This window comes from Miscanthus floridulus, chromosome 16 (assembly GCF_019320115.1).
Source record: "Miscanthus floridulus cultivar M001 chromosome 16, ASM1932011v1, whole genome shotgun sequence".
NCBI lineage: Eukaryota > Viridiplantae > Streptophyta > Magnoliopsida > Poales > Poaceae > Miscanthus > Miscanthus floridulus.
The window spans coordinates 78,879,031-78,951,119 of NC_089595.1; the positions used below are offsets into that span (position 1 = coordinate 78,879,031).

At 45.4% G+C, this 72,089-nt stretch overlaps 4 protein-coding genes and 1 pseudogene across 4 annotated transcripts; all 5 read left to right on the forward strand.

The window, feature by feature from the left end:
* Positions 1–1,494: 1,494 nt before the first annotated feature.
* LOC136509901 (uncharacterized protein At5g08430-like) lies at positions 1,495–16,465 on the forward strand. Its single transcript, XM_066504491.1, has 16 exons — positions 1,495–1,971; positions 2,784–2,863; positions 3,356–3,549; positions 4,253–5,138; positions 5,396–5,514; positions 5,761–5,820; positions 9,757–9,807; positions 11,425–11,495; positions 11,647–11,816; positions 12,359–12,415; positions 12,583–12,639; positions 15,051–15,113; positions 15,186–15,293; positions 15,417–15,479; positions 15,605–15,667; positions 15,804–16,465. Exons 1-16 carry the CDS (start codon positions 1,745–1,747, stop codon positions 16,160–16,162), a joined length of 2,628 nt encoding a protein of 875 aa, XP_066360588.1. The 5' UTR covers positions 1,495–1,744; the 3' UTR covers positions 16,163–16,465.
* A 4,417-nt stretch (positions 16,466–20,882) lies between these two features.
* On the forward strand, positions 20,883–21,188 carry LOC136510888 (uncharacterized). Its single transcript, XM_066505192.1, has one exon. It carries the CDS (start codon positions 20,883–20,885, stop codon positions 21,186–21,188), a length of 306 nt encoding a protein of 101 aa, XP_066361289.1.
* Positions 21,189–41,009: 19,821 nt separating this feature from the next.
* LOC136511491 (uncharacterized) lies at positions 41,010–41,558 on the forward strand. The gene has a single exon (XM_066505549.1). The coding sequence runs from the start codon at positions 41,010–41,012 to the stop codon at positions 41,547–41,549; it is 540 nt and encodes a 179-aa protein (XP_066361646.1). The 3' UTR covers positions 41,550–41,558.
* Positions 41,559–63,715: 22,157 nt separating this feature from the next.
* On the forward strand, positions 63,716–65,227 carry LOC136510889 (uncharacterized). The gene is made up of 2 exons (XM_066505193.1): positions 63,716–63,994; positions 64,385–65,227. Exons 1-2 carry the CDS (start codon positions 63,716–63,718, stop codon positions 65,225–65,227), a joined length of 1,122 nt encoding a protein of 373 aa, XP_066361290.1.
* A 4,219-nt stretch (positions 65,228–69,446) lies between these two features.
* LOC136510890 (uncharacterized) overlaps positions 69,447–72,089 on the forward strand; it is a 6,791-nt pseudogene continuing 4,148 nt past the window's right edge.

Consider the following 72,089-nt stretch of genomic DNA (forward strand, 5'->3'; position numbering starts at 1 on the left):
AGGGCTAAATTATTGGACTCAAAGATGCAATACATGATAACACACCGAAAAGTCTAGTACATGACAACATTGTTCATTACTAAACCATACAACATTGTTCATTACTAAACCATACAAGTACCAAATCTAACAGACTGCTGATTGCAACGAGACCACTTTCCCTTCCTCAAGGCATCGGGATTCTCCTCCATTGCTGCTCTCGCGCGGCGAGCACGCTTAAGCTTCCTCTACCTCTCCTCCCTACGCTAAGCAGCTTTCCTCCTTTCCTCCTCTTCTTTGTGCTCCTTTTCTGTTGCCTCCTCTTTACGTCTCTTCTCCAACAGCTCCTTCCGCTCCACCTCACACTCCTTCATTCTTTGCAATTGCTCCTTGTGAGTCTCCTTGATCTCAGTGTCGATCCACTGCTCAAAATCACATAGCGGTGGAGGGGTCTGCAAAACATGCAAATGTTACACATCTAATAAACATACATGATTTCATATAACACAAAAAATTAGTACAGAATATTAATTTCTCACCATCAACCCAATATGGATTTGACGAGTGGTAGGCTGAAACGCATAATTGTCACACATCCAATATCTCTGCTTATATGTTTCCTCTTCATCAGACATCGCTACCTTGCAAGGATCACCGTAGTAGCACATCGGCACTGGAACACCACTAGACAGTGCAAACGGGTGAAGGCATTCCCACCACCGTCCTATTCCAAAAATAGAACCATTATCGTTTTAAGAACCAAAATCAATGAAATATACAAATAAATCCTAGGGTTTCTATTTCATTCTACGAACCATGGACATTGATTTCGGTTGCGCAAAAAAATAATACAATAGGTTTAATTCACCTTGGTTTACTAGCTTTTCCATGTCTTGGCATCTTCGGAGGCCGATCCTGTCTGGTAAGGCCGGTGAGGAGATGGAGAGAGAGAGAGGGCAGGGAGGGAGGGAGTGAGAGAGGGGAGGTCGTATGGATCTACTTGAGAGAGGGAGAGAAGGGAGGGAGTGATAGAGGGAGACAGGGGAGGTTGGCTGGATCTGCTGGAGAGAGGGAGAGGGTCGGGATGGGAGGCCTGGCCGCGGGCCTGTATCCAGCTTTGCCGCGCCAGGCGGGCTGGAGCGGCAGCTGGCGCGGCAGCCCTTGCCACGTCAGCGAGTCATCGCGTGGCTGATCTACCACGTGGCAGACCATGGCGTGTGAGTACGTTTTCGTCGAGCCATAGCACATGGCGCAACTAAAGGGGTTAGTTTTAAAAAAATAAAAACAGTGTTAAATTTAAAATTAGTTTAAAAAAGTTAAAAATTAAAAAGATTCTCGCCCCCGAGCTATAAACCCCTCCGCAGTCTGCGCCCCGTGAGCTCTTGGCTCTAGTCCTCTTCTCGCATTGCATTAAGACCCTGTTGGGTAGAGCTCCAACCAGCTTCAGCCTCACGCATTCACTATTCATACATCGTTGACGTGATCTCTTTTTCTCGCTCCTTTCTACTCCTCTCACTGAGCCGGTGAGACTAGGAGAGCCAGTTTTTTTTCTTCTCTGGCTACCACTCCCTCTGTGCGAGTGGAGAGAGAAAGAGCTCCTACGGCAGTGCATGAACAGTGAACATGCGAGACAAGCTGGAATGGGGCCTCATAATAACCATTTAAGCGGCGGCATCTTGCGTCGGATTCGGTTCCCCTCGATTCCTCTCCGTTGGTTGCGCTCGCCCGGGTCGCCGGCCGGCGGGGGCCGCTTGGGTCGGCGGTGATGGGGAAGGGGGCGAGGAGCGGGAGGCGCAGCCGTGCGTCTGGCGCCGGCGGGGGTGGATGCGGGAGCAAGCGCCCGCGGCGGGTCGCGGAGGAGGAACAGGAGGAGGAGCAGGAGGAAGAGGAAGTGGAGCCAGTGGAGGAGGAGGAGGTGGAGGAGGCGGTGGAGGGGGAGGACTATTGCTTCGTCTGCAAGGACGGCGGTGACCTCCGCGTCTGCGACTTCAGGTTCGCCCCCCTACCCCTCCTCCCCCGGGCCCCGGTACTTCCCTCGTCTCATCTCATGATCCCGCAGGCCGCCGCTAGGCGTGGAGAGGAGAGGTGTTGGTTGGTGCCTGCTGTGTCAGTGGGAGTAGCGTGCGAACCAGAGTTCATATAGGGTAGGAGGACGGCCAAAACAGCATGGCTTGGGTTTCGGGAACCTACAAACTCGGGAGGATGCCTGTGTGACTGTGAGCGCGCTTTGGCATTGATAGAGCAGGTTTACGGACCACGTGGCATGCAGGATTTTACAGGAATCAGTTCAACTTCGCAGGGGAAAAAACCCCTCAAACAGGGAAAAATCCCGCATTCGAAACAGGGTATTTTTTTGTGTTCTGGAAACTTCGACCAGCGACACTCATGTAGGTACCACTATAGGCCCGATGCATGTATTGCCATTGATCCTTGATTCCTTGTGTTCATAGTTAGAGCTGCAGCATCGGGCCTATAGTGGTACCTACATGAGCGTCGCTGGTTGAAACTGAAAATTTTGTCAGTGCCAGCATTTGCTTTTTCATGGGCGTGTGTTGTCGTTTGCTCATCATCCGAATATCCAACCACAATTTCCGTTACCGTGCTTTGCCTTATAAATAGCAAGCTTGGTGAGGTTGTCATGTAGCAAAAGGTTGCTGGCTTAACATTGAACTGGACAATAGATATTGCCTTATCCCTTGGTGTCATGGCATTATCAATTATTCATCTCTAAGGAGTCAAATCACTTTGTTTCATTCCTGTAGTCCATTTTCGTGTTCCTGAGATTTTCAAAACTCTTTTTTTAGGGGCTGTCACAAAGCTTACCATCCTGCTTGCGTGGGGAAAGATAGCAACTTCCTCAATTCAGACGAAGAATTCATCTGTGGTAAGCATTTCATTGTTCTTTGTTTAATCTTTCTATGATCACCCATTATTGTCGTGAAAATGCATGTCACTGTGCCGGGGAACATACTGGCTTACTGAAAGTTGGCTTATCTCATAATATGTCATTACCTTCCTTTTTGATAAAGTCCCATAGGCTTAAACATTGTTTGGTCTTTCTTATTTTTTCTACTTGTTACTCTGGGTATCCTATATAAGGTACTGCAATATGCAGCTCAATATTAGGAAATCAGATTTTCGGGAAAGAGAAATCTTCAAATTTTTAGGCAGCCAACTAATTGGGTAAATGCATGAATGAGCTAATTTCTTAATTGGGCACATGATCAAACCTAATGCTCATAACTGGGAAAGCTACCTCAGTTGTAAGTTTGTAACTTGAATTGGTTCTGAGTTTTGTGGATTCAATTTTCGTATTTGTTATATTCCGCACTAGATTATGAATTATCGTAATTTTTGACTAAACTATACTTTGCAGAATGGCATACTTGCTTTATTTGCAAAGGGCGTTCACGTTATTATTGCTTTTGCTGTCCATGGCACACCTTTTGTCAAGGTTGCGTGAAACAAGCAGAATTCGTCCCAGTCTTGAGGAAGACAAAGGGATTCTGCACCAACTGTTTAAGGATGGCAATTATGGTTGAGAAGAATGTTGATGTTGACTCCGATGGGGTAACTACTTGCACACGATCTCTGTGCAAATTACTAGTTTTCCCTACTGTCTCTCATGCCTTCAATTGTTCCTGTTTTACTATGCTTGTCTTCTCCCTTTGGTCATCTGTAACTAGCTGATAATAGTCTATACTGGATTTCAGCTTTAGAAACGTCCTACAATTGCTGTTTAACAGCCATCTTTCTTCAGTATAGTCGTTTTGTGTTATTTGGTTCTGTATTGTTGCCTTGTATAATTTGGTTATATATTGTTGCCTTGTGTATTTTTTTTTTGGTGAAAATTAACCTAACGTAATTTAATGTTTCCCTAAACATTTACTGATTACTTTACCTCTGCTAATTAATCTACTGTTCTGCTTTAACATATCTTATAAACTTATGTACTACTGATAATTGTCGTGGTATTTTGTTTGTCCACATCGTCTCAAGAATCAAGATCACTTATTCCTTCTGAGCCACTAGTAATTATTTGCTTGAGGTTGCAGCTGGTTCCTACCAGTGTTGTGTAACATGCCTGTCTCTTACAGTGTAGTTGCTTGCATGATAGATAGTTATATCGTAGAACGAATTTCTTTGGATGATTAACCTAGGCTAGATTAAGCCTTAAAGTTAATCTATTTGTGTCAAGGCAGCCGGAGTCTCTTCCATTTGACTTCAGTTGAATCTATGTTTTCTCACTTCCCTTTTGTACTGTGTTTTCTAGGAGAGGGTTGATTTCAATGACAGGGCGACTTATGAATTTTTATTCAAGGAGTATTGGGAGGAGATAGTTAAAGACAAGGAGGGCATGACTCTGGATAAGCTTGAAAAAGCATATGCTTCTCTGAAAAAAGACATAAACTGCAAACAAGATCTAGATTTAGAAAAGGTTCATGATGAAGAGCGCAGTTCAGATGATGATTTTGTGGGCAATAGTGATGATGACGACGGCAACAAGCCATCTTCCATAACCAAATTCAATGGAACATCAAATACAATGAAATCCTTCCTGAGGAAAGATAAGTCAATGAAGAATGGCTATGTGGGCTGGGGTTCAAAAGAGCTCATTGAGTTCCTTTCGTCAATAGGCAAAGATATATTGAACTCCCTAGATCAACATGGTGCTACTGAAGTTGTGAGGGTGTACATTCAACAAAAAGGTCTCTTGGCAAAAGATAATAAGAAAAAAATTGTCACATGTGATGACAAGCTCAAGATTTTGTTTAGGAGGTCAAAAGTGAGGTACAACAGGATATTTAGCTTGTTAGGAAAGCATATTGCTGTGGATATGACATCAGAGGATGAAACTTTTGTGAACTCTGACGATAACAATGAAACATTTGTGAGGAAGAAAGCTCGTATTGGGAACTACAGTTCCAGTACTCCAGAAATAAACAAGAGATGTTCTGCTGCTCTTGTTCATCATAACATTAATTTAATCTACTTGAAAAAATCTTTGGTTGTGGATCTACTAAAGGAGCCAGATACATTTGACAGCAAAGTTATTGGCTGTTTTGTGAGAGTAAAGATTGATCCCTACGATTATAGTTTCTACATGCATAAAACGTTGCGCCAGCATAAAAAGTTGCACCAGCTTGGACTAGTAACGGGTAATGTTTAACTTTTACCACTCCAGTTGTGAACTTACACTATTCTATGCTTAATTCACCTGCATCTTTGCTATTCCTCCAGCTTATGACTATAAATCTGCTTCTCATGCATGCTCTTTCTATTCTGTTGTGAAATCTGTCTTTCTGTGAGTTAAATAAGAAATTATAATTTATTCCATATGTTAATCATCCATGCTCTCTAGCTTTTAGCAACCAGATATTTGCTTGCTATCTGCTCATGTAAGATATGCAAACAGGCACCAGGAAATCCTCTGAAGAATACAAGATAAACAACATATCGACAGATGTTCTTTTATGTATTTCCAGCATACCTGACGTCAAAATTTCGAGTTTGTCAGATGACGAATTCGATGAGGTATGATTTACTGTGCCTTTGTGTGTTCCAGCAGCTATTGATGGCAGGCTGTGTTAGGGAACAGAGATTCATACCTACATTTTCTTTTGGGAAAATATGTTTATTTTTAAAAGTTAATATGTATACTATGAAACTGCATTTGTTATTATTTCTCATTTAGAATAATAGTTTCCTCCCTGTATCACTTACATATTTTTCCTTGCATGAATGATGTTGAGCAAAACATTCTATTGTTTATTATAACAGGAAGAATGTCAAGATCTTCGGCTGCTGGCCAAGAATGAATCCTTTAAAAGGCCTACTGTTGTAAGTTACCCTTGCTTCATATTTCCTTTAACAAAATGCTGGTGGCCCAGTAGCAGATGATAATGCAAGTCACTGAGGTTCTAATTTCAGTAGGCATTCTTTGTGATAGCAGGGAAGGAGGTACCACCAACAACAATAAACAAAGCCATTGAATTTTAGTCCCAAACAATTTGGGGTAGGCTATACATGAAACCCAATAAGAATCACTAATAAAAATAAGAGTGAAATGCACCGTGGCCCATGGGTCGTTAATCTTTTGGGTAATTTTCCTATATGCCATTGGCTAATCCTTGTATCCCTGATCTGCCATCTAAAAAACTCAAATCCTGCCAATGCCACTATACATAAATTTTTCTTTCATGCCATTATTGATCATATTTCGATAGTATCGGCTAATAGACATAAAAAAGATCAATTTCCCCATCCACTCGTTGACACAAATTTTAAAAAGGTTGTTATGAATGATTGGGTCGATCCATGATACCTATTGGGTCAACTGGTTCTGGGCCTATTGGCCCATTTTGGACTTTGAGGCTGGCCCCTTGACCCTTTGGCCTTACTTTTATGGGCCGGGTCAACTACCCAATGGGCCATCCCGACCCAATGATCTATTCACTTGAGACCTAGGTATATGTGAGGAGTGTTCAGCAGGTTTATCCTCCACAACAGTTGCCACACTTGCAACCAATCGAGTAGTAGCACGAGCGCAGCCAACAAGTGCACCGAGCAGTAGCAGTCAGCAACCACGCGGCCCACTTGCCCACACACTAAGAAACCCCACATAACTGACTCAGCAGCCCACACCACTCATTCCTTGATCAGAGATACATCTCTACCACCTAGCTCCTTCCTCACCGAGCCGATCATTTGCTCATTGTTGACCACCTCTGCGTTTTGGGGACGACTAGTACGTAAGTACGAGCAATACTGAAATCTGGATGTTCATATGCTTACCCAGGCAATTGTCTTGGTATGGAAGGGATTACAGTTTAACACCAATGGCATATATGAGAATCATGTTTTTAGGTGGCAGATAAGAGATTTAGGTTTATGGCAATGGCATGTAAGGATTTTTTTTTTCTAATCTTTTCCCGCATTCTCATCTAGGTCCATGAACTCTCAAAATGATCATTCGGGTTCTTCAACTTTTGAAGTGGTTCATTCTAAGTTCATCTAGGTCCAATCATGGACCTGAATTGACACTTCGAAAGTTCGAATGAACCACTTAAAAATTTGAAAGACCTAGATGATTACTTTGAGAGTTCATGGACGATTGGACCAAGGTGAGAATATACAGGAAAAGTCTAGGGACCCACGGTGCATTTCACTCTACAAAAAATAAAAGCAAAATTAAGTATTAGTGCTAGTAATAATAGCATTGGGATCATAGTTTTCAAGGCGTCGCCTAGGCGTCCAGGCGTACCCAGCTCGCCTGGGAAACAGTGGCGCCTTGTGGCCTAGGCGCCGCCTAGGTGTCCAGGCATACCAAGCACTCGCTTGGACGCCTAACCGCCTTTTAAACTATGATTGGGATAATAATCTTGTATCTACTCCTCCATCCCAAAATAAGTTTCCAACTCGCAATACGAGGAGTCAATCAGTCTCAACTTTGACTAGGTTTATAAAAAAATGTATCAACATTCGTACCTTTAAATAGGTTTACTATGAAAGTATATGACGTGATTAATCTAATGATGCTTATTTTGTATCATAAATATTATATGTTTTATATATGTTTGGTCAAAGATGAGATTGCTTGGCTCCTTGAAATGCAACAACAACAATAAAACAAAGCCTTTAAGTCCCAAACAAGTTGGGGTAGGCTAGAGTTGAAACCCAGCAGAAGCAATCAAGGTTCAGGCACGTGAATAGCTGTTTTCCAAGCACTCCTATCTAAGGCTAAGTCTTTGGGTATATTCCATCCTTTCAAGTCTCCTTTTATTGCCTCTACCCAAGTCAACTCCGGTCTTCCTTTGCCTCTCTTCACGTTACTATCCTGGCTTAGGATTCCACTACGCACTGGTGCCTCTGGAGGTCTCCGTTGGACATGTCCAAACCATCTCAACCGGTGTTGGACAAGCTTTTCTTCAATTGGTGCTACCCCTAATCTATCACGTATATCATCGTTCCGAACTCGATCCCTTCTTGTATGACCGCAAATCCAACGCAACATACGCATTTCCGCGACACTTATCTGTTGAACATGTCGTCTTTTCGTAGGCCAACATTCTGCACCATACAACATAGCAGGTCTAATTGCCGTCCTATAAAACTTGCCTTTTAGCTTCAAAGTTCCTTGTCCTAAAATTCTTTAGTCCCGACACCCAAACACCCCAAAGTTGTTACCATCTAGATGCTTGTCATTAATCAAGAACTTTCAAACAACAACAACAACAACAACAAAGCCTTTAAGTCCCAAACAAGTTGGGGTAGGCTAGAGTTGAAACCCAGCAGAAGCAATCAAGGTTTAGGCACGTGAATAGCTATCTTCCAAGCACTCCTATCTAAGGCTAAGTCTTTGGGTATATTCCATCCTTTCAAGTCTCCTTTTATTGCCTCTACCCAAGTCAACTTCGGTCTCCTTTTATTCCATCCTTTCAAGTCTCCTTGAAATGCAAGATGGAGACATATTTTGGGACGGAGGGAGTAGTTATTGTCAGAGGCCATCTTATAGTTTGGTGCAGTAGATTGAATGACACAGTAAAGAGCCCCAGTAACTTCTACCCATCTCAGTTCTCACAATCGTATCTTTATTAGTGATGATCTGATGATACAATATTGCAGCAATTTTCTATTTGGTTAAAATTGCTGAAAGAATTTGTACTTAATGTACTTAGACATTTTTTTTTCAAGAGATGTCAAGTATATTTATTGTGGTGAACTGATGAGTGATGATGCAATATCACAGCAGTTTGATATTTGGCTAAACTTGCTTTTGGAATTGGCACTTCACATACTAAGATAAGTCAATAACAGAAAATGTTTAGTTAAATCATGACATGCATTATTGTTCACTGGGCCATTTGCAATGCTGCTCTTGAACTTTGACCTCTAACTGCACGTTTGCTCTCCTTTTCTCAACTTTGCACCATTGCTGCTACTTTGATCAAGTCAATGCATCATTGCCCCTGGTTTTGCCATCAAAGAAGGCGAAGACACGGGCAATGGTGCATTGACTTGGTCAAATCAGGGGGCAACGATGCAAAGTTGAAAAACATGTATTTAGATGTCAAATTGAGGGTACTTATGCAATTGCCCCCTGGTGGTGATGAAGCAGTTATTCAGTGCTTTATTCGTAATACTAGCAGCAAACAATACCGGATACAATTATTCTCCTGTTGCATTATTTCATAGGCCATGGCTTGTAGTTATTTCACTTCATATTCTATCTGTAGTTTTCTTGTTGTCCCAATTTTGCTGTTTGAAATGTTTACTTTGTAAAATCTTCATATACTAGTTTGACTTGGAACTGATTCTTTGCCAATTAGTTGTTGGAAAGATAAATAGTAACACAGAGGATTGATATATATTGTATAGTATTTTGCATGGTTGTTAGTTGTTACCTAAACAAGTAAACATACTGGATTGTTTGAGCTGTTCCGTGTTTGGAGCTTAACTAATCTGGGGATTAATTTGACTAAAGAATAATCAAGTGCAAAGACTAACTTATAACTATGAGCAGTTCAGGAGTCTAAGAATTTAAACATTGAGTATCTAGTAGGGCTGGACGACAAGCAATGCAAGTTCCCAAAATGCGAGAAAATTGCATTACATATAAGTAGACGACATTAAGTACCATAACATAATTTATTGACTTATTGAGTCATTGGTGAGGCATGGTAAATCAGACATGCTTGTTTGTTTTAATTGAGTGTTTTTTTTTCTAACTTATGAGCTAAGGTTCTTCTAGTTGTATTAACTTGCTGAATTTTACAGGGTGATCTTGAGGAGAAAGCAAGAAGTTTACAAAGGGACATAGTGAGTCATGTAAGTATGCTACAAGATTTTTTTGCATTTCGAATTGAGATAAACTTCTTTTTTGGTTAGTCAATAATCACTGTTTGTGTTTGTATCTCAGTTCTCATGACTTGGCTATCACACTAAAACCTGTACTTCGGTTCTCAGACATGTTTTCTATAGATGTTCTCTTCTACAACAACAATAACAACAAAGCCTTTAAGTCCAAAAAAAAGTTGGGGTAGGCTAGAGTTGAAACCCAACAGAAGCAATCAAGGTTCAGGAACGTGAATAGCTGTTTTCCAAGCACTCCTATCTAAGGCTAAGTCTTTGGGTATATTCCATCCTTTCAAGTCTCTTTTTATTGCATCTACCTAAGTCAACTTCGGTCTTCCTCTGCCTCTCTTCACGTTACTATCCTGGCTTAGGATTTCACTACGCACCGGTGCCTCTGGAGGTCTCCGTTGGACATGTCCAAACCATCTCAACCGGTGTTGGACAAGCTTTTCTTCAATTGGTGCTACCCCTAATCTATCACGTATATCATCGTTACGAACTCGATCTTTTCTTGTATGACCGCAAATCCAACACAACATACGCATTTCCGTGACACTTATCTGTTGAACATGTCTTTTCGTAGGCCAACATTCTCACGTTTAATCGCCGTCATATAAAACTTGCCTTTTAGCTTCTGTGGTACCCTTTTGTCACATAGGATACCAGATGCTTGGCGCCTCTTCATTCACCCTGCTTTGATTCTATGGCTAACATCTTCATCAATATCCCCATCTCTCTGTAGCATTGATCTTAAATATCGAAAGGTATCCTTCCTAGGCACTACTTGACCTTTCAAACTAACATCTTCCTCCTCCCGAGTAGTAGTGCCGAAGTCACATCTCATATACTCAGTTTTAGTTCTACTGAGTCTAAAACCTTTGGACTCCAAAGTCTCCCACCATAACTCTAGTTTCCGATTCACTCCTACCCGGCTTTCATCAACTAACACTACATCGTCCGCGAAAAGCATACACCAAGGGATGTCCCCTTGTATGCCCCTTGTGACCTCATCCATCACCAAGGCAAACAGATAAGGGCTCAAAGCTGACCCTTGATGTAGTCATATCCTAATCGGGAAGTCATCCGAGTCTCCATCACTTGTTCGAACACTAGTCACAACATTGTTGTACATGTCCTTAATGAGCCCGACGTACTTCGTTGGGACTTTATGTTTGTCCAAAGCCCACCACATAACATTCTTTGGTATTTTATCATAAGCCTTCTCCACGTCAATAAAAACCATGTGTAGGTCCTTCTTCTCCCTATACCGCTCCATAACTTGTCTTATTAAGAAAATGGCTTCCATGGTTGACCTTCCGGGCATGAAACCAAATTGGTTCATAGAGACCCGCGTTATTGCTTTCAAGCGATGCTCGATAAGTCTCTCCCATAGCTTTCATAGTATGGCTCATCAACTTAATTCCCCGGTAATTAGTACAACTTTGAATATCCCCTTTATTCTTGTAGATCGGTACCAATATACTTCTCCACTCGTCAGGCATCTTGTTTACAAAATGATGTTCTCTTCTAATTTTACAAAATGATTTGTTTGTAAGATATTATAACTGAGTGGTCATTTTTCCCTTTTAGTGGATCAGTAAAGAACTCCAGAGGCTAGAAAGATTAATTGACAGGGCAAGTGAGAAAGGTTGGCACAAGGAATATCCTTGCTATATGAGCTCTTTTAATCATGTACTGATGTGTCTTAATATGGAATCTATCTTGTTTTCATTTTTATGACTGTTGATTGTGACAAGTTACAAGTGAACTTTGTGCTGTGTACTGTTGTATCCTTAACTGGTTGCATTTTACGAAGTTTGAATACCTTGATAAGAAACAGCTCTTGCGAAAACCATCTGAACAACAACGTCTACTTGAAGAGGTCCCACGTGTTATTCCAGAGATGGAAGATAGTAAAGATACCAAATTTCAAGTTACAGGACAAGACAAACCTATTCAAAAGAGTACTGTCGCTTTACAAGGTGACATTCCTAAGATTTCTGTTATTGCTAATTGTTACTGAATTGGATCTGTGTAACGTCAAAAGCATCCAGAAATTATATGAACATAAATTCTAGTAGCACTTGAATTTTCTTTGCATCATCAATGTCTTTTGTGGTATGTTTTCTTCTTTTGCTTAGATTTGTGATTTAATGTTTTGCTTCCTGTTATTTATTTTGAATATGAACACAGTAAAAGTTGGCCATAAAATTGGATACGTTGAATTGTCAGAAAGGAGTCTCTTTTTTTGCATTCTCTTGTTTATTTCATTGGCTTCTTTTTAGAAATTTCATTTTCTTGAGTGGAAAGCAAACACCATTTATTATGTTGCAGGTACCAATGGAGAGAGCATTGTTTCTTTGAAAAGATGCTCAGAAGAAAATTACAAGGATTTGCTTTTATAGTTTCCCCAACTTGTTTGGGACTTAAAGGCTTTGTTGTTGTTGTTGTTGTGTTGCTTTTATAGTTTGTGTTAAAAAAATTTCATGCAAGGTGAACATTGTGATATTCTTTTTTTTTGTAGGTACCAATGGGACAGGGTCTCCTTTTTTGAAGAGCTGCACAGAAAACAATTTCAAAGGTTTTGCACTTATATTCAGCACTTTACTGTTTGAAATTTATATGAGGTTAATATTGTTGGAAGAGCGCTCTTTGCTTGAATATTTCTTCAAAAGATAAATTTAAAGATCATATAAAATGTGCTCAACTATTTTGGATGGAAGAAGTAAGCACTCTAATTTTCTGTAGGTACTGGTGGCGAGAGAAATCTTTCCTTGAAAAGTTTATTGGAAGAAAAATATGAAGGTTTGCTTCTACAAGATACATTTTCTTTGATTCTTTGAAGTTCTGCGGCCAATTTCGGGTGGTATAATCTGTCTATTTGTGATGTTAAGGACATTCGAATTAGACACTGTATTGAACTATAAGGGCCCATTTAGTTTGTAACTAATTTAGCTGCACAATATCTGCATAAGTTTAGTCTTTCCACTTTTGTGGCTTGACATTCTGAACACATGAATATTTTCCTTATATTTGCATGTAGATTAGACCACATAGTGAATTGCTGGAAAATTCTAGCCTGTCAATGTGGAAAATTTACTGGTTTTAACCAATAACATTTTCATGGTGTCTAATGGGCACCCTAATAATACAAGTGTTAAAGAAATTGACTTAGCAATTATAATTTTCTAGAATTCCTGCGTCACGGTTTATATATATTAGAAATATTCAAATGAAACGGTTGATACCTACCACCCCCCTAGGGTAAATACCCATCGTGGTCCACATGTACCCAGTTAGAAGCGCTGATACACTGCCTGCGTATTGCACATGCTCTTAAGCACGCTTGTACTGTACCCACGTCAAAAAATTGTGAACAAATAATAGTAAGTTAGTAACATGCTGTGTTTGGCTTTGCTTTGTTGTTTGGCGGCTTGTGGCTGTATATGTATGTGCTACTCCTTCCCTCCCTAAATAATTCAATCCCTAAGTCAAGTTTTTAAAAAATTTGACCAAAATTTTAGGGAATAGTACCAAGATTTATGGAACCAAATTAATATCATTAGATACACTATGAAATATATTTTCATATTTTGTTCATTTGGTGTTGTAAATATTTTTATATTTTTTCTATTAATTTGGTCAATTTTGAAAATGTTTGCCTTAAGACTACTTTAGAAATTGATTTATTGAGGAGTATTATGTAGCTAACTGTCTTTTAAAAGAATCCTACTCCTAGCTAGTTGACTTGTGCATCTGCAGTACAAGTAATAGTAGTCCTACGTGGTACTAGGCAACAGCATGCAAGATGTTTTTTTAGTAAAAGCTTTGCCGTGATTTTTATTAGACGGAGAAATAAAAGTTTTTTGAGTGCATGCAAGATGTTTGGACGCAAATTTTTTTTGGATCCTCAAAAAGTACACCGCTGCTTGCATCACATGCACAGCGAAGTCACGTTCTCGCGCCAGCTTTACTGCCATTCTATGCACACCCAGAAATGTTTTCCGCATGATTCAAACCTACCGCCGCTCGGCAGAGTACCATTCTGTACCTGGAGGAGCACTGTCATGCCGAGACACAGGAAAAACAATTGAAGAAAGGCTGCAATTCTGTGCACCATATATATTTCCTAAAGGCGACCAACAGACCACCCACACACCACACCACATTTTGCCCTCATCTCTTATCTCTTGCACTAAAGTGAAAAAACCGTTCCTATGCTTCCAAATCCACCAAGCCACCAACGCTTTGCTTTTAAGTAGGACTAGCAAACATGCCCGTGCGTTGCAACAGGAGAAAAACGCTATCAAATATTCATGAAAATCGAGAACCGAAATGATACATATCTACTTACGTTTCACTCTTTCTATAAAATTTTAAAGCTATAATTTATTAATTTTATGATAACTATGGCATTCATAATATAAGCTAATTTTATATCATCACTTTAATATTACCTTGGTACATGCATATTAGACACATTTTTTTAGACTGATATGGACAACAAACTACTCTAGATTGTAGTTCACAATCTGATTAGTTGGATCATCGGCTAAATCAGATTATAATAAGATAAGTTTTGTTTCTTATCAAAATTGCATCAATAACTTTAGTGGTGTAAATCTCTATTTTTTAAGGAAGAGATGAATTTCAACCGCTCATACTATTATTATTATATCTATTGTTTGTTTTTTTAATATTTATATAAGATAAAAAAAGAAAAAAGGACGGAAAAAATCAATCGGATGTGGAAAAAGAGGACCGTGAAAAAAACGGAGGCCAATCGGATACGGTAAAGCGGACAAAAAAAAAAGATAAATACAGAACTTCTCACGCTAATAAGAAAACAGGCAAACAAAATAAAAAGGACCAAAACCCAAAACTCTCTGTGGTTAGATGATAAGTTTTGTATGATTTCTATTTTTTATCCTTTTCTATTTGAATTAGGATTCCTATTCAGGTTGTTCAGGATCGAAGGGATGGATTTGATTAGTATTCGTATCTATCCAAGTTACCTTACCTATGTGCATATGTCATATATAATACGGGAGACTTCTAGACAGTTTCCATATTCATAGAATTAGTTAGGGAGGACCGGACCAAAAAATGGGTGGAGAGAAATTTTGGCTCTTTAATATTAGGTATAGATATAGATTTAAAAACTGGAGTAAGTGGATACCTGGCTAATTTTCATTGCTGTTACTATTTTGACGCAGTTACTACGTCCTACACCAATGGTGGTACCGCTGTAATACACACTCCAAATCAGAGCACTAAAGGTTCTCTTATTACCTGTCTTTTCACTTAGTTTTCTAACAACTGATCTAGTAACCTTTCCTCTACCTGTATAGCTGCCATTGCATTTTCTCCTGTGCTACCAAAGTATTTACATCGCCAAGCTGCCACTGAAGCCAATAATGCTGGTGATATTTCGCCTGTTCAAAAGCTGGATGCTGAAGGTTCTCTTATACTAGCCATGCATGTCTAATCGTGCAAATTTACACATCCACTTTGCTTTGCATTTTGGACAAACCCCTAATGCATGCTTTTCTTATTTGCACTGTTCATTTTGTGCGAAGCAGGTGCTAAAGCTAGCACTGATGGTGATAAAACTGGAACAGATGTTCAGCACGGGAGCATTGAAGGTTTGCTTGCAATGAGTTTCTGAGGATGGTCTTTTATTAGCTTTCCTCTGTCCGCTGTTGTATTTTTCTGACGTATACACCATGTTGAGCTATCTGATGCTTTTCATTGTTGCTATTTCACAAAGCTACCAAAGCCAACACTGCCGGTGATGCACCTGGAGCATTTTTTCAAAAGCAGTGTGCTAAAGGTTTGGGTTTGTTCCACTGCTTTGCTGCTATTATTCTCATGCTGGTTGATTGAAAACATGATGTTTCTGTCCTCTCCAGTTTTTAATCCCTTTTCTCCTTTCACTCTTATACCTGACTGAACATGACTTGTTTCAGCTGCTGATGTTATTACCATTGAAGACGACGACGACGATGATGACAATCATCCTTGTGATAAAGGAGAACCAACAGCAGTAGTTGTTGATCTAGAAGTTGATGATGCCGGGGATAACCATCCCGTGCAACATGAGACAAATAGCAGAGGCCATAGACACGTGAAGGCGAAGGGAGAAGTCCCGCAGTGCATTTGGTATTACATTGATCCTCAGGGTGATGAGCAAGGGCCATTTACAATGCAGTTTCTGCGCATTTGGTGGCAAAATGGCTTCTTCCCCAGCGACTTCAGGGTCTGGAGAACTGGCCAAACTAGTAATGATGCCATCTTCCTCACAGACGCACTACAGATGACTAGGTAGGCTAGTTAGGAGCCTCGTAGAAGACATGTATGTATTATATGTAGGTATATATGTATCGCGGAAAAGCGGGAGGGCTTTGAGGCAGATATACATGTTCTGCTTGGGTGTGAATCCTTTTGTGTTATGATGACACCCTAGCCCCACCCTTACCCCACCCACCAATCAGAAACCACTCACCAAACAAAACAATGGTTGTTTGAGGGGAAAGATGATTTTGTTGGGATGAAATATTTCTGGACCATGGACTATCATCCAGTATTCCCGTACTGTGACAATGTTACTGAAAATCTGGTTCTTTGGCCATGTCACGGAGAACATACATTGTGTCATCTAATTTGTCCAATGGTCTGTTTAGACGTGTGAACGAGACGAGTCAATCGTTACATGCACGCGTGCATATTGGTTGGCCGTGCACGTTATAGTGCGGACAAACAATCTTCTTGCTGTCCGTGTCCAACGTACAGCCGAAGTCAGGCCATACCCTCACGCCAAACCAAGAGAAACAGATCGCCATATCATCAACCCCGACAGCTCCTCCGGATCTCCATCAACCCAAACTTCAATCCAAAATATCCAACCGATTACGACTCCAATCCCAAATTCCCAACTCATCCCAACAACATCCCTTATAAAACTCCTCGTCGTCATCTACCTTCAAGAGTCCAACGACTTCCGATCAACCCAATGTGTCGGGTTCATAAACCCGGGGTTCTTCGGGGACCGGCTTCCACGCCAGGGCTCGGCCCAGGAGGACACCATTTTCTTCTTCTGGACCGGCCCAAGAGTCTAAACTCAACAGACCGGAGCACTCGCTTTAGACCCTGGCCGCCTTCGGCCCATCTTTCCGACCGGAGCACTAGCTCAGGCTCAGGCTAACTCCGAACGGCCTCTCCGATCGGAGCGCTAGCGTCAGGCTCCGGTTGTCTTCGCACGGCCTCCACTCGGAAGGCCTGACCTGAGGACCACCTCTGACTCCGACCCCGTGTCTCCGACCGGGGTTCATAGAGAACCCTGCCCATCGCTATTCTTCGACTGGCACGCCAGAACCGACTGGGGACCATCTGACCGGGGACGCCCGCTCGGATGGAACCAGGAGGCGTACGAAGGAAGGCAAGACGGGGCTCGGAGTCAAACCACGACACCAGGGACCATACCCTGCGGAGCATCACTTTACAACCACCCTGCCACGAACAGTATTGTAGGCGCCGACATTTACCTCTATAATATTGTAGGCGCCGTTCAAAACACCCGTACGGTAAGACCCCCCATGTGCCTCTAGGCATCAACAGTATTGTAGGCGCCGGAATTCACCGTACCAGATAAACGTGGTACAACCATGCCTCCAGTCGGCGAGACAGCATTTTTGTAGGTACCGACGTCCTCCAGTCTTGAAGAAAATAGCTCAACCTCCCACATGTACCTGACATTCTGCAGCGACATCAACAGTATTGCGGGCGCCCACCATTGTCCCATCCCCGTCGGCGTGGGCAACAAGGCTTAGAAACGTCCGTACTCTTTTTCTCTCTCACTTGTAAAGCCATCCCCTTCTTCTATAAAAGGGGGTGTGCTCCCTCCAAACAGGGACAATTCACCCAAGTCGACCTCTTCAAGTTCAAGTTTAGGGTTGGACACTTCGTTTATAGCATAGCTCCTGTCGATCTCGGCCCTTCCGACCGGACATCCTATCTCTCTCTCTCTCATTTGTAACCCCACTACAGACTTCGAGCACCTGGGCTCAGGAATAAAGTCACTGACCGACCCACACTGGACGTAGGGCACGTTGCCTGAACCAGTATAAATCCCGTGTCATTGAGTGCTAGGCCACCTCCGATCACAACGTACAGCAAAACTATAAATATTTACTAGTTGGTCACTTTCTGTACCGACAGTTGACGCCGTCCGTGGGGAAGACACTGTACGTTCAACACTTTTTTGGTAATCGGATGGCCCATTTCTCCACCACCTCCGCCGTGGTGGGCTCGGGCGATACGATTCTCTTTGGATCGATGGAATTTCCCGCACTCTTGCCCGCCGGGATGCGGGTTCCACCCATCTTCGAGCCTTCCCAGACCTTCCGCTTCGGAAGCCTAGACTTCACCGCCGACCGGCTCGGCGTACTCCACCTCCGTGAGGAGGCGCATGTTCCGGCACCCGTCAAAGGGGCGCCCTCCATCGACTCCGGGACGCGCGACATCGACGGTGTGGCATTTACGCTTCTATCTGAGCAAACTCTCTGCTTAAACCCCGCTGTAAGTAATACCCGTACTGTTACTTACTCTTCATTCACTATCCCCAATCGAGCACCCGGAGAGACTATGTCGTCCATGCCACAAACACCGCATGATCGGTTCCCCTACGGCCTCGCGTCTTCTGCGGACACGTATGCCCGGGGACTCCGAAGGGTGCTGGCGCCTTTCCCCCTCACATCTGAATTCATGGGAATGGCAGGCTGCACTCCTACCGCTTCCCATGAACCCTTGGATGGTGAGGGCATGAGCGACAATTGCAGCGTCGGCGACGTGGCACCACGCCATCATCTATCCTGGGAGTGCGCCATGGCGGATGCTCCGGGATAGCCGTCGGTGGTTATGGAATCTGCATAGACTCACACCCCTCCGAACCCACGTGCGGAGGCCCTCGCGTCTGCGTGAGCGCACGCCGAGGAATTGCGACAACTGTGGTAGAACCAGCCACCGCCTGCGTCGGCTCGGTCGGCCCAGCACGTCGCGCCCCACGCACACGGCCTGGCGGGTGGCGCCTGGGGTCGCGCCCGTCAGGTCCAACGTGACATCGTGAACGAGGGAAACGATGTCCCACAATTCGCCCAGGCTGGCCAGAATATCGCTGCTACAGCAATGCTTCTACGGGGTGTTCCCGAGCCCGTCGACCCTCAGGAGCGGGCAGTCCACCGGAACCTCCGGGTTTTAGTAGAAACCGCCGCCGTCCAACAGGCAGAAAGCTCCGCGTCATGACTCCGACGCACGCCCTCTCTCCCCACCAGGGGAATGGGGACGTGTCAGACGGATCCCTCTGTTCACTCGCCGCTACAGCCACTAGCACTAGCTCGGAGTGCGGTAGTCGCACCACGGTCCAACCGGGTGCCTGCTCCATACCTACCACCGGTACATGAGCGGCCCAATCCGCACCAGGACGCCCGTAGCGCCATTGGCGACCGGCATCGGTCCCAATGTAATAACGCTATCCACAATACGGCGACAGGTGCCACGAATCCCGACCTAACCATCGAGGGAACCGGTGAAACACGCCCCAGACGAAGTCGCCGGTAGGACGACCGGAGCCCCAGCCCCGAGGGCCTAGGGCCTCGGGCCTTCAGCCGGCGCATCCGAAAGGCACCGTTCCCGCAGCGTTTCTGGCCACCCACCAACATCACCAAATACACTGGGGAGACAAACCTAGGCATTTGGCTCGAAGACTTCCGGCTCGCCTGTCGGGCCGGAGGAGTGGATGATGACTTCTTCATTATTCAATATCTTCCCATTTGCGTGGGGGAACATGTTTAGGTGTGGCTCGAATTCCTTCCACACGACAGCATCCGCGATTGGGCGGACCTCAAGAGGGTCTTCGTCGGGAATTTCTAGGGGACGTACGTCCGACCGGGGAACTCCTGGGACCTCAAGAGCTATTAGCAAGAGCCCAGCGAGTCCCTGTGGGATTACATCCATAGGTTCTTCCAACGATGCAACTCCCTCCCTGACATCGTCGACGTAGACATCATCAGCGTGTTCCTCTCCGGGACGAACTGCGAGTCCCTTATCCACAAGCTTGGCTGCTTAAAACCCCATACCACCTGCGACCTGCTTGACGTAGCCACCAACCACGCCTCCGGTGAGGAGGCGGTCGGAGCGGTCTTGAGCGGAGGCCGATACAAGGTCAAAGCCAAACGCACGGACCCGGACGAAGGCCCCTCCACACAAAGGGGCAAGAAAAACAAAAAGGATCGACGCCGGTCGGACAACACCCCGCTGGTCGCCGCGACCGATCGCACAGTCAAGCAGCCCCATCAGGGACTGCCTGACCACTTCAACAAACTCATGGACGGTCCATGCCCCAACCACACCTACCCTGTCAAACACCTCTACAAGAAGTGTGAGCTCCTCAAACGTTTCCTTCGACAGGTCGGTGGGCCAAAGGAGGGAGACGGCAAAGAGGCAGCACCCAAGAAGGGAGATACGACAGGCAAAGACACGGACGACTTCCCCGATGCTGACAAATGTATCATGATCTTTGGCGGATCCGACGCCGTCTGGACCAAGCGATAGCATAAGGTTCGCTATCGAGAGGCATGCGCCGCCGAGTCGGCCATCCCCTCCTTCCTCAGCTGGTTGGAGTCTCCGATCACCTACGATCAGAGGGACCATCCCTCCCATGTCGCAAGACCAGGACGCTATCTGCTCGTCGTCGACCCCATCGTCCGCAAGAAGTGGCTTACGAAGGTGCTGATGGACGACGGCAGCAGCCTCAACATCCTGTACATCGACACCCTCGATGCCATGCGCATCCCCCGATCAAAACTCTGCCCGGTGGGCTCCCCCTTCCACGGGGTAATCCTGGGAGCGCAGGCATACCCGCTCGGGCAGATCGATCTGCCCGTCATGTTTGGCAGCTGAGCCAACTTCCGCTCGGAGGTTCTCACCTTCGAGGTGGTGGACTTTCCAGGGTCCTACCACGCATCTTGGGGCGGCCATGCTACGCGAGATTCATGGCAATCCCCAACTACACTTACCTTAAGCTGAAGATGTCGGGACCAAATGGCGTCATCATTGTGAGCAGCACGTTCTCGCACGCCTTCACGTGCGACCATGAACACTACGAGCTCGCCACTACGGTCGTCAACTCATCCAAACTCCTGCGGCTCGGGGAGTCGTCGGTCCCGGCAGCCTTGGACTGTAACCAACCAACTTCCTCGTCGGCCTTTCGCCCGCTCAAAGAAACTAAGACAGTGGGAATCAAACCCACCAACCCAACCAAGATAGTTCAGATCGGGACCCAGCTCCCGGCCAAATAGAAATGCGAGCTTGTCGACTTCCTACGCAACAATCGTGATGTCTTCGCATGGCAGCCGTCTGACATGCCGAGGATACCCCAGGAGGTCGCCGAGCACGCACTATGCCTTACCCTAGGCTCTAAGCCTGCCAAACAATGCCTACGTCGCTTCAACGATGAAAGGCACAGGGCCATAGGCGAGGAAATCGCCAAACTCCTGGCAGCCGGGTTCATCAAGGAGGTCTTCCATTCCGACTGGCTTGCCAATCCTGTCCTGGTCAGAAAGAAGATCGGGAAGTGGAGAATGTGCGTTGATTATATTGGACTTAACAAAGCGTGCCCGAAGGATCATTTCCCATTACCACACATAGACCAGATGGTTGACTCCACCTCGGGTTGCAAAATCTTCTCCTTTCTAGATGCCTACTCAGGCTATCACTAGATCGCGATGAAAGAGTCTGATCAGCTCGCAACCTCGTTCATCACCCCATATGGTTCGTACTGCTACGTGACCATGCCTTTTGGCCTAAAGAACGCTGGCGCCACCTACCAAAGGTGCATGTAGCAATGCTTCGCCGACCAAATCGACCCGCTCGACTAGCCCGATCAGGCCGAGCAGCCAAAACCAACAATCGCCATCTATGTTGATGACATAGTGGTTAAAATGGCTCAAGCTTGTGACCTGATCGCAGACTTGGCCGTGACGTTCGCAAACCTCCGAAGGTTCAACATCAAGCTGAATCCCAAAAAGTGTGTTTTCGAGGTTCCAAAGGGGAAACTACTTGGATACATCGTATCCGAGCATGGCATCGAAGCCAACCCCGAAAAGATCATGGCCATCTCCAACATGGGCCCCATACGCAACGTCAAGGGCGTGTAGAGGCTCACCAGTTGCCTGGCTGCCTTAAGTTGCTTCATCTCCCGTCTCGGCGAACGGGGGATGCCGCTCTATAAGCTCCTCAAAAGGATGGACGCCTTTGTCTAGACTGAGGAAGCCCAGCAGGCTCTCAAAAGCCTCAAAACATCCCTAACATCGGCCCCAATCCTCATCGCTCCCGAGCGGGGAGAACCCCTCCTCCTTTACGTCGTGGCAAATAACCACGTGGTGAGCGCCGCCCTGGTCATAGAGAGGGAGGAACCGAGACACCAGCTCAAAGTGCAGCGACCCATGTACTTCGTCGGAGAAGTGCTTACCGACCCTAAGGTCCGATACCCCTAGGTGCAAAAACTCCTATACACCGTACTAATGGTGACCAGGTAGCTCATACACTACTTCACCGACCACGAAGTCACGGTCGTCACTTCATAACCACTCGGAGACATCATCTGCAACTGTGACACCATGGGACAAATCTCCAGTGGGCTCTTGAACTCATGGGCCACGACATCAGATATACCCCCCGCACCGCTATTAAGTCTTAGGCTCTCGCGGATTTTGTCGCCAAATGGACAGAAGTCTAGCTACCAATCCTAGACATCACCCACAAATACTGGACAATGTACTTCGATGGGTCCGTAATGGCGCCCGGCTTGGGAGCTGGAGTGGTTCTAATCTCCCCGGATGGGAGTAGGCTCCGTTACGCCTTCCGCCTCCACTTCTCAGCTTCAAACAACACCGCAGAATACGAGGCCCTTATCAACGGACTCCGCATCGCCATCGAGCTCGATGCTACGTGACTCTACGTCCGTGGAGACTCAGAACTAGTCATTGATCAGGTCATGAAGGAGTCCTCCTACAAAAGCCCCCTCATGATGGCATGCTGCCAAGAGGTGCGCAAGCTTGAGGACAAATTCTAGGGGATCGAACTGCATCACATCCCTCGAAGGGACAACGATGCCACCGATTTTCTCGTAAAGCTAGCCACCAGGCAAGATCCATCCCCAAGCGGGGTCTTCATCAACGACATCCATGAGCTGTCTGCTCGCATCTTGGAAGGTCCGACCCGGACGCACCCCGACGCCCAGCCGATGCTCAGGGGCTCTGACCCCAACGCCCAACCAGCGCCCAAGGGCTCCCATCCCAGTACCTCTATGCCACCTATGAACGTCGCTGTATTGGCGCCCGGTCAAACCGATTGGCGAGTACCGTTACTCGCCTACATCCTCGAAGAGGTTCTCCCGCCCGAAAGGACGGAGGCCCGATGAATTGCTCGACACGCCAAGACCTTCGTCGCACTCAGTGATGAGCTCTACAAACAGAGCCCATCAGGGGTACTCATGAAGTATATCCTCACTAGCCAAGGGAGGGATCTCCTCCTCGAGGTTCATGCTGGCATTTGCGGGCATCATGCGGCCCCAAGGTCGCTAGTCGGAAAAGTCTTCCGCCAAGGTTTTTACTAGCCCACCGCACTATGAGATGTAGAGGAAGTCATTCGCAGGTGTGAGGGATGCCAGTTCTACGCCCGGCAAACCCATTTACCGGCACAAGAGCTCTAAACCATCCCTATCACTTGGCCATTCATGGTCTGGGGCCTCAACATGGTAGGACCCCTCAAAAAAGCCTCGGGCGGTTTCACTCACCTACTCGTAGCGGTCGACAAATTCACCAAGTGGATAGAGGCCAAACCCATCACCAACATCCAGTCGGAGGAGGCAGTCAAATTCTTCCTTGACATCGTCTACCGATTCAGCGTTCCCAACTGTATCATCACTGACCACGGGACCAACTTCACCGGAAAAAAGTTCCTAAATTTCAGTGATGCATATGGTATTAGGATCGACTAGGCCTCGGTCAGACATCCACGAACTAACGGTTAGGTCGAACGCGCCAATGGCATGGTCCTCCAAGGACTTAAGTCATGCATCTTCAACCGACTCAACAAATACGCCGAGTGATGGGTTACGGAGGTCCCAGCTGAAAGCATCTAGGCCCCTTGTTGGGTTTCGGTGATTAATGATAATACAAGATTACTATGACTAACATGTGTTTTGCAGAGGCAATTAAGTTAGGTCATGGTAATGGAGATCAATTGGGCAATCTAGGTGGTCATGCCCCTACGATGGAAATCATTTCAGTTTTCAAAGGATGGACGACAAGGTTAAGGATGACTAGTTCTAAGTGTCGATTGGAGTTGGAGTGACACTTAGAGTAGTTTAGGACATTGTTTTTCCTTTGGCCGTACTATTAAGGGGCGTATGGATGGGTAGCTTGACCTAGGTGAGTCTAGTGAGTTAGGTGTGGTGCACACTTGTTAAACTAGCACTAGGTAGCTCCACAACAGCCCTATGATCCTATGGAGCAAACTTTATTCACATATGTTCGAGAGTTGGAAGTGAATGGAGGGTCAAATGCTGACTGGACGCTGGCTCCGATGCGACCGAACGCTGGCCGTAGGGTCCGGTCAGTTCATTTGATTAAGAGATTGCGTTCGATGCGACCGGACGCTGGAGTGGTCAAGTGACCGGACACTGAGCGGCAGCGTCCGGTCGACTCCAGTAAGGTTCCAGACAAGGGAATTTGCGACCGGACGCGTCCGGTCAGTACTGACTGGACCCTAAGGATCCAGCATCTGGTCGAGTACAGTAAGCATCCAGTGAGGGTTTAACGCGACCGGATGCGTCCGGTCAATGGTGATTGGACCCTGCCAGCGTCCAGTCAACACTTAAACACTGGAATGTGGGTTGAACTAACTAGAGCATCTGGTCAACATGACCGGAGCGTCCGGTCACCCCGCAGAAGCTCATAACGGTTCGTTTTTCAGGCTGCCTTATAAATAGAAGCTCCACTCGTGTGTGGAGTCACTTTTGCTCATTCCAACAGCTAGGAAACATGTTTGTGAGTGCCAAGAAGAGCAAGGTCCTAGTGAGGTGATTGAGATTCATGAATCCAAGAGAGTAGCCTCATTAGTGAATCAAGAGTAGCAAAGTGTGCATCCACCATTCTCATTAGGCTTCAAGTGGTCACGTGAGAGTTCATGCTTGTTACTCTTGGTGATCGCCATCACCTAGATGGCTTGGTGGTGATTGGGAGCTTGGTGATCACCTGGCAGAGCTTGTGGGTGACCCAACTCAAGTTGTGAGCGGTTTTAGGTGATTCGCCGCGACAGAGTGTCGAAGAATCAACCCATAGAGAGCACTTGATCCTTGTGCAGATCAAGGGGGAGCTACACCCTTATGCGGGTGCTCCAACGAGGACTAGTGGGGAGTGGCGACTCTCCGATACCTCGGCAAAACATCGCCGTATTCCTCTCTCTCTATTTACTTTGAGCATTTACTTTGAGCAATTCAATACTTATCGTTACATTCATAGAATTGTCATACTAGAGTAAGTTTAGAACATAGGTTGCAAGTCCGTTGTGCGTTAGATTAATAGAAACACTTCTCTAGGTACAAGGGGTTAATTGGGCTAACCGTAGGATTTAATTATTGCAAGAAAATTTAGAATTAGCCCAATTCACCCCCCCTCTTGGGCATCTTGATTCTTTCAATTGGTATCAGAGCATCATGCTCATGTTTTTAAGCTTAACCGCTTAGAGCAAGATGTCTCATGGGGATGGACCTCCTCCTATCTTTGAGGGAGATGACTTTCCATATTGGAAAATCCGCATCGAGGCGTACTTAGAAGCTCTAGACGTTGGTATTCTTAGAGCCGCCTCACAAGGCTTCCCAAAACCTCGAGATGCTACTAACTTACAAGGCGACGAGGTTAATTATGAAAAATGGAATGCAAAGGCTTGAAACACCATCTTTAGAGGCCTTTTGCAAAGATGTGTTCAACCGTGTAAGGAACCACAAAGATGCCCATGTACTATGGTCGGACGTTTGTGCGCTCCATGAGGGAACCAAGAGTGAGCATGAGGAATGCTATCATCTTGTGATTAAAAAGCTAAATTCATTTGAGATGCTTCCCAAAGAATGTGCTAATGAGATGTATTCACGTTTGAATGTTCTTGTAGAGGAAGTCAATGGGCTTGGACTTACTCAAATGTCACCATCCGATGTTGTGAGAAAGATCTTGAGTGTCCTCCCCATTGACAAATATAGGCATATTGTGACCGTGTTACACCAAGGTGATCTTTCCACCGCTACACCAACACAAATCTTGGGAAAGATCAATGCTCATGAGATGTACATGCATATCACACTACAAGATGGCTCATCCTCTACTAAGAAGAAAGAGAAAGACTTAGCATTCAAAGCTAGCCAAGACAAGGGCAAAGCAAGACTTGAGTATGAGAGCTCAAGTGATGAAGAAGATGAAGATGAAAATCTTGCTCTCATGGTAAAGAAAGCCGCCAAGATGCTAAAGAAGCTAAATAAGAGTGGCATTAAGTTCGACGCCAAGAAGAAGTTCTTCACAAGCTCTAGAAGAAAGCCAATCTCTGAAATGGATTGCTTCAATTGTGGTGAACTTGGTCATCTAGCACATCAATGCCCCAAGCCCAAGAAAAACAAGTTCAAGAATAAGAACAAGGGCAAGAAAGATGACTCAAGTAATGAAGATGAAGATGAGAAGAAGAAGAATAAGCCATACAAGAAGAGAGATGTCAAAAGAGGGACTTCCACAAGAAGAAGAATAGTGGAAAGGCCTACATCATCGGTGATTGGCTCATGGACATTGATTCATCTAGTGGATCATCCGATGATGATAGTGACAATGAGAAGGTGGCCGCCATTGCTATTGATCTTCCATCTTCACCACCACCATCGCCATCATCCTCTACACGCCTATGCCTTATGGCCAAGGGTGAACACAAGGTAACTAATAATGATGATAGTAGTGATGATGAGCAAGCTAGTGATGATGATAGCGATAGCGATGATGATGATTTACCTTCATATGATGATCTTGTCAAAATACTAAGAAAATATACTAAGATCATTAGAAAGAGTAGAGCTAAAAATGAAAAGCTTGATGCTAAAAATGATTCACTCTTAGCAAAGTGCGATACATTGGAAAAGGCTAATGATGAGCTTAGAGAAACTAATGATGCTATATCATCCAAACTCAAGGAGCTCAAATCTTCTAAGAAAGAGCTTAAAGATAAACATGATAAACTTGAGTGGGTGCACAATGAGCTCATCACTAGCCACAACAAGCTAAAAGATGAGTATACAACTCTTAAGATCAATCATGATACTCTTGTTATTGCTCAAGAATTTTTACCAAATAAGCCACATGATGCTACTAACCATGTTGTTAAGATTGATATAGCTACATCAAGTGATGATTTGATTGATGAGAGCATTGAGCAAGGATCTAATGGCAAAGGCAAGCAAGTGATTGAGTGCAATGACTATGATGAATATGTCAAGCTCAAGAACACAAATGAAAAGCTCATGAAAGATCTTCAAGAAATGAAAAGCCACAACACCATTGTGCTAGAAACTCTTGATCATGACAAAGAGTTGATCCTTGAGAATGAGAAGCTCAAAGAAGAAAACAAGAAGCTCAAGGAAGAGAAGAAAGATGATGCTCTAAAGGAAGAAAATAAGAAGCTCAAGTTGGAGAAAGAGCATCTCAAGATTGGGTTGAGCAAGTTTGCTAGAGGCAAGCACCTCCAAAGTGAGCTACTCATGAACACCATCATGAAGATGGATAGAAGTGGCATTGGATATGTGGCAAGTGTAGAGAAGAAGAAGGCTCAAGTTCAACAACAACAATCAAAGCCAAAGCCAAAGCCAAAGAGATGTTTTGAGTGTGGATAAGAAGGCCACTTTGCTCATGAGTGCCAAACTCCACCACCACAACCCTTGCCCAAGCATGCTAGACCATTTGCCTTCAATGCTCACTACATGCTTAGAAAAGATTCTAGTGGAAAGATGAAAGTCATGTTCTTAGGTCCCCCTAACAAGAATAGGCCTAAGAAGATTTGGGTGGCTAAGTCACTTGTTGAGAAGGTGAAGGGCCCTCAACAAGTTTGGATTCCTAAAGCTTGAATCTCTTGTGTGTAGGTGAACTACAAGACCGATGGAAGTCATTAGGTTATTGATAGTGGTTGCACTCAACATATGACCGGTGATCCTTGTATGTTCACCTCACTAGATGAAGAGGTAGATGGACAAGAGAAAATAACATTTGGAGATAACTCAAAGGGCAAGGTTAAAGGATTAGGCAAAGTGGCAATATCAAATGATCATTCCATCTCCAATGTGCTCTATGTTGCTTCATTAAGCTTCAACTTGCTATCCGTTGGACAATTGTGTAATCTTGGCTTCCAATGCTTGTTCACCGAGAAGGAGGTTGTTGTATCCAAGGTAGATGATAACCAAGTGATATTCAATGGATTTAGATACAACAACTTATATCTAGTGGACCTCACCTCTGAAGATGCAAATTTGAAGACTTGCCTATTCACCAAAACAACACTTGGGTGGCTATGACATAGAAGACTTGCTCATGTTGGTATGAGTTCACTCAAGAAGCTTATGAAGAATGATTTGGTGAGAGGGTTAAAGGATGTGAAGTTTGAAAAGGACAAGCTTTGTAGTGCATGTCAAGCTAGCAAACAAGTTGCAAATACTCATCCAACCAAAGCTTTCATGTCAACCACAAGAGTGCTAGAACTCCTACACATGGATTTATTTGGACCAACAACATACAAGAGTTTGGGAGGGAATCTCTATTGTCTTGTGATTGTTGATGACTATTCAAGGTACACATGGGTATTCTTTCTTCATGATAAATCCAAAGTTGCATCTTGCTTCAAGAAGTTTGCCAAGAGAGCTCAAAATGAATTTGAAGTGAAGCTCAAGAAGATTAGAAGTGATAATAGAAAAGAATTTGACAATACAAACATTGAAGCTTATTATGATGAAGTTGGGATCAAGCATGAAGTCTCCACAACTTATACTCCTCAACAAAATGGTGTAGTTGAGAGTAAGAACCAGACTTTGATCACTCTTGCAAGGACAATGCTAGATGAGTACAACACCCCTGAAGTTCTATGGGCGGAAGCAATCAACACCACATGCTATGTATCAAACCGCCTATTCCTTCAAAAGTTCCTTGGCAAGACACCTTATGAGTTGCTCAATGGGAAGAAGCCGGACGTCTCCTTCTTTAGGGTGTTTGGTTGCAAATGCTACATCTACAAGAAGCAGCAACACCTAGGGAAGTTTCAAAGATGTTGTGATATTGGTTTTCTTATTGGTTATTCATCAAAGTCCAAAGCATATAGAGTATTTAATCATGCCATCGGCTTGGTTGAAGAAACATATGATGTGGAATTTGATGAATCTAATGACTCCCAAGGAGCACATGAGAATCTTGATGATGTAGGTGATGAACCATTGAGGGAGGCTATGAAGAATATTCCAGTGGGAGACATCAAGCCAAAAGATGATGAAGATGATGTACAAATCATTGATCAACCTTCTTCATCAAGTGTGCCACAAGATGGTGAAAAAGATGAGAGATTAGAAAATGAAGATACTCATATCTCCCATGAGCAAATGGTGGTACAAGGACAAGATGTTGATGCTCCACAACCTCCTCCTCAAGTGGTCAATAGAAGAAATACACCTCTCCTATAAGATCATCCATAAGATCTCATCATAGGGAGTCCATCAAAGGGTGTAATGACTCAATCTCAAAAACTTACTTCATTTATTGCTCATCACTCTTTTGTCTCTTGCTATGAACCTACCAAGGTAGAAGAAGTTCTTAAAGATCTAGATTGGATAAATGCCATACATGAAGAGTTGAATAACTTCACTCGTAATGAAGTTTAGACTCTTGAAGAGCGACCAAAAGGTGCAAGAGTCATTGGAACCGCAACAAGCAAGATGATCAAGGTGTTGTTGTGAGGAACAAGGCAAGACTAGTTGCAAAGGGGTTCTCCCAAGTTGAAGGTTTGGATTTTGGAGAGACCTTTGCACCGGTTGCAAGATTAGAAGCCATCTGTATCCTACTTGCATATGCATCACATCATGAAATGAAACTATATCAAATGGATGTAAAAAGTGCATTTTTAAATGGCTTTATTAATGAACTAGTCTATGTTGATCAACCTCCTGGGTTTGAAGACCCTAGATATCCTAATCATGTTTATAGGTTGTCCAAGGCACTATATGGGCTTAAGCAAGCCCCAAGAGCTTAGTATGAGCGCCTTCGGGACTTCCTCTTTGAGAAGGGCTTCACCATTGGGAAGGTCGACACCACACTATTCACCAAGAAGCTTGATGGGCATATCTTCATTTATCAAGTATATGTTGATGATATTATCTTTGGATCATCAAATGAAGACTCATGCAAAGAATTTGGTGAATTGATGTCGAAGGAGTTCGAGATGTCCATGATTGGTGAGCTTATATTCTTTCTTGGTTTTCAAGTCAAGCAAATGAAAGAAGGCATCTTTATCTCTCAAGAGAAATACACAAAAGACCTTCTCAAGAGATTCAAGATGGATGAATGTAAGCCAATCAAGACACCAATGCCTACAAATGGAAATCTCGACCTAGATGAGGGAGGTAACCTGGTTGATCAAACTCTCTACCATTCTATGATTGGTAGCTTGTTATATTTAACCGCATCTAGGCCCAACATCATGTTTAGTATGTGTATATATGCAAGATTTCAAGCTAATCCTAAGGAAACATATTTAATTGCCGTAAAAAGAATCCTTAGGTATCTTAAGCACACACCAAGCATTGACCTTTGGTATCCCAAAGGAGCTATATTTGAATTAGTTGGCTATTCCGATTCGGATTATGCCGGATGCAAAGTTGATAGAAAGAGCACATCCGGAGGGTGCCATTTGCTTGGTAGATCACTTGTGTCTTGGTCCTCCAAGAAACAAAATAGTGTGGCTTTATCCACCGTCGAAGCGGAATACATTGCCGTGGGTGCTTGTTGTGCACAAATTTTATACATAAAACAAACTTTGCTAGACTATGGTGTAGTTCTAGAAAAAGTACCTCTTTTGTGCGATAATGAAAGTGCGGTAAAACTTGCAAATAATCCGGTTCAACACTCTCACACCAAGCACATTGATATCCACCATCACTTTCTAAGAGATCATGTTGCTAAAAATGATATATCACTAGAAGGTATAAGAACCGAAGATCATTTAGCGGATATCTTCACTAAACCGCTAGATGAGGCTACATTTTGTAGATTGCGGAATGAGCTCAATGTACTTGATTTTAGTAACTTCACTAAAAATTGAGCTTGTGTTGTCCCTTGCATTCATTGTAATATACAACATGTTTAATTTTTGGTAATGCATATAGGGCTTGTCTAACATGGTTAAGATAACCGCCGAAAAGCGTGTGAAGAAGCTTAACCTTGGATCAAACTTGACAAGCAACTAGATTTACTTACAAGTATTGCATATGCATGGATGTTGTTTTGTCGTTTTGTTTCATTTGCCCTCTTATTGCCTATTTTCTTAAAAAGAATTATAGCCTAAGGCAAAATATTTTGAAAAATATAAGGGTTTGAGAGAGGTCACTCACATCAGTCCCAATTGGTGTTTATTTGGATCTTATTCATGTTGAGACTTGATTGGGAACAGGCAGCATGGAGGAACATTGAAGATTTGCTGGAAAAGAGTGACCGGACGCTGCACCGGACTCTGCTGTCTAGCGTCCGGTCAGTTCATAGGAGGTGAACAGAAGCTGAAGGAGTGACCGGACTCTGTGTTTGAGTGTCCGGTCAGGAAAGGATCCAGCATCCGGTCGATCTACATGGCGTTCAAGGCAGCTGACCGGACCCTGTCTGCGTCCGATCATGAACCACCGGACGTGTCCGGTCATGATTCTAGAGGAATTGGACCTCTCTAGAATTGATCGGACACTGGGTGGTAGCGTTCGGTCGCTACCACCGGAGCGTCCGGTCAGTAGATCTCGTGCGGCTTTAGGACTCTTTATCCATTTCCTTTCTTGTCACGTCGGGGGATCTATTTACTCGCACGTGCCTTCCTTGCTGACCTATTCCGCCGCTGCCAAGCCCTAATCGCCGACGAACTCCATCGCCCGCAGCGTCCGTAAGCCTCCCGTGCGCCTCCTGTGCCCTTGCTGCCGTTTAGCTCCACCGCGTCGACCCGCCACGCCAGCAGTGCTCGGGCCAGCCTCCAAGCACCACCGCAGTCGTAGTTCCCATGCCCTACCTAGCCTCCACCACCATGCTCTAGCTTCTACTACGCTGTAGTGGTTGTGCCATCCAAGCCCGCACCTACCGTGCCCTAGCCCTGCCTCCTCGTTGGTAAGGCCAAACCCTTGCTCTCAATTTGCTTTGCTTGTGACCTAGATCAATTGCACAGCACTGTTTTAAATTGCATTCAGGGCTTTCAATCTAAACCCTAGCCGGTTCCGAGGTTCCTCGCGTGATGTCTCTTCTTTTCTCAGATCACCGATCGTCAGGTAGCAAGCCAGTCGTTTCAATTTCGCATCTAAATTGCTTGCTCTAATAGAGTTTCGCATCTATTAGATATATCGTATTTACTTGTATATCCATCTATTCCATCGTGTAGTGAGTCGGTGCCGTTGAGGTGACAGGTGTAGTTGTCAGTTAACTTGGAGCCAAGCTCGTAAGTACGGATCGAGGCCAAGCCTCGAAAGTGTTAGTGGACAGTTGATCTTGTCAGCAGCAGTTTTTCTCTTGTCAGATCAGATGGCTCGCACCAAGAATGTTGGTGGTGGTCCAGGAGATGACGATCGGAGGCCCCCGCCTCGCCAGCCTATAGGAACCAAAGGCAAGGCGATGAAGTAGGTTACATCTAAGAAGCGCAAGTACCCCGATGCAGAGACAGCGAGAGCAGCAGCAGTCGCTGAGGTCATAGAGCGTGCTGAGAGAGGCGGTGCTCGCAGTGGTGTTGTCATTGTAGATCAGCAGCTTACACCAACACAGAGGGCAGTAGTTGAGGAGGCTAAGCGTCGTCATGGTGGTCCACCTGGCACTGTTATGATGGTAGGACGTTGTCTGGCTATTGAGGAGCCTCAGCCTTAGGGGGAGTCCTAGCAGGAGCCACAACAGCAGCCCCCACCAGTAGAGCCTCAGCCAGATCAGGAGACTCAGGAGGGCCAGCAGGCCGAGGAGCCTGAGGAGACCGAGCAGGCACCCTAGCTACGCTGCTCTGGTCGTACCTATGTTCTAGTCTCACCGAGGCCGCCGACACAACAGAGGGGATCGCGTCCATTGCCTAGACCACAGGGTCCACCTCTAGTGGTACATCTTGACTTGAGGGCCGCCATGGCCAGGAAGGTTCGGCAGTTGAGATTTGTAGAGTTTGAGGTGTGGTTTCCTCCGAGGAGGGATGAGAGAGCAGCAGAGGGTTTCTACACGCCACTGTAGGAGGATTTCTACAATGCTTATCTCAATAGTGGGGCAGAGTTCAGATCTCAGCGGGTATACAGTATAGAGTCTATTGTGGTAGCAGCTGGAGAGCATATCCACCCTTACTTATCATATTTGCTGGGGCTAACAGATCTGATTGGTCAGACTGGACTGTATGTACCATCTTGGGTTCAGCAGTTTTATGCTTCGCTCTATGTTGACCCACAGCATAACTTCATACACTTTGCATTCAGAGGCAGAGACTACAGGGTGATGAGTTTCAGGGCTAGGGAGATACTGAGGCTATAGGAGCAGCCTGTTAGGTTACATGAGGTATGTTATGGACAGCAGGAGCCTCCTAGGCATCCTCATGGAGGTTTGGTGTCCCTACTGATCTTGTGCGACATTGCTTCAAGGAGCCCTTTGGTGAGGGGTCGAGGAGGAACCCCAGTGACCTTACTCCTATAGCTCGAGTGTTAGAGGCTATCATCAGGAGGACACTACTTCACATGTTGGGATATAGAGAGGGTCTGACTCACCTACAGCTTTGGCTCCTCAACGCCTTGATGCAGCAGACCGTGTTCGATATTTGGGACCTCCTTCTATCAGAGATGGAGGATACTATAGCTGAGGGCTTCAAGGGTCGTAGGCAGCTTCCATATGCACATTGGATCACTTTCTTAATGCTCAAGGCTGTGCAGGTTAGGACCCCTAAGATGGTTGCAGAGTACAAAGGTGCCACCACTGAGTTTCCAGCTTATAACATGGCATAGAGGATCAGGCATAGCACACCTCATGCACCCACTCAGCCTAGCTATCGTCTAGATGTTCTAGAGTCAGTAGCTCAGCAGGACGAGATTATCAGAGGCATAGCCGCTACTGAGGAGGAGCAACTTGAGGCACAGCAGGAGGTGACTGAGTCTAGTGATAGTTCAGATGATGACTACCGGCCTATTCCTCATATGCCTCCACACAAACACAATGTAGAGGCTGATAGTTCTAGCTCAGCTCCACCTGCACCGTAGACGGACCCCACTTTAATTGCTATTCTTGAGCGGATGCAGCAGAATCAGGCATGATAGGCTCAGGAGACTGCTGCCAACTTTGCACAGTTTTAGGCTCGTCAGGACGAGTTCCAGCGACAGCAGCAGGTCCTCCAGCAGCAGCAGCAACAGATGCATCAGCAGTAGTTACTCATACAGCAGTAGCTTATGGAATTTATGCAGCATATAGTAACATCACTTGGGGCCCCACAGCCACAGCTTTCGCCCTAGCTTGCTCAACCTGCCACCACTACGATGACTCCAGCAGTACAACCTAGTGGGCTTCAGAGTCAGGGACAACCTCCAGCTCCATTTGCCTCTCCCATAGTACAGGTGTCCCAGTGGTTGTTCTCACCAGTGGTAGCCCCACAGTTCACACCATATCATACGGGCTTCTCACCGGATCAGTCTTCCTCGCTATTTGTGCCTGACACGTCAGTCTCCAGGAGTCTTGGAGCATCCTTCAGCGAGTCAATAGGCATGCCTACACCACCACATATGCATACCGTCGGTCCTTCTACAGTAGCCCCTATCACCATGACTACTCAGAGGCTCCCTTCGTCTGTCGCATCTTTAGATCCTACGATAGATATACTAGCAGCATCACAGGCAGCACCTACCCCAGCTCAGACCTAGACCGCTTCAGCGACGCTTCCTGCCATAGAGGGTTAGTCAGTACAAAGCTCAGGGTCAGATGATGATGGCGCCCAGTTCTAGCTTGCCCCTCGTACCTCAGTGCCCGGCTCGTCCGCTGCAGCTCCGTCGACCGACCCTTAGGTTTTGGTGTTTGACGCCAAAGGGGGAGAGGGTTCGAGTATGTAGACTTAGGGGGAGCGACGTTTAGGGGGAGTCTTAGTGAGTTATTAGTCTATTATATACATTTGGAGTCTTATTTGTGTGATACACTATTACGTTTATGCATTCGTGTGTTTACCTTCATGCATACTATTATATCTATGTGATAGTGATATCTACATGATTGTGATATATGACATGTGTGCTCTCTACTTTACATTATTTATATGTCATATCACTTGTGTTGTGCTCATTTGCTTTGCTTCCGCGTTTATACTCCAATGCAAATGAGCTTTATTACTTGTACTCATGCTTATTTCATATCTTTTGAGTACATCGTGTTTGCTTGGGTCATATAAGTTTGCTTAACCATTTGGTTCCTATCGACAAAAGCTTATATGAATCAAGCATAACAAAAAACTCACTCTTTCACATACTCGAGGTGGTATTGTCATCAATCACCAAAAAGGGGGAGATTGAAAGCATCTAGGCCCCTTGTTGGGTTTCGGTGATTAATGACAATACAAGATTACTATGACTAACGTGTGTTTTGAAGAGGCAATTAAGTTAGGTCATGGTAATGGAGATCAATTGGGCAATCAAGGTGGTCATGCCCCTACGATGGAAATCATTTCAGTTTTCAAAGGATGGATGACAAGGTTAAGGATGACTAGTTCTAAGTGTCGATTGGAGTTGGAGTGACACTTAGAGTAGTTTAGGACTTTGTTTTTCCTTTGGCCGTACTATTAAGGGGGGTATGGACGGGTAACTTGACCTAGGTGAGTCTAGTGAGTTAGGTGTGGTGCACACTTGTTAAACTAGCACTAGGTAGCTCCACAACAGCCCTATGATCCTATGGAGCAAACTTCATTCACATATGTTTGAGAGTTGGAAGTGAATGGAGGGTCAAATATTGACCGGACATTGGCTCCGGTGCGACCAGACGCTGGCCGCAGGATCAGGTCAGTTCATTTGATTAAGAGATTGCGTTCGGTGTGACCGGACGCTGGAGTGGTCAAGTGACCAGACGCTGAGTGGCAGCGTCCGGTCAACTCCAGTAAGGTTCTAGAGAAGGGAATTCGTGACCGGACGTGTCTGGTTAGTACTGACCGGACCCTGAGGATCCAACATCCGGTCGAGTATAGTAAGCATCCAGTGAGAGTTTAACATGGCCGAACACGTCTGGTCAGTGGTGATTGGACCCTGCCAGTGTTCGGTCAACACTTAAACACTGGAATGCAGGTTGAACTGACCGAAGCGTCTGGTCAACATGACCGGAGCGTCCGGTCACCCCGCAGAAGCTCATAACGGTTTATTTTTCAGGCTGCCTTATAAATAGAAGCTCCACTCATGTGTGGAGTCACTTTTGCTCATTCCAACAGTTGAGAAACACGTTTGTGAGTGCCAAGAAGAGCAAGGTCCTAGTGAGGTGATTGAGATTCGTGAATCCACGAGAGTAGCCTCATTAGTGAATCAAGAGTAGCAAAGTGTGCATCCACCGTTCTCATTAGGCTTCGAGAGGTCAAGTGAGAGTTTGTGCTTGTTACTCTTGGTGATCGCCATCACCTAGATAGCTTGGTGGTGATTGGGAGCTTGGTGATCACCCGGCGGAGCTTGTGGGTGACCCAACTCAAGTTGTGAGGGGTTTTGGGTGATTCGCCGCGACGGAGTGTCGAAGAATCAACCTGTAGAGAGCACTTGATCCTTACGCAGATCAAGGGGGAGCTACACCCTTGCGTGGGTGCTCCAATGAGGACTAGTGAGGAGTGACGACTCTCTGATACCTCGGCAAAACATCACCGTGTTCCTCTCTCTCTATTTACTTTAAGCATTTACTTTGAGCAATTCAATACTTGTCGTTACATTCATGGAATTGCCATGCTAGAGTAAGTTTGGAACATAGGTTGCAAGTCCATTGTGCATTAGATTAATAGAAACACTTCTCTAGGCACAAGGGGTTAATTGGGCTAACCGTAGGATTTAATTATTGCAAGAAAATTTAGAATTAGCCCAATTTACCCCCCCTCTTGGGCATCTTGATCCTTTCACCAGCGATCCTCTAGAGCCTGAGAATGACCCAAAACCGATCTACGGGATTCACACCCTTCTTCCTGGCCTACGGAGCTGAGGCAGTGTTGCCCTCTAACCTCGACCACGGCGCACCAATAGTGAAGGCTTTCGACCATGACCGAGCCACGGAGGCCCAACAAGATGCAGTCGACCTACTCGAAGAGGCCCGTGAAGCAACCGTCATCCGCTCCGCTCGCTACCAACAAACCCTCCGCAGGTACCACAAAAGGAAGATCAGAGGAAGGATTCTCGAAGTCGGCGACCTCGTACTCCAGAGAACCCAATCAACGAAGGAAAAACACAAGCTCTCTCCACCATGGGAAGGACCCTATACGGTAACCGAAGTAGTCCGACCGGACACCTACCGACTGGAGGACAACAATGGCAACTTTCTCAACAACACTTGGAACATTGAACAACTACGTCGTTTTTCCCCTAAATTTGGTCTAAACCACTTTTTTGTTAGAACACGCTCCTGTAAGAGCACCCCTACCCGAAACACTTTCAGCCCGGGTCGCACGGGCTCCATAAGGGTACAATATTAAAATATTACCCCTCTTTTTTACCGCACGATAAAAGCAACTGTGTCCCCAAACAGAAACACATTCCATTCCCTGTGTTTACCTTACGTAACTCTGTTCTTACTCCCAACCAAACGCACCCTACCTTTTCCTACGATCACGAACAGCTGAGCCTCGCGGGCCACGCCCCAGGCTCACAAGGTCGTGGCCTACGGAACAAAAGGGCAGGTATGAGAAAGAAAGGATAAAAAAAGTTATGCTAAGATAAACACAGGGAACGAATATCATGGTTCTGTCACAAGGACAGCACGGATGTGTTCATTAATACAAAACTGTTCACACGAGGGCTAACCCACGATTGACAAGCATAGGTACCGGTCGAACGTTTCCAACTGGAGCTCTTCGAACCCTGTCACTCCAGTCATGCAGGCACCACCACACAAAATCTCCGCTGAAAGACCAACCGGCCCCCTGAGTCGATCGAATCGCTCAGTATCCACACCTAAGATACAGGTAGGAAGCGAAGGGATGCCCCATACGGGCCACGCCGACTCTGTCTCGAATGATGAGCATGGGTCCCGGTCGGACATTTCTGACTGAGGCTCTCCAAACCCCGTCTCTCAGGTCATCAAGGTGAGCATGTGTTCATTAATACAAAACTATTCACACAAGGGCTAACCCACAATTGACAAGCGCAGGTACCGGTCGGACGTTTCCGACTGGAGCTCTTCGAACCTCGTCACACCAGTCGTCAAGGTAAAACACTACCAAAGCCCCTCTATTTCAATTTAGAACATTCATACATCCATATGTGCATTTCATTCCATACGCCTGAAACCCCCGGACGGTTAGGGCATGAACCGCCTGGGGCTCGGGAACTAAGCATCGCACATGCAGCGAAATGCACCAGAACGCTCCATGTTGCGCCACGAAGCGGTGGCTTGCCTCATTCGATATGAGCAACCAAACAGAGCCAGGGGAGAAAACCGTAGATGAGTACCGTGCGGCCTTTGCCCGGTCTGGCAAATCGGGTCATCTCAACCTTCTCGTTCGATCCTGAACCTCTCGCCAAGCTCACAGAATTTCCATCGAGGGAAGGCCATTAGGCCACCCGGGTCAATCTCCGGAATGACCTAGGCATCTATCGAGCTGCAGGTAATGGAGTAGTGGAATGCCACAAGAGGGCTATGCCGACCCCGTCACAAACGACGGACCCAAATTCCGCTCGATCACACCCGTTAGCGAGCTCACCGAGCTAGTCTTCGAGCCCGAGCGATCATGATAGGTGACGAAACTCAGCCCCTCCGGTTGTGAGGAACTGGATGGGGTAGCGCAAAACGACTCACACCAACCCCCGCGAAGGCCCGACAGGGCTCAGGGGCTCAAATGCCAAGGGACCGCGACTCCAAACTCGCGTCGACTGGATCGGTGACATCCGGCTACGGCTCTTGGGACCGCGACTCCTAAACTCGCGTCGACAGGATAGGCGACATCCGGCTACGGCTCTTGGGACCGCGACTCCTAAACTCGCGTCGATAGGATCGGCGACATCCAGCTACGGCTCCTGGGACCACGACTCCTAAACTCGCGTAATGGCTTCCTAAACTAACTAAACTAACTCTCTCGATCCACGGCCTGCACCGACGCCTGGGTCCATTCGCAAAATCCGCCTCACCCAATCCCGTGGCACGCATCGACGCCACAAGATCAGTGAGCTCTGACACAACCGAACCAAGCTATCTCCACCCATGGCGCACACTGATGCCAGGGTCTGTTCATGACTCCGACTCACCCGATCCCACGGCGCGCAACGACACCGTGGTTAAACAAAATTTCGTCTCAAACTAAAAAACACACATACACGTCTGCTGAGACAACACCCCAGCTGGTTCGACTCGAACCGCCTGGGGCTCGGGGGCTACACCCGCGGGTGCGCTCGCGCGCATCCGTCGGCAAGACAAAAAATCCCCCAGACGATTCTGCCTGAATCGCCCTGGGGCTCGGGGGCTCCTGTCGTGTTCATAAACCCGGGGTCCCTCGGGGACCAGCTTCCACGCCAGGGCTCGGCCCAGGAGGATGGCCTTTTCTTCTTCTGGACTGGCCCAAGAGTCTAAACTCAACAGACCGGAGCACTCGCTTCAGGCCCTGGTCGCCTTCGGCCCATCTTTCCGACCGGAGCACTAGCTCAGGCTCAGGCCAACTCCGAACGGCCTCTCCGATTGGAGCGCTAGCGTCAGGCTCTGGCTGCCTTCACATGGCCTCCACTCGGAAGGCCTGACCCGAGGACCGCCTCCAACTCCGACCCCGTGTCTCCGACCGGGGTTCATAGAGAATCCTGCCCATCGCTATTCTCTGACTGGTACACCAGAACCGACTGGGGACCATCCGATCGGGGACGTCCGCTCGGATGGAACCAGGAGGCGTACGAAGGAAGGCAAGACGGGGCTCGCAAGTCAAACCACGGCACCAGGACCATAACCTGCGGAGCAGCACTTTACAACCGCCCTGCCACGAACAGTATTGTAGGCGCCGACATTTACCTCTACAGTATTGTAGGCGCCGTTCAAAACACCCGTACGGTAAGACCCCCATGTGCCTCTGGACATCAACAGTATTGTGGGCGCCGGAATTCACCGTACCAGGTAAACGTGGTATAGCCATGTCTCCAGTCAGCGAGACAGCATTTTTGTAGGTACCGACGTCCTCCAGTCTTGAAGAAAACAGCTCAACCTCCCACATGTACCTAACATTCTGCAGCGACATCAACAATATTGCCGGCGCCCACCATTGTCCCATCCCGTCGACGTGGACAACAAGGCTTAGAAACGTCTGTACTCTTCACTTGTAAAGCCACCCCCTTCTTCTATAAAAGGGGGTGTGCTCCCTTCAAACAGGGACAGTTCACCCAAGTCGACCTCTTCAAGTTCAAGTTTAGGGTTGGACACTTCGTTTATAGCATAGCTCCTGTCGATCTCGGTCCTTCCGACCGGACACCCCATCTCTCTCGTTTGTAACCTCACTACAGACTTCGAGCACCTGGGCTCGAGAATAAAGTCACTGACCGACCTACACTAGATGTAGGGCACGTTGCCTGAACCAGTATAAATCTCGTGTCATTGAGTGCTAGGCCACCTCCGATCACAACATACAACAAAACTATAAATATTTACTAGTTGATCGCTTTCTGTGCCGAGGCAATGCAAGCCACCGTCATGGCCCGCCTCGTCCTCCTGCCTCTCCTCTCGCTCCTCCTCACCGTCCCGGCTATCGACTCGACGCTACTCCCCACCGGCACCGCAGGCGGCGGCCCCGGCTCGGGCAACGATGACGTCGTCCCAGCTCAGCCGAGCGCGTACGAGATGCTGGAGGGCTTCGGGTTCCCGAGGGACATCCTGCCGGAGGGCGTGACCGGGTACACGTACCGGCCGTCGGACGGCGCGTTCGAGGTGTTCATGGACGGGGACTGCGAGTTCGAGGTGGACAGCGGCTACCGTCTCACGTACCGGCGCAGGATCTACGGCAACGTCGAGGGCGGTAGCATCCGGAACCTCGGCGGCGTCTCGGTGCGGATGTTCCTCTTCAACTGGGGCATCGACCGCATCGTCATGGAGGACGCGGCCCACCTCATTTTCTACGTCGGCCCGCTCTCGCAGGCGTTCCCCGCTGACAACTTCGGGCAGTCGCCGCAGTGCCGGCGTCGCCGCCACGGTGGCGGGAACGGCGTGGCGGCGATGTAGGATACCGTACATGGCGTTCGTTGGGTATGTACGTGACGGAGGCCGGAGGAGATGATCAAACGATGGAGATGTGTTGATTCAATTGTACGTGTACAAAAATTCAGCTTTCTGTATTGCAATGAGACGCTTTATTTGGCTATGAAGAGATTGCGTTTGCACATGTGATTTTTTTAGTGGTTTGCCTCTGATCAAACATCAAAGTGATAAGGATTATTCCGTAGGTACATTTTTTGGGAAGGATGGAGTAGAGTCATTGATAAATTATGGTCTTAGCTTGCCTCGCCCTCTCGGCTATACCACTACTGCGCCTCTGCTACATGATTCTGTTTACCCAAGCTCTGGAGGACTCGACGATCAGGCGATAAGCCGCTCCAAAGAGCTTTGATTGAGTTTTCTGAAGTTGATAAGGTTCATTAGATTGACTTTATGATCTCATACGGTTGCTGAAGTTGATCATAGTAAGCTTATAATGGATAATGAATCTGAGGTCTCATCATACCGTTTGCTTGTACGTTTGCTTGGCTAGGCAATTGATTATTGATTGGGCTGCAGAGCTTTTTTCAATCCAAAAGAGGTGGAAAACTGTTACCAGCCCGACTACTCCAAGTAATGCGGTCCATGGGCCTTGGGCCGGTTCGCGCGTCCGCAAGCCCAACGTCCGACTGGCTGGCGACGAGTGGATGTGAGGGTGCTTGTGTGCACATGCAGGCGCTGAACCCATGTAAGAGTATAAGAATGAGAGAGAGAGAGAGAGAGAGAGAGAGAGAGAGATGAGGACATCACACGATCTATGTAAACCAAACTCTAAACTCTCAGAACTAAACATTCCTCGCCTATCCGCTATGTTGTTTGTCTGATTCCCTCCCCCAAATTCTCCTACTTCCTGCCTATTGCTAACATTTGGGGTTTGTCCGCATCGATCTGCACATATTCCATCGATTGATTTGAGCAATTGATCCGGTTGGCTTGATCTCGCCTCTAGCAGTGAGCTGTTGTTAGGGATTTGGTCGCCGTAATTCCCTTCCCCGCACGAATCGATTTGTGGGTGCCGTCGATCTGGATCTTCCCCAACCTCTAGCCCACGACCACTTCACTCGCCGCCAGCACCGCCTGAACCCCGAAACGAAGATCATCATCGACGAACTCAATCACCGCTTCACCGAGCACGACCAGAAGTGGGATTCGCGCACTGGCGGAGCCAAGGGGGGGCTGGCAGGGGCCATGGCCCCCCACAACATCAAGCAAACTTTTTTTATGTAATATATAATTTAATAATCTATATTAGAAAGATATAATAAAAGCTTTGTCATATATTTTTTGATGACTTCTGAACAATAAAATCACACAAATTTGCATTTTATCTTTGGATGAGCCTATCCACGGTGCAAAAATCCAAACAAATAAGCTACACTCAGTTATTTTATGGTTGAAATTCTTCGACCGGCACCCCCTATCTATAATTTCTGGCTCCACCACTGGATTTGCGTTTCGCGGACCAGGATGCACGCCTATCGCGCCAGATCCGTGAGCTGGAGCAGGCGTAGGAGGTCCACATGGCCGCTTTGGAGCGCGTCACTGCTTCGCTCGACGAGTGGAGGCCGTCTATCGAAGGCATCGTCGACGACATCAAAATCGACGTCTCCAAGTCCAAGCTCGAGGTGTCGAAGATCTCTCGCAATTGGGAGCACGCAATCCTGGACCAGCCGACAACCTCGCCAGGCGTCTTCGCCGCCGCTTCCGCAGCTGTCGAGCGTCTGCCAGTCGGCGCTCCAGCAACACCGCCCAACGGGTACTGCGTCGACAATTACCACCAGGAGAGTGGATTTGGGGTAGTTTCTACCCTGATACATTCCCCGGTCTAAGGGTATGCCACCAATTCCCCAACCTCCCTCTCCGGTTTCCGTTTTGCAACCATTTGTTGATCATGGAGTCCGTAGTGGTACAACTGGGGTGGGGCATAATGGCTTTCAGAATCCTAAGTTGCCTAAATTTGACTTTCCCAAATTTGATGGATCACAACCCAAGGATTGGCTTAGTCAGTGCAAGGATTATTTAGAGTTATACGGAACTGAACCTCATATGTGGGTGCGGGTTGCTAAAATGCATCTTACAGCTGCTGCCTCTCGCTGGTACCCATCAGTTGAGTCCCAATTACAGACCTGTTCCTGGCCTACCTTCACCCGTATGATCCTTGAACGCTTTGGTTAAGATCATCATGAGCTCTTACTTAGGCAACACTTTCAAATCCGTCAAACTGGTTCAGTACAGGAGTACATTGATCAGTTTACTGCTATCGTAGATGAGCTGTCTGCCTGTGGTGGCACTACTGATCCTCTTTACTATACCATGAGATTCATTGATGGCTTGAAAGATTATATACGAGCAGCTGTATCTTTGCATCGTCCACAAACTCTGGATACTGCTTGTGTCCTTGCTAAATTGCAGGAGGAGGTCGCTGACCCAACCAAGAAGAAGGAATTCAGACGCTGCGAAAATCCGGTTGGCGCCAGGCCGTATATTCAGAAGGCGCTGCCCCTACCTCCTCCACCTCCACGCCTCGCATTGCCTGCTCCTGAGGTGAAGCCGGCTGGCGATGGTGGGCGTGGCCTTTCCACTGATGAACGGTGGTCTGCTCTCCGCGCGGCCAGGCACGCTCAAGGGCTTTGTATGAGGTGCGGTGGCAAGTGGTCTCGAGATCACCAATGTCCCGCTGCAGTTCAGCTTCATATTGTTCAGGAGCTTCTGGACTTTTTTCAACTAGATGATGTTATTGAAGAAGAGGCAACGGTATTGTTTCTGTCGGCCCTGTTCGCTTCTCTTATAATCCGGCTTCTTCAGCTTCTTTTTTCAGTCGGAACAGTGTTTTTCTCTTACAACAAATCAGCCGGAACAATATTTTGGCTTCTTTTTCCAGCGAAGCGAACGGGGCCAAGTGGCAGCTGTGACAGGGGTTGCTTTACCCAGGACAATGTGTTTCTGGGGACAACTTGGTGATCAAATGTCAAGATTTTACTAGATTCCAGGAGCTCTCACACTTTCATCAGCTCAGAGATTGCTGCTCACAGTTCTGAAACTCAACCACTGCCTGCCCCATTGAAAGTACAGGTGGCTAATGGCCAGGTGCTTAACTGTTCTTCACATATTCCTTCAGCTGTTTGGTCTATTCAGGGTTGCCAGTTCTCTACCGATCTTAAAGTCTTGCCACTATCAACCTATGACATGATTCTTGGTCTTGACTGGTTAGAAGCCCACAGCCCTATGGAAGTACATTTGGGTCAGAAGTGGATTCACCTACAACATCAGGGTACTTCTGTCCACCTTGTTGGTATTTTGCCTGAATTGCCTGCGGGTGCTGTGTTACACATATGCTCCTCTGATTCTCAGCAGCAGCCTGACTGTCCTGCCCAACCTCTGGAAATTCAGAATCTCATCCAAGAGTACTCGGGTTTGTTTGATCCTCCAACTCAGTTACCTCCTTCACGTAGGAGCTGCACCTGTTTACTCTCGGCCATACCGTTTCTCCCCTGCAATCAAGGATGAGGTGGAAAGACAGGTTAAAGAAATGCTGGATTCTGGAATTGTTCAGAAAAGCACTGGCCCCTTCTCCTCTACTGTGTTATTGGTGAAAAAGGACAACACCTGGCGGTTTTGTGTCGATTACCGCCAACTAAATGCAATCACAGTTAAAGGCAAGTATCCTGTCCCCATTATTGATGAACTCCTCGATGAGTTGGCTGGGGCTACTTAGTTCTCCAAGTTGGATTTAGGGGGTGTTTGGTTCGAACTACTAAACTTTAGTAGCTACTAAACGGTTTAGTCATTTTTAATAACTCCAGAGTTACTAGAGATGACTAAAGCCCTTTTAGTAACTTTTAGTCATAGTGTTTAGTTGAAAAGTTACTAAAGTGACTAAAAACTATTAAATTTAGTAGCTACTAGGCGAACCAAACAGACCCTTACATTCGGGCTTCCATTAGATTTTGCTAAAGCTTGGCGAGGAGTTTAAGACAGCTTTCCAAACACATTTTGGACTAATCATTCCTCGCCTATCTTCCTCACCTATCTGCTATGCCGTTCGTCTGATTCCCTTCCTCAAATTCTCCTACTTCCTACCTATTGCTAACAAAAACCTTAGCTGGCTGTATTAGCTCTAATAGTTGAATTTTAGTTTCTCAAATTTGTGCCAAGATCTATGCGAGCTAAGAAAAATCCAACAGTTTTATAGTTATACTTGGTCGAAATTGCAGTAACACTTGGCTTAGAGTTACTTTTTTTTATGTATTTTGCAGTAATTATATTGTGATTTAGTCTGTAACAAGACTCCAACCACACAATATGGTGTTTTAGTTTCTAATAATTATCTTTTGTCCATAGTTTCCTGCACGCAACATCGCCTCAAAACTCTCGAACTTTTAGCAATCTCCTCCATGGATGCGGTCACGTGGGAACGGCCTAGCTGACCGAGTGGTCAGTGCAGGCTCAGTACCTCCCCTGGGGTGGTCAGAGTTCGAGTCTCAAGCGACTCACTCTTCGTGGCTTCGGCCGCAGTGACCGAGGGGAAAAAAAACTCACTCTCTTCCCCACGTCCAAAACACAGGTCTGTGGCCAGCTCATCTCACAGAGCTACGGTGCCGCTGTGTAAGGGTAGGACAGGGATTTGGAGGTTTTCTCGATCTGCGTGAGAAGATTTTCTTCTTAAGACGGAATACCCGGAGCTGTCTAGCCACCACGGATCGAGTTTTTTTATGCGGTCACGTGGATCTCAAACTTGTTCGCCTTGCACGCAGGCGCTAGCTCTTCGATTTCGTGTCAGAGCGCTAAAAAAATTGGGGAAACCGATAGCCCTGCTCTAGATACCGATTGTTATGGACTTCGCTGGATAAATCAAGATTAGGAATAGTCTGAGAGAAAATTTCTAGGTATATGGTAGGAAGAACAGCAACGGAGGTGAAGAAAGGAGCAGAGGGAGACAGTTAACAGTTCTATTCTTTTCTCTTGTTATACAGAATTATTAGTTTCAGCATTTATAGTACACACTGGAGAAAATACATGGGCCGAGCCCCTCGTCCAATGGTCTACATCCTGCCTCCTCGCTTGAGTGATATCGAGGCCCACTAACCAGGGCCGTCTCAATAATTTTAGGGTTCCATAATTTCAAGGGCTCTTGAACAAGCAAGCGGTAAGGATCTAGCAATCTAATCTTTTAGGGCTATTTAGCACGGCTTCTCGGCTCCGGCAGTAGCTTTTATGGAGCCGTACCAAACACTTTAGGAGGATGACCTGTTTTTTTAATATAGTAGAGAGATGTTTTGAGATTTGGAGTAGCTGCAATTTAGGGCTCCTTCTCAAGTGCTCTAACTCCTCCGAAGAAGCACTTGAAGAGGAGCCATGCCAAAGAAGCCGTAATATGACGATTAAAATGTATAATACTACTCATAAGAGTTAACTTGCAACATATATAGAAAGCGATCAGGAATAACCGAATATCGGAATAGGAAGTGACGACGAGCTAACTCCTGATTGCTTATGCTAAGTGTATGGATTTTTAAATTCTTATTTAAATGGGACAAATACATATACTGAATACTTTCTCCGTACAAAATTATAAAACGTTTTGATATTTCTAAATTCATATCTTTTACTATCTATCTACACATAACGCATATATAGGTTCGTAACAAAAGCTAAAAATGCCAAAAATATCTTATAATTTTTTTGACGGAATAGGGGGCTTATGCCCCTACTAAAATTTATTAAAAGAAGAAATAAAGCAGTACAAAACAGCACAAAACAGTACAAAGCAATACATGAGGGTTCAAGAAACCCAAAAGGAGATAAAAAGATGAGATCGATTACAATCTTTGGCCACAACTGATGCATAGGAGATAAAATTCCTTCGCACGTAGAATAACTAGGCTGAAGATGTCCATGAAAATGAACTTGCACCTTTCACTGGTGGCTTCTCGTTTCTGAAAATGAGGTTGTTTCTCGAGGGTCCAAATGCTCCAGCACAAAAGAATAATAATCTACACGGAGAAAGGGACGTTGAGCAGAGATTTGAACTCTTCTAGATTCTAGATTGGGTCTTGGAGCTAGGGTACACTTAGCCCGATGAAGTTCCAGCATGCTTTTGCAAAATCACATTGTAAGAAAAAGGTGAGCCACTGTCTCTTCCACCAGTTCATTGCAAAGGACGCAATTATAGGACTGTAAGTGCATATTCTTTCTTCTCAAAACGTCTTATAATTTGAAATGGAGAGAGTACTATATGCATACATATGGGCTCCTTCGTGGCATGCCCCCCCCCCCCCAACCCTGACCGTGCTCCTTCGTGGCATGCCCCCCCCCCCCCCCCCCCCAACCCTGACCGTCACACCTGCTATCCACCTCCTAAGACGGCCCTGCCACTAACTCATCACCCCGCCGTCTTGTTTGTGAGGATGCTGTCATTGTGACATATATAAATGACTTATTATTATTGGTTGTGTTCATCTTCTTCGCTTGATTTCTTGACTAATTAATACTTCATTCGTCCATAAAAGAATATAATTATGGAATCTGTGCTAGTCAAACTAATTTAAATTTGACTAAGTTTATAGTAAATAATATTAATATTTAAGTCTCCAAATAAATTTATTATAAAAATATATTATATAACTAATATAATAATACTTATTTTGTATCATGAATGTTAATACTTATATATATATATATATATATATATATATATATATATATATATATATATATATATATATATATATATATATAGTCAAAGTTTAAACTGATTAACTTGTTGAAAAATGAGAATTGCGTTCCATTACGGTGGGAGGGAGTACCATAAAACCTGGCTCGGTGGATCCTATTTATGTCACCGTCGCCGAATTAAGTGTGGGATTCCTGACAGAGTAATACTGTAGCAGGCTCGGTCTCAGGACGACAGCGGCTGCGCATGAAATGTGAATCTGGGAGCTGAAGTGGCTTTGCCAGATTGCTTTCCCCACGTAGGAGTAGGACGACTGAAGATTACACATCGAAGCTGTCCTTTCCTTTGTGTACGTCGTGTAAGCTAAGGGCACCTCTAGTTGCCTGGATCTTTTCATTTATTTATATTATTACTATTATATAGTCTGCATGCATGTATAAACTATGTGTAGCAACTACACTCATGGATACGAAACATACATAGACACGTAATTGCAATAATAATAATACTATATGCATACCAAAGCAGCGCTGTCTGCTTTGACAATGGCTTTGTACAGTAGTTTCGGTCATCCTGCACCGTACCGCTCTGCCTCATCTTTATTTCCGGCCTAATAAAAAAACCAACACATACTACTTCAATTCATAAGGTTAGCACGCGTGCAGCTGGAACTTTATGGAACACTCGTATTATTATACGAGAATATGTAGATAATGATATGATGTCAACTACTACCCGTCAGCGTGCCGTCATGCTTGTGCCGCGTGATTAACAAGACAGCGCGACACAGAGCTTGGCCTAGGCGTCTAGCCTAAACAATTCAGATTAGACGCCGGTTACGTAGGTACGTGGCCGGCAAGCATCAGACCATAAGACGGGGGCATGTATGAATCATCACCATCTATCATATCTGCGATATCTTTTATTTGCATTGGCTGCTGCTTTAATTTTCTTGATTTCTTCCTGCTGGCATCTACTAACTTGTTTGTTTCTCACTCGCGCCCCCCCCCCCCCCCCCCCCCCCCCCCCCCGTACGTACTTATCTCTCTTTTGTTTGACGCTGAAAGTATGTACTGTACACACATCAATAAGCATCCACGTACGTTCACGGCTCACCTGCCGGCCGTCTGTCACGACGCGAGCAAGGCCAGACGCGTTGCACGCCTTGGCCAGTTGACCTGCATGCAACAGTGTCTTCATTCCATTATTTGTGTTGTTCTTGTTCTACCCTATCGTAATTGCGTAGATATACTATTATTTATACATACTACTGTATATACAAACCATTTGCTTACATACAATCGACACTCCGTACAAACCAGCTCCGATATAGACTAATAAATATCAAGCTTGGAGAGGCGGCAAATCAGCGTCTGCTTTTAGTAGCCCACGTTCCCAACTTTACTTGATCGCTCTCTGCCTACGTGTCACCTCCCAAATCTGGGCGTGCATTAAACAAACTTTCGTTCAGAGACGACGACGCTGGATCCATCCAACAATTTAATTAATTGATGATGAAGAATTCGATATATATATATATATATATATATATATATATATATATATATATATATATATATTCACCATTCGGCCCGAATACGGTTATGCACCATCACCATCAGTCAGCTAGCCGATTCATCGTCCGCACGTACGTATGCACGCATCATCATATCGATCGCTCCGTAGCTTACGGCGGCAGGCCAGTTTCTTTCACCGGTCGAGCGAGAAAAATTAAAGGTGCGTGCCGTGCAGTGGTGGCGATCGATCGAGCCGCCGATCGAATTGAAGGTACGATCCGCCGCACAGTGCGCGCGGTGATGTGTACGCGACACGCGTTCCCAGCGCGGCGGAATGCGCCACGTACCGCATGCCGGCCGGCCGGTGCCCGTCGTCGATCGACGACGAATTCGAGAACGATCGCTATATATGCATGGTAGATGATCAGACCCGTCTCCTGATCGGTTAGACGTACGCCTCGGACAGCTAACCATCCGTCGGCACGTTGCTGTCGCCCGTCGTCCACGCCTGCTGCTGCACGTACGTACGGTACGCATCACAAGCTAGTTGCGACCGATCGAGATCAGTAGCTCGACCGAAAGAGCTAGCCAGGCCGCTGGTACGGTGCATGCATGCGGCCGCGCGCGGACACCTCACGTCCTCATCAGCTCACCGGTCACCGCGCGCGGTGTACGTACATGTGTGAGAGCCTTCGCCACTATCTCAAAGCAGCTAGTTAATTAGGATAACTACGTATGCCATCCGTGATCCGTAGCAGATCGTGCTACTGGAGAATATTACTATCCTGTGGTCATTAGCTGATAGAAATCGACGTTAACTGGTGAAAGAAAACACAGGACTGAAATCTCAAGGAAATCATTCTGTTGAAAGCTACCGGGTCCTTACAGTGCTCGATAAGCTTGCCACCCATACGTGTCGACCCGAAAGTACTTTCCAGCAGATGCGAAAGTGGGCTTCTTTTGACTGGTCTCGGCTACTACAGCCTACACGGGCCTGTGGCCTTCAGCTAGTGGAGGCATATCTACCTGCACTGCACGGGCGCGGCGGGCGTGTCAGACATCTCAATCACGTGGCCAGCGTGTGCGCACCGTACCTCATGGGGGTTTGTGTGCTGCGGCTCAGCGGCTGGACCGCAGGACCGCTTAGGCACCGTTCGGTTGATAGGGAACGATGCCCTGGAATGATTCCTACTAGGATGGAATGATAGACTAGTTTATATAAACTTTGATGGGTGGAACAAATTCTGGGCAGGAATCTTGTTAACCGAGCCCTTAGGAAATTTGGATCTTCCGCGCACAGCGTCCTTGTGGCTCCACCATTCTGCACGCGATTCTTTCGTTCCACTGTTCGTGCAATCGTATGCCCGCAGACACTTTTCGTTTAGCGAGATTATGTGTATCATACACGCTTAGTTGATGTTAGTAATCAAGTAACAATATAGTTTGCAAAACGGTATATATGGAGTTAGGTGTGATGTAGAATTTCCTATAGAAATAGAAAGATGAGCGGTTGCTTTCAAGCACGAGGAGATGAACACATTATTTTATTCAATCCTCATTATTACGTGGGTTAACATGTATTGAGTTGAGTTGAGTTGACCTATAAAATTATATTTTATTATGAATATTCAACACTTGATATTTTAAGTATCGCTGTATATCAAACTTTGTCATATAACCATTCTATTATATTATAAAGAATGCAAAAATCATATCTAAAACATATATACTGTGTGTATATTTATATTAACTATGTTGAACAATAATAGCAAACCATCCAAAACATGATTATGCATGTCTTAATATTTCTACTATCATATTATAGTTTCCCTTTGCATATTTTACTTTTAAATATAACAATAACCACATTTGAATTTCTTAATCTAACTATTTGATTTATTAGAATTTTTATTAAGAGAATAATGAGCCGTAGGCCACCATAGGAAAATAGGTTCAACGAGTAGGGGTGATGGAGAGTAGCACAGGATGCCAAAGATAGACAAGAAGTTTCAACCCTGGACCTCATCTTGACATGACGCGCTGGTTTGCATGTCCATACTCCTCATGTACAAATATTTCCTTGAAATTAAGTATCCGAAAAACCAATCACATCATGTTATAAAAACTTGTTAAAATTCAAAACATGACTCCAAGATTGATCGTGACATATCTTGTGAGATTGGCTTGCATAAGTTTTATTCCTTGTCTTACAATTAATGCTTGTGGAAACTTTATTCATTAAGAATACATTACCTAAGTTGTTGTGAAGTGTGATATAGTGATGAAGACAAGTCCTTTCTAATCAAGTGTTTTGGATACTTTTATTTTGAATACAATTGAAAACCATGGTTTCATAACTCCTCTATGGTATGAATGCCCTATTAGAGCCATATGACATATCTTTACAGACCACAGATCCATACTACTTAGTTTTGTTTCAAGTTTTGTCAAATCTTGTGACCCTAGTGAGGGATCCATCATGCTTACATGACCAAGATCACATACACACCACTCTTTACTCTTACACCGAGAGTAGGCAAAAACATGCCTTTCATATGCCATCAAATAAAGACTTCATGTACATATAATTTTGAAAAACGACATGGGCTATATGTTATTAAAAAAGAAGAGAGAGAAAGAGTTAAAAAAGAGGAATGAAACAGAAAAGAAAACATGTATTGAAAAAAGGGAGAGAAATAAAAATAGTCCATGGTCTCAACCACTTGGAATGGAGAGAGAATCTTTCAAGTTAAGAGGAGTCAAGTTTTCTTTCATGTCCACACACTTGCACTCTTGATCATAGTTTGTATGATGTTTTCCTCCAAGGATTCATGCTTTGACCTTAATATATAAACAATCTAACTATTTGATTTTTAGAACTTTTATTAGGAGTATAATGTGTCATAGACCACCATAAGAAAATAGGTTTAACGAGTAGGGGTGATGTGGCAGGTTGCCAAAGATATATAGACAAGAGGTTTCAACTAGGATTATTACATGACATTATTCCTGCTCATCCTGATAATTTGGAAGTGTCATAATTATTGTATTTTCAAATTGGGTTATGCCTAATGCCAAATGACATGATCACATAATTTGGGATGAAGTAAACACTATGGTGGTGTCAGATAGGTGCAAAGGGATTTTAGGTTGCTGATTTACTTGCTCATTGTGTGCCGTTTTCCGCCATGTGTGGTGTGTTTATGACATTTGGCTTGGTCGTGTTGGTTTTTCCTCTCTTTTTTCAATTTTGGTTCTTCTTCTTCCTAGTTTTTTTAGTTTTTATATTTTCTTTGGATTTCATTATTTTATTCCTTCTCTGTATAATTACAAACATTGGTAGAAAAGAATATACATAGTTATATTCAAAAAGGAAATTTAATTTTGCAAGTTTAAGAAATGCCACAACATTAAATTGATGAACCAAAACTAATTTAGGAGCTCAAAACTCAAGTGCACAACCTAGGCTGAGAAAATGAAACTATTTGTTCTAACCTCTATAAGAGTGTCTCCAGTAGTTGATATAGCTAGATGCTAGCTACAACGTATAAATGCCACCATTATATCCAAAGTTACGATTGGCCCCATGTGGTGGTAAGGAGAGAGTATTGGTGTGGGTGTCATCTTGGTTATCTTTAATTCCATTGTAGACTAGATCTTGATAAGGAGCCAATTTTCTCTCTACTCTCCTTCCATTTCTCCTTAGCATAAGTGAAAGGTTTAGGTGGTAGGGTGGATTTACTAATTAACTAAATATAGTTGATATGGCACCATCATAGTTGCTCTAACAGTTCTTACTTTGTCATATTGAGTTGAATTGGACTAGGAAACTAAATGTATTTACAACGCTACGATCTTTGTTAGAATCATTAATAAGAATTAATAATCTTTTTGATTTATAGTTTTCTACTAATAATATGTTAGAAGGTTATTGTATTTTCTTGGCATCACTTCTATTCTTTGGGACAAGTATAAGTTGAGTTGAGTTGAGTTGAGTAGGCCTCTAAAATAATATTGGAAAAAAGAATTATTAAACCCTACGTGCTACAAAAATGTAATCAAAGTTTGCATGATTTTTGTATACCTTAATTATACATAATGGTTGTTTTGTGGTTTTGTGATAATTTAATCATGGTTCTCACCAATCTCTTGAAAGAGGACTAAAATGGTAGGATAATATGAAAAATCATTGCATGTCATTGTTCTTTCGGTATAGGGCACTTTCTCATCTTTGAATGTGGCTGTCAAGTGGCTAGGGCACATGCCCCCCAAACCCAAGTGTGCAACATTCAAAAAGGGAAAAGGCAATAACATGACTATAGGTTCAATATAAGCCAACCTAAAACTCAACAAGGACTTTATTTGAAAAACAACACCGTGTTGTTGCAACATGAACCGTGTATGGTGTTCACAATAAAAAAGAAAAACATTAGTGATTTTTAAGATGGCATACCAATTTACAACCTGAGGACAATTTTTTAATGCTCTAGTACAAACAAATTTTTTAAGCTGCCACAACGAAATGGAAAATTAAGTGGGCTTTATCCAAGATTTTTTCATTACTTTTTGTGAAAATTGAACCAAAATTGGGACATAGGATAATTTTTAAAGATCTAGAACGAACACTACCTGCACAAATGTAAAATAATCTCAGAAGTTAGTGTTGTGTGTGCATGTGCGCATGTGCGTGTAGGTGTGCGTGCGTGTGTGGGCGCAAGCTTGCGTGCATGCGCATGTGCATGGTGTGCGTGTGGGAGTGGGCGTGAGTGTGGGCATGAGCATGTGTTGCGTGCGCGTGTATGTGGTTTTGGATGCTCCCATCCTCTTTTTTCGCTCTTGGCAACATAAAGATATATAGATTAATTTCTTGCGTGTTCGAGAAAAAAAGGACTAATAGAACTTGCCATGTTGAAAACCTAGAGAGATTTGATGTTGTGATTTGATGTTGTGGGTGTTGATGGTCACTAAGTCATCATTTCACATGATCAACAATGCTTAATATGGGAATGTATATCACATCCACCTTAGTCATAGGGTTTAATTATAATAAATTCCGTAAGTTTTGATGACTATGTAAGTGTAGAGAAAAATGGACAAAACATGGGCTAGAATGAATGGGGGTGGGGGAGGGCGACATAGGCTAGGGTCGGCCCACCTAGTCCAAGCCCACAACTTTGATCCATGCAGAGAAAGCACACTCATGATGCAGCTCACATGTTGATTCAATGTCATTTTGCATTAGTGGACACAATGAAGCCAAATGGAGATCACATGGATTCATGGGCCTATCCATCAGGTCTAAACGAAGTTCACTTCAAACAAAAGTTGTACAATAGCTCACATAGACTGAAGATCAATGCACCAACTCAAGATGGAAGACAGATGTTGCTGGAGCCATGTCACGCGACCGTGCTAATACAACAAACTGCCTTGAACAAGCATTGAATACCAGTTAACCGCCAGTAGGAGTGATATTGAGCCGTGGATGCACCAAGGAGGCGCATTCCATGGTTAGCCAACCCTCGTGAAGATGAATAAGTATTTAGTCCATAAGCTTGTCTTGAGCCACATGAAAGCCATCAAGGAAGTGGTTAGGGTCATTAGATGCAAGGAGTCAAGATGAGAGGATATGATGGAGATGGATAGAGATGGAAGAAAAGCCCCAAGGAAAATTTATATGCATAGGTTTTCATTTCACCGACCTAATGTTTTACAATGCTACAATCCTTGTTAGAATAATTAATAATCTAGTTGATTTATAGTTTTTAACTAACAGTGTGGTAGAAGATTATTGGTAAGTGTTAATTTAATGTGGCCTGTGTTCTTGGCGTCACTTCTATTCTTCCGGACAAGTATATGTTGAGTTGAGTTGAGTTGACCTCCAAAATAATATTGGAAATCAAAATTTTATGAAACAATATGTGCTGCAAAAATGTAATCAAAGTTTGCATGATTATTATATACCCTAACTATACATAATGGTTGTTTTGTGGTTTTGTGATATTATAACCATGGTTCTCAGCAATCTGTTGAAAGAGGACTACAATGGTTGGATAATATGAAAGATAATATGAAAAATCATTGCATGTCATTGTTCTTTCGTGATAGGGCACTTCCTCATTTTTAATGTGACTATCAGGTGGCTAGGGCACATGCCCCCACCCCCACCCAACTATGCAACATTCAAAAAGGAAAAAGATAATAACTTGACTATAGGTTCAGCCTAAGCCAACCTAAAACTCATCATGGCCTTTATTTGCAAAATAGCATCATGTTGTAGCAACGTGAACCATGTATGTTGTTCACAATGAAAAGAAAAAAATATTAGTGAATTTTAAGCTGTCATACCAATTTACAACTTGAGGACAATTTTTTAAAGTTCTAGTACAAACACATTTTTAAGCTACCATAACAAAATGAAAAATCAAGTGAGCTTTATCCAAGATTTTTTTCGTTACTTTTGTGAAAATTGAACCAAAATCGAAACGTAGGATAATTTTTAAAGATATAAAATAAACACTACTAGCACAAATGTAATATAATCTCCTTAGTTAGTGTTGTGTGTGTGCATGTGCACGTGTGTGAGCGTGTGTTTCATTCACTGTGCATGGGCATGAGCTTGTGTTCCGTGCATGTGTGTGTGTGAAGTTTTGGGATGCTCCCACCCTATTTTTTCGCTTGTAACATAAATATATATATACCTTTCTTGCGTGTTCAAGATAAAAGGACAAATAGAACTTGCCATGTTGAACACCTAGAGAGATTTTATGTTGTGGGTGTTGATGGTCACCATCTCATCATTCCACACCATCAACAATGCTTAATATGGGGATGTATATCACATCCACCTTAGTCATAGGGCTTAATTTTAACAAATTCCATAAGTTTTGATGACTATGTGAATGTAGAGACAAATAGACAAAAGATGAGCTAGAATGGGCTGAATGGGAAGGGGGAGTTGGGCGACCTAGGCAGGTTAGCCGACCCAGGCCAAGGCCATCCAAGCCCACCACTTTGATCCATGCAGAGTGGACACGATGAAGCCAAATGGAGATCACATGGATTTATGGGCCCATCCATATAGTCTAAATGAAGTTCACTTCGATCAAATCTTGTACCCATGCTCACGTAGACTAAAGCTTGTTGATGGCTACTAAATGCCAATTCTACCCATCAGCATTGTAGCAAAGAGAAGGATAAATCAACATCACATGTATTATTTTGTTTTAAACTAATGTGATTCCACTAGTACTTGAGAATATTTGAATGCAGTGAAAACTTTGCAACATAATCAAGAATAAAGCACTAGAAGCACAAAGGAGGAAGCATGAGCACCTTGGGCTGTCTGGTGGGGTTGGTCGACCCCAGCCCATTAGTAGCCTATAGTAGTTGTGAAGTTGGCTCATGTGGCCCATGTGGCACATGTGTGGTTATGGTTGGTGGGTTTAGTACCACCTTAGAAGTTTAGGAGGGTGAGGGCCAACTTATAATCCTTGTCGCTCCAAATGTAGCACCTTCGGGTTAACCCTTTTACACTAAGCAAGGACGAAAGTGTAAGAAAGATTCTACGCATATGCAGGCCCGTTCCACGTGCGGAACTAGGCCATATAAGCAAATTATGGATGCAGGGTGTTACACCACCATCGGCTGACGTCCTTCTTGCCCCTCCACACCATCAATCCATGTGCCAAGTGAAGAAACACAATTTAGAGAACATCCCCATGTCCATTTGAAGTCTGTGTGATTCAAGGGTTCCCAAGGAGGATTCAAAGGATTGGATGGCCCATCATCTCCACCTGGACCCAGCAACAGCTTTCAATCCTCTAACCATGTCTCCCTTCATTAGTTTCTTGAGTGTATGAGCAAGCCTTCTATGTTATAGCTACCCAATTGATGATTTGGTGAATAGGCATGTTGTAACACCCTAGCCCATTAGTAGTTATGAAGTTGGCCCATGTGGCCCAAGTAGCTCATGTGTGGTTGTGGTTGGTGGGTTTAGTACCACCTTGGAAGTTTAGAAGGGTGAGGGCCAATTTATAATTCTTGTTGTTCCAAACGTAGCACCTCCGGGTTAACCCTTTTATATGAAGCAAGGATGAAAGTCTAAGAGAGGTTCTACACGTAGATATCTGTTGCATATATGTGGTGAGGGGCCGAGGGCGTCATCCCTTAAGGGGGGTGAATGTAACACCATAGCCCATTAGTAGTTATGAAGTTGGCCCATGTGGCCCAAGTGGCTCACGTGTGGTTGTGGTTAGTGGGTTTAGTACCACCTTAGAAGTTTAGAAGGGTGAGGGCCAGCTTATAATCCTTGTTGTTCCAAACATAGCACCTCCGAGTTAACTCTTTTACACGAAGCGAGGACAAAAGTGTAAGAGAGATGCTACGCATATGCAAGCTCGTTCCACATGCGGAGTGGGCCATATAAGCAGCTTTGGACGCGGGGTGTTACACATGTCTTCAAGTTTGCATCTTTGAAGTTGAAATCCACTAAATATAGGTTCTTGTATCAAAATCCTTTGAATATGACTTGATCATTATCCTTCTTTGACACAACTTCTTTCTCAGTGAATAAGCATTGAAAGCCAAGATCACACAATTGTCCAACGAATAGCAAGTTGAAGCTCAATGAAGCAAAAAGAAGCACATTTGATATTGAGTGATCATTTGATATTGCAATCTTGCCCAACCCTTTGACTTTGCCCTTTGAATTATCCCCAAATGTAATTCTTTCTTGATCATCCACATTTTCATCTAGTAAGGTGAACATACGAGGATCACCGGTCATATGTTGTGTCTGTTGATGGCTACTAAATGCTAATTCTACCCATCGACAATGCAGCAAAGCAAAGGATAAATCGACATTGTAGTATTTTGTTTTACACTAATGTGATTCCACTTGTACATGAGAATATTTGGACGTAGTGAAAACTTTGTAGAATATGCAAGAATGAAGCATTAGAAGCACAAAGGGGGAGGTAGGGGCACCAGGTACTGCCTGGTGGGGTCGGCTGACCCCACCACCATTGCCTGATGCCCCACCTACCCCTCCACATCACCAATCCATGTGCTTAGCCAACAAACACAAAATGGAGCACTACTAAATGTTGGTTTCAAGTTGGTTTGATCCAAGGGCCACCATGGACTTCCAAAGGATTGGATGGCCCACCATCTCCATGTGGACCCAGCAACCGCTAAACAACTGACTTAGGAAAGTCCACAACCGTCATGGAGGAGTGCTAGGAGCCACAGGATGCAAAGGCGGTGCATCCAAGGGTCGTCGATCGACACCCTAGAGCGTCATTTGACCCTACTTGGAAGCTCCACCATCTCTGCATTGCCTACAAATGCCCCTTCCTCTCTTGTTTACTAGTAATCATCAAGTAGAGTATCAAGTACAAAGCGAAGAAAAGAATCACTAGTAGTTCTCTCTTTAGTAGTTAGGCTAGTAGTGGGAGTTAGAGTGAGTTGAGCTTGGATCAGAGTTCAGAAGCAGTCTTCAGGGTCTCTGGTATAGCTCTTGTATCTTTCTATAACACTTTACCTATTTCATTATATACTACTTTCTATTCTAGCACTCTTTCAATTCTAGTTGCTTTAAGTACTAGTCTTGAGCTTTAGTTGTACTTTGGTGATACTAGTGTTACTCTGTTCAGTATAGTAGTCTCTCAATAGTGTAGGATCCTCATCACTACCTGGTGCTCTAGTCTTTGCATGAGATTAGAGTAGTATCCAATAGTGTAAGAGTGGTGCTTATACTATAGGGTACCTTGGATTATGGCTAGCTCTCTGATAGTTAGTGGTAGTTGGCAGGTGGTGACAACCCTGTCCATCCTATGTATTCCACCATGATAGAGATAGTTATTAAGTCATAGGGCTCATGGCATTTCATTATTAATCAATCCTCTAGGTTAGTTAACCAGATGTGCCCCAAAGTGCTATTGTGATTTACCTTGCTATATTTGTTTCACCAATGTTTCTAGCTGAAGTTGTGCTTGGTTAGGAGTAACTTAGGATTCTTATACTCACTCTGTGATCTCCCACTAGCTATGTCGTTTATCTAGTTATCTCTACCTGATCATATTTTCCTATCAAATTCCATACTATCATTACCCCTGTCTTAAGTTGGGGATTGTTTATAATTTAATCACTAGGAATTATATTATCAATTATCTTAGCCATACGCTTTCCCTAATAAATATGGTACTCGGAATACGCTCTGGTGAAGTGCTGCATTGATATTCTATGTGCTTGCAGAATAACACAATTGAGCATAAGAGATATCAACAAAGATCAATGCACCAACTCAAGATGGACGATAGATGTTGCTAGAGCCATGTCAGGCGACCGTGCTAATACAACAAACCGCCTTGAACAAGCATTCCATACCTGTTAACCACCACATAGGAGTGATCCTGAGCCATGGATACACCAAGCCAGTGCATCCCATGATCGGCTAACCCTCATGGAGATCGGATGACCCCACCAAGCAGCCCAACAGCCTCACACTCACCTACAAGTACCCCATCTACTCGATGGCCCTATAAATACCTATGCTTGGTGCCATTCTAAGCATAGAAGCAAGGTGGAAGACTCGGAGACCACATCGAAGCCATATCCACTTTAGTCTTTAGAAAATAGGGAGAGAGTGAGGGGAAGCAGGAAGCTTGGAGGTAAGCCAAGGCTATCGGCATCCTCTTCCACTTTGACCTTAGTGGATGTAACTCTTATTCAAGTGACATCTAGGATCTTCTATGGTAACTTTGATCTTTCTTGATTAAGCCTTGACTCATATTGTTGTTGTTTACTAGCTCACCACTCTTATAGAGTGCTCTAATCAATTCATTGGGATTCAGGTTAGAGTAGTAAGTCTCTACTGTGAACATAGTGTTTAGGCTATAGCTTACCTATGGATACGACCTGCTCCATAGATGTATGGTAGCTAGCAGGTGGTGATAGCCCTGTGTAGCCTATGTAGTCCACTACGTTCGGGCATGTTCTTAAAATATAGGGTCTAAAGATGGTCTACCTCTATCAACCCTTTTGACCAATTTTCATTGGTGTTTGGGACGTGCCCCAAAGTAAATAGTCGTGTTATAATGTTGCTACAGTATCTTGGAAACCATAGATATCCTCTCTACCCATCAACCTTTACCCTTGTTGTTATCTTTGAACAATCTTGATTCTTAACTAGTTCACTTCATGTTCCTCGTGGAAATTCGATACCTTGGAATACTCCTGGGTGAAGGCTACATTTACATATGTCTGCTTGTGGACTTATCTATCTGCCACACAAAGTGTCAACAAGCTTTATTCTGCCATTACCAAGAAATAGTAGCTGATTTAGTTTAGAACCAAGTCGTCTAGTTATCTTTTATCTTTTGTATCTTATCTTTACCATGGATTCAACTCTATCTTTCAAAACATGGCTCCAAAGGGCGCACATTTGGAACCCCCTAAATCTTCAAAGCCCATCCTTACATCTAGCTATGAGTCATGCCCTGCATTCATAGGCATGGTTTAGGAACAATCTTTCACTAGGGAAGAAGTTGAAAATTCATATACTCACCTATGTTTGAGCAATTATGTTCATGCCTCCATATTTCAGGCACGTCACAAGAAACTTTGAAGTGAAAGTTGTTCCCGTTCTCTTTAACGGGAGTACTGAAACATTGGTATGCTCGAACCGTAGAAGAAGTACAAAGAGAATGAGAGTAACAGACTAAATTTTATCTATTCTTCTTCACATGGGCTGAATACCCACGGCAGACCACATGGGCCACGCTGCCAAGGGTGGCCCAGCCCACAAGAAGAAGGCCTATGATGCCCGGCGCTTCTCGGTGTGTCCCGCAAGGCATCAGGGATGATATCCTGAAGATGCTACAAGATCTTCTAGGATATACTTGATCCCATGATCTATGTAATCTGTTATTATTTTTCGGTTATCCTCTAGATCTAACCAACTTATAACCCTACCCCCCAGCTATATAAGGCGGTTAGGGGACCCCCTCAAAACACACGAATATCATACGATAGCTAATACAAACCAACAGACCACAAGAGTAGGGTATTACATCATGCTGACAGCCCGAACCTGTCTAACTCTTGTGTCTCTGTTGCCTTCTTGTTCTTGATCACACACACCTCTGCCAACAAATCTACCTTCGTGGGGTACCCCTCGGAGGACTGCCGAGCATCTTTCATCGACAGTTGGCGCGCCAGGTAGGGGTTGTGCATGTTGTGTCCATGTCAAACAAGATGGTACACTTTCCGATCTCTTTGTCCTCTCCAAAGCCCGGCCAGATCTTTATGGTCGGATCGATCTCTTGGATCATCAATGCTGATGGAGATGGAGAAGTCATCAAGCTGGTGTAGATCGATTCTGCGTCGACCATGTATGCAACGATAGATCCAATCTCAGAATCACCCCTGAGGTCGTCTCCACTGACAACTCACCGCCTACTGTCCTGATACTCAAGGAAGTAGGTCAACAATGATGATCTAATCACACCCATTGATCAGGTTGGCCAGAAGCTCGCCGACCGCCTCTCCCTCGCGAAATCAGCTCCGACCACTCCGGTTCAGCGCCAACCACCTAGAGACAGCAACAGCGCCTTCTAGGATCATGACAAAGTGGTCGCCACCATCTTTGGGGGCCTCACTGCCACCAAAAATAAAATAGATTGACAACCCGTTGCCCGCCGGGTGCTCGCCATCAATACAGAAGACACTGTCGCCAACTGCAGTTATCCCCACTGGTCCGAGGCCTCCATTACCTTCAGTAGGGCAGACTAGTGGGTGAACATCCCTTATACGAGGCGCTTCCCCCTCGTCCTCAACGCCACCATCAAGAAAGTGCTCTTCAGAAAAGTATTTGTCGATGGTGGAAGTGCCTTGAACCTCCTCTTCGCCGGAGCCCTAAAGGAACTGGACCTCAGGGCAGAAGACCTCGCTCCCTCCGACTCCTCCTTCTAGGGTGTGGTACCTGGCTAGGCATCCCAACCACTTGGGGAGATTACCCTCCCGGTACAATTCGGCACAGCTAGAAACTTCTGTGTTGAGGACAACACTACCACGTCACCAACTACAACACTGCTTACCACGCCATACTTGGTCGGCCAGCTCTGGCGAAGTTCATGGCAATACCGCACTATGCCTATCTGGTGTTGAAGATGCCTTCACTTGTGGGAGTCCTGGCTCTGCGGGCCAACCTCTCCGTCGCCTACGCCTATGAGACAGAGAGTCCCTCCCTCGCCAAAGCCACCGACCTCTCCATCCAGATGACCAACGTAGTCACCGACACTAAGGTGATGCCCACTAATGATCTGGAGATTCCAGCGCTAGAACCTCCTCATGCTTCCACCAAGTATAAGGAAACAAAGGAGGTCATCCTCGGCCTCGGTGACCACACCAAGACCGCCAAGATTGGGGCTCATCTCAACCCCAAACAGGAAAGTGCACTCATCTCTTTCCTATGCGCCAATGCTGATGTCTTTGCGTGGAAACCCGCAGACATGCCGGGGGTACCATGGGAAAAAGTCGAGCACTCCTTGAATGTCTTGCCGACCACCAAGCCGATCAAGCAGAAGCTCCAACGATTTGCGCCAGACAAGAAGGAGGCTATTAGGGTAGAAATAAAATGGCTCCTAGCAGCCAGATTTATTAAAGAAGTATATCATCCTGAGTGGTTGGCAAACCCAGTTCTTGTTCAAAAAAAGAATAAAGAATGGAGAATGTGCGTTGATTACACTGATCTCAACAAGCATTGCCCTAAAGACCCCTTCGGTTTACCTCGGATAGATGAGGTTGTAGACTCCACCATCGGCTGTGAGCTCCTCTCCTTCCTCGACTATTACTCCGGCTATTACCAAATATCCCTCAAAGAGGACGACTAGATCAAAACATTGTTCATCACGCCTTTCGATGCATATTGCTATACCACCATGTCCTTCGGACTAAAAAATGCCAGGGTGACCTACCAGAGAGCCATCCAGATATGCCTTGACCAACAGATAGACCGCAACATCAAAGCTTACATCAACGACATGGTCATAAAATCAAAAAACTTCGACAATCTCATCGCCGACCTCGAAAAAACATTCGCCAACCTAAAAAAATACCGGTGGAAGTTGAACCCTTCAAAATGCATCTTTGGAGTTCCATCCAGCATACTCCTAGGCTACATCGTCAGCGCTCGCGGCATTGAACCCAACCCCAAAAAGGTATCTGCCATCACCAATATGAAATGGTCGACCTACGTAAAGGATATACAAAAGCTCATAGGGTGCATGGCTGCTCTCAGCCGCTTTATATCACGCCTCGGCGAAATGGGACTATCGTTCTTCAAACTACTCAAGGCCTCCAAACATTTCTCCTGGTCAGAGGAAGCCGATACAACTTTTGAGTAGCTCAAATCTTTTCTAACAAAGCCTCCGATCATGACGGGGCCTCAACCCAATGAAATCTTGTTAATTTACATCACCGCTACCTCTCGTGTCGTTAGCACCGCTATCATCATCGAGCGCGAGGAGGTCGGACACGCCTATAAGGTGCAATGCCTGGTCTACTTCATCAGCAAGGTTCTCAATGAGTCCAAAACTCGGTACCCGTAGGTTCAGAAGCTGTTATATGCCATTCTAGTCACGTCGTGCAAACTCTGCCATTACTTCGAGTATTACAAGATCGCCGTGGTCACCGAGTTCCCTCTGAGGGACATACTCTGTAACAAAGAGGCAAATGGCCGCATCATTAAGTGGGCAGTAGAGCTTAGAACTTATTCCATAGAATTCAGAAGCAGGCCGACCATTAAGTCACAGGCGCTGGCTGACTTCATCGCTGAATGGACCGAGATCCAAGAGCCCATTCCCACCGCCTGCCCCGAGCACTGGATAATGTATTTTGATGGTGCCCTCAACATCAACGGTGCTGGTGTCTCATTCATTACTCCGACTAAGGACAAGCTCTGTTACGTTCTCCGAATACATTTTCCAGCTTCTAACAACACTACAGAATATGAAGCATGTCTCCATAGACTTCGTATAGCTATTGAGCTCGGCGTCAAACGCCTCATCGTGTATGGAGACTCTATGTTGGTTATCAACCAAGTCAACAAAGATTGGTCTTGTTCTAGTGAGAAGATGGATGCATACTGCACCGAGATAAGGAAACTAGAAGGGAAATTCTATGGTATTGAGTATCACCACATGATACGAGATCAAAATCATCTCACCGACCACCTATCTAAGATAGGCTCCTCTCACGCCATGATTCCACCTGGGTTTTTTGTTCAAGACCTCTATATGTTGTCCATCAAGGAAGAAAAGGAAGTTCAAGAAGTTCCCCCCGTCGAGCAGCTGGTACTTGCAGTACCCTCGTCGGTCGTAGATTGGAGGGAACAGTTCATAAAGTACCTCACCAGTGCCGACGTACCCGCCAACAAGACTGAAACTAAATGACTCATTCACCGTAGCAAACTTTATGTACTGGTAGATGGGAAATTGATGAGGAAAAGCACCAAGGAAGGAATACTGTAGAAATGCATCACCCAAGATGAAGGAGTGAAACTACTTCTCGAAATTCACTCAAGTTCTTGTGCTAATCACGCGGCCTCAAGAAACCTGGTCAGAAAAGCCTTCTGAGCTGGATTTTACTGGCACATGGCCATCTCTGATGCAGAAGACCTTGTTCGACATTATGAGGGATGTCAGTTTTTCGCTAAGCAAATACATGTGCCAGCACAGGAATTGCAAACCATACAAGCTATGTGGCCTTTTGCATGCTAGGGACTCGATATAATCAGGCCTTTCAAGCCCACGCCAGGCGGTTTTTGGTACATATACATCACCATCGACAAATTCTCCAAGTGGATCGAATACAAGACGCTCGCTTTGGCTACTACAAGAAGGCAGTCGAACTTTTCAAAGATATCATCCACAGATTCGGTCTCCCAAACACTATCATCACCGACCTCAGAACTACATTCATCGGTCACCATTTTTGGGATTTCTGCGAAGATCGATGCATCTCTGTCAAATACGTCTCCGTTGCCCATCCTAGAGCCAGTGGCCAAGTCGAACGGGCGAATGGCATGATCCTCGATGCCCTCAAAAAGAGACTATACCTAAAAGAGGAAAAGCATCTAGGCAGATGGCTCAAAGAGCTCCCAGCTATGGTCTGGGGACTGCGCACTCAAGCTAGTCGCAACACCAGTGTATCTCCATATTTTTTGGTCTATGGCTCAGAAGCCATACTTCCTGCGGACATTGCCTTTCGAGCACCTAGGGTGGAAGATTACAATGAAGAGCAAGCCACAACTGCTCGGACGGAGGACGTTGATAGAGCCGATGAAGAACGCCTGATCGCTTGCATTCGCAAGGCCAAATATCTAGAAGGCTTGTGAAGATATTATAATCGCACCATCAAAGGTCGTTCATTTGCGATCGGCGACCTCGTTCTCTGTCAAAAGCAGAAAATAGAAGGGATGCACAAGCTCTCCTCCCCCTAGGAAGGACCTTATGTGGTCAAAGAGGTTACCCGACTAGGTTTTACCGGCTATGTGACATGGAAGGGGTCGATATCCCCAATTCATGGCACATCGAGCACCTTATACGTTTCTATCCTTGAAACGCTCTAGATATGTATTCTTCACTCCGTAATGAATAAAGTCTTTGCCGCCATATTGTGCCTCTGTCATTTCTCCACTCCATCTGCATTCACGATTACTAACTCCATATTGCATCTCCATGAACACCAACAGTTATATGAGATCTTCGCAAACGATTCACCCCACTTCTCCATACCAAAATATCTCTAAGATATTTCACCAACCACCAAGCAGCAAATGTTCCGCTCTATGTTCCTTAGAGAAAACCCTGTCCCTGACTTCTCCCTACACGTGTTATGGGCTCCAGCACTCTGCGTTATGGGTGGTCGGCAGTGGTTCTTTGGTCACGTCTGTCTCTCCTACATGTGCATGGGCTCTAGTGCTCGACGTTATGGAATACGGGCTAGCCAAGGCCAAGAACCCAGTAACGAACTAACTGCTCGGACGCTACTTATACGATGTATAAGGGCGTTAGGGTTAACAACATGTACTTCTCCTTTTTTACGCCATGGTTTAGCGGTCTCCAAATATTCTCCATGCGAGCACACCAATCACCTTAAGCTCCAGCTCACCAACAGCCATGTTCTGGTTTGAGTTTCTTCAGAGAAGGCCTTGACACCGACTTCTCCCTACACATGCACGAAGCTCTGCTCTCTGCATTATGGGTGGTCAGCAGCGGCTCCCTGGTCACGCCCGTACTCCCTACACGTGCATGGGCTTAGCTCTCGACGTTATGGTTTATGAGCTAGCCAGGGCTAAGTGCTCGACAATGAACTAACTGCTCGGTCGCAACTTATATCATATATAAATGCGCTAAGAGCAATTAAATCAATACTCGATTGCCTAATGATATCCGATGCACTTATAATTAACCATCACTCATGCACCACATCACCATGACAAATCATAAGTTTTTTATATCGCACATGGGCACTTTTACTAGTCGATCTTTTGTTTTTATAGCTACGGTCTATTTGGCCTCGCCGCCCTCCTCGCCAAATAGATCGACATCGCCGACTAGATTCTTCGTTGCGTCCTCCACCTCATTTTGCAGTAGCTTCCCCTTCGCCACACCCGTCCCTTTGGCAAACCCGGCCCCTATTGCTTGAAGATTAATTGAAGGGTAATGAGATCGGACCACCACTAGAGCATGTGTCACTATGGAGACAGCGGCATCCTGGTTAAGTCCTTGAAGTTTTCCCACACCGCCTTACACCTCTCTATGACGGTGTTTGGACAAGGTGACCCGTCGTTAGGCTGAGGAGCTACCTCCAAGTCGATGCAGTCGAGCACTGGTTTGACCCCGGCCACCACAGTGTCGAAGTCTTCCCTCCAAGTATTGGCCTCCAGCTTTAGGGCATCGACTAGCTCGTTGGTTTCTTGACGATGTCCTGCAGACACCAAGGGGATTTGTCAAATGAGGGAATCATATCAGCAATTCTGACCACGCAGCATTCACCTTCTAGGTCCTTGGCTAGCTTCTCCACTTGTCCAAGCACCTCCTCCTTCTCCTCTTGGAGTCAACAAACGACTTGACGCACCCGGCCGAGCTCCGCATCTTGCTCTACAAATGTAACAGTCGATAGCAACATCAAGATTGTTCGGCAACACAGAACAAATTCACCGATCCGCAATACCTTTTTTCTGCTTGGAGATGCGCTCCAGCTGCTCGGAGGCGATCTTGAACTGCTCCGATAGGGTCACCTTTTGGTACTCCAGGTCCTTACCATTTGATTCAGCAAGGTCCCTTTCCCACTGGGCTCTTTTGATGTTCTCCTCCATCAACTTCACCGCCTCCCTCAGTTTCTTGTTCTCCTCGGTGAGGGGCTCCATCCTTTTGATTAACTGTCGCCGCTGTTTAGCAGTCCGCGCTATGCCCTGCAGAGCAACAAAGTTGCCAAAGACAATAGTCTCCAACATCAAGATGAATACCACTGACACAATACTAACCTCAATCTGCTTCATAGCCATGGTAAGAGTGGACCTTAGCCTCTTCACCTCTCTGGTGGTGTCCTCCTCTTCGACGACCACAACCTCTTCACCTCGCTTGCAGAAGATGCGAATGACCTAAGGACACGACTCTTCACACTCAATCTCCTCAACCTCGTCCTCCACCTCCGTAGCCAGTGGTGCCCCCTAGGTGATCGGCGAACGTACAGAGCGACCTACTGCGCCCTACGGCGTATCAGGATGCACTGCTTTTCCCCTCGACACCATCGACATCTACGTCTCCAACCTTGGTATAGCTCTAGCAGCTCCTGCCTCTGCCTCCAAAGACTCGGCAGCTCTTGTTGCTATTCCAGGCGCTTCCATTGAGGCCCCTGCTATCGCCGTCCACCGCTCTCCATCTCTAGTTCTGTCAGCAGCGGTGGTCGGATTCTCCACAAACTGACGAACGCCTGGGGACTTGGGGGCGAAGTCCGTTTGCACCGGCTCTGAGCCAGGGCTAGCCATTGGCCGCTCGCTAGTCTGACCTAAAGGATCCAGATCCTCCGCACGCCCCGTTCTGCACCAAAATAGCTCATCATCGCCGCTATAAAGATCGGAAAGTCACTGACCACGAAGCAAAGAGACTTACACGTTAGCTTCCCAATGAACAGTTTGGAAATGGCGCTGCCTCCCTGAGCACTCAGGCTCCGCTGGCCTAGTGGCCCCCGCCATTGGCATCTTCTTGCCTGGCTGCTCCTTGAAGACTTGACGCCGGGCGTCTTCTCCCCTCGTCGATCGTAACTCTGCACGCATGTCGCGTGACGAAGCCTTGGTGCTCAGAGGGGGAACTACTAGCGCCTCATCGTCATCCGACCACTCGGATATCACCACCCTCCTCCTCTTCTAGGCTAGCTCGCCTTTCGCCACCCTTTTTCCCCGAGCTTTCTTCGATATCGGGCGAGGACTCTCCTTTAGACCGGCAACCTCACCTCTAGATTCGGATAAGACACTAACGACACCTACCTCCAGCTGAGTAGTCAGCCCGGCACCTACTAGCTCCGACCTTCTGCTCCTCGGCACACCCGAGAAGTACGCTGCCCGATCCTAAAAATTGATCTTTCAACAAACCAATTATCCGCGGCATGAGACAAAAGACTCCTGGAGTAATAGTTGAGATCTTCACCGGAGGAGGAGGGTTAATGCAGTTGAAGGGCCTCGACTACCCTGGCACGGTGTACAACACGCTTGGTGCAAATAGCTCAGCGGCTCGCCAAAGCATGGCCTCCTTTGATAGTTTCTCCATCCTCTCCTGGATGCCTTCGGTGTCCCCTTTGAAGTCAAACCCCCCATGAGCCCTCTCCTTGCAAGACTGGACGTGGCGCAGTATGAAGTTCACTGCCACTACCACTCCGCTTGTCTTCATGCCCCTCATTAGATTGAGGAGCTCATTCACCTTTCCCTTATTGGCAGCGGTTGGTCTTTCCGACCAGCTCCTCTGATTCTCTGGAACATGATCGACATTGCATCCGATGACGGAATCAGTCTGTTTCATATAGAACCACCTGGCATTCCACCCCTTCAGCAAGGTATTTAGCGGCATAGGAATGTATTCACTCGCCATCCCATCGCGGAGCTGTAAATACACACCACCGACCACTTTGGAACCGCACCCCCCTTTTTCTTGAGCCAGAAAAAGTACCGGAAGAGACTAAAATGGGGAAGAATTCCAAGATACACCTCATAGAAATGGATGAACACAGAAATGTGCAAGATAGTGTTTGGGTGAAGATTGCACAAGCTCACTCTCCACAACTCCAACAGATTTTGCAAGAAAGGATGCACCAGAAAACCTAATCCGCGCCAGATGTAATCTTCAAATACAACCAATTTGTCGGTGTGTGGCATCGGATAGGGCTCACCGTCGGCCGGACACCATCCGGCAGTAGCACAATCAGGAAGAACACCGGCCTCCACCAACTCATTGAGTTCTGTCTCCCCCATGAGTGACGGCACCCACTCCTTCTCTCGACTGCTCTCGCCGGCCATCTTCTTCGCCGAGGCACTCCTCTTCAGCACCATCGCTCAGATCTGGATTGGATTTGGTTCTTTTACGCACGCCTCTCAGTCCTAGCGGTGGAGTGCATATGAATGCAAGTAGGGGAGCGTGAGAGCGAGATGGAAGATGAAGTGACGAAGTGACAAAGGTGGGAGCATGGTGTGCGGCAATAGATTTATAAAGAAACCCCCTCGACTCTTCGCATTCAAGGGTTTTTGGGAAACCGCTCCATGACTCGCGGCTCTCACTACACCACAACACTAATATAGCATCACATGTGTGTCGTTATAAATATACTAATACTGTTGAACCGTCGGTCGGTATAGCTAGCCCACGGATCAAGTGTCGGTAAATATACATGTTGCGATAAACCATCGGTCGGTATAGATATTTACCTATACAGTCAAACAGTTCGTCGGTCTAGATCAGTATAGAGGACACACCTTCGGTCGGTATAGGGCCGTGCCTTTGGCGCACGGTGTGGAAATAAAAGAAGACAGGTTCACGGGAGACTGAAAATGAAATAGGGCCCATTCGTGGCAAAACTATTGGGCCCAAATATGATCTCTCCAAACCCTAACTCTTGGTCACTTCAGTCTTCAAGTGCATCTTCAGATTTCATTTGCCGCCACTTCCACTACAAGTCTCGCACTCACCAAATCCTTGCCCGCCCACCCAAATCCACTGCTGACGCCGTCGCCCAACTTCGCTGCCGCATCTCAACTTAGCCGCCCACCAAATCCCTGCATGCCCACCCAATTCCATAGCCGCCGCCATCGCCCAACTCCTCCGCCACCCAACTCTGCCACCGCCACCGCCGCGTGATTCGCGTCGCGTGCCAACCCTACACGGCCGCCCAAATCCGCGCCCTTGCCAGGTCCAACCAAATCCTCCCTTCCCTTCCTCCAAAATGCCCTTACATATGGCCACACAAATCCCCCCGTCGTTGTATGCTAGTTTGCCAAATCTGCACCTGGATTACACTATTCTATTTAGGAGCGATAGTTCTAGAAGAGACAATTGGTAGGCATGTGGTGTGGACTACTCTTCTTTGTCATTTCCCTAGAAGAACATGTCTACATTTTTGTAAGTCTGCTACTCTCGTGTATGTCTGCTACTCTTTTCCCTAACTCTGCATTTTTGTTTTTTTATTAATCAAAAAGCAGTGATAGCGTGTATATAGCTAGAATCCAGCAGCATATTACAAAGATATCAAATCTAAAGTGACAAATGGACATGCTTTCTATTCATGTCTCACACAAAACTCTTTGAAGTCGAGACTGTGCCATAAAACTTCCCTATTTGCGCATGTACACTGGTGCCATTCGAGGTTCTGCAGATCAGACAGGGCATCATCTAATATTCAATAGGTTCTATAGAAACCCCTTTATCGCTCCCTGTCAGCTGCAGTTCCCCATAGAAACGTACGTATGTGTCTTCCTGCTATTACATTCAATGCTTGCCATATAGTGTTATCCTCTACATCTATAGAAATGTATATAAATAATGTGTGTGTTTACATTTAAGCTTGGCGTATAGTATTATCCCCAGTGTTTCCCATGATTTAGTTGTATAACATTGTTTATTGATAACCAATATGTTTGCATTGTACATTTCTACATACCTCCATTGAAAATCTGTTTTTATCATGGCACACACGCGCTGACAGACCAGATGTGCTAAATGATGATATGATTTTGCGGGCAGTAGCCTGATCTCAATTTTTCCT

Coding starts and splice junctions, on each gene's coding strand:
- LOC136509901 (XM_066504491.1), top strand. CDS start 1,745: ATGGGGAAGGGGGCGAGGAGCGGGAGGCGCAGCCGTGCGTCTGGCGCC. Junction 1,972..2,783: donor CTCCGCGTCTGCGACTTCAG/GTTCGCCCCCCT, acceptor CTCTTTTTTTAG/GGGCTGTCACAAAGCTTACC. Junction 5,515..5,760: donor CAGATGACGAATTCGATGAG/GTATGATTTACT, acceptor TTATTATAACAG/GAAGAATGTCAAGATCTTCG.
- LOC136511491 (XM_066505549.1), top strand. CDS start 41,010: ATGCAAGCCACCGTCATGGCCCGCCTCGTCCTCCTGCCTCTCCTCTCG.
- LOC136510889 (XM_066505193.1), top strand. CDS start 63,716: ATGTCCTTCGGACTAAAAAATGCCAGGGTGACCTACCAGAGAGCCATC. Junction 63,995..64,384: donor TTGAACCCAACCCCAAAAAG/GTATCTGCCATC, acceptor CGGTACCCGTAG/GTTCAGAAGCTGTTATATGC.
- LOC136510888 (XM_066505192.1), top strand. CDS start 20,883: ATGGCAATCCCCAACTACACTTACCTTAAGCTGAAGATGTCGGGACCA.